General features: G+C 49.9%; 4 protein-coding genes across 4 annotated transcripts; all 4 read right to left on the bottom strand.

Annotated features, from left to right (window-relative positions):
* Positions 1-17,271: 17,271 nt before the first annotated feature.
* LOC128942798 (serine/threonine-protein kinase PAK 3-like) lies at positions 17,272-24,094 on the bottom strand. The gene is made up of 12 exons (XM_054285458.1): positions 24,016-24,094; positions 23,037-23,074; positions 22,471-22,593; positions 21,400-21,544; positions 20,655-20,718; positions 19,978-20,026; positions 19,556-19,668; positions 19,179-19,296; positions 18,325-18,424; positions 17,847-18,043; positions 17,611-17,748; positions 17,272-17,373 (listed from the first exon to the last, which is right to left on the bottom strand). Exons 1-12 carry the CDS (start codon positions 24,092-24,094, stop codon positions 17,272-17,274), a joined length of 1,266 nt encoding a protein of 421 aa, XP_054141433.1.
* Positions 24,095-27,321: 3,227 nt separating this feature from the next.
* LOC128942770 (serine/threonine-protein kinase PAK 3-like) lies at positions 27,322-34,142 on the bottom strand. Its single transcript, XM_054285453.1, has 12 exons — positions 34,064-34,142; positions 33,086-33,123; positions 32,520-32,642; positions 31,450-31,594; positions 30,704-30,767; positions 30,027-30,075; positions 29,605-29,717; positions 29,228-29,345; positions 28,374-28,473; positions 27,896-28,092; positions 27,660-27,797; positions 27,322-27,423 (listed from the first exon to the last, which is right to left on the bottom strand). The coding sequence occupies exons 1-12, from the start codon at positions 34,140-34,142 to the stop codon at positions 27,322-27,324; spliced, it is 1,266 nt and encodes a 421-aa protein (XP_054141428.1).
* A 3,247-nt stretch (positions 34,143-37,389) lies between these two features.
* Positions 37,390-44,210, bottom strand: LOC128942782 (serine/threonine-protein kinase PAK 3-like). Its single transcript, XM_054285457.1, has 12 exons — positions 44,132-44,210; positions 43,154-43,191; positions 42,588-42,710; positions 41,518-41,662; positions 40,772-40,835; positions 40,095-40,143; positions 39,673-39,785; positions 39,296-39,413; positions 38,442-38,541; positions 37,964-38,160; positions 37,728-37,865; positions 37,390-37,491 (listed from the first exon to the last, which is right to left on the bottom strand). The coding sequence occupies exons 1-12, from the start codon at positions 44,208-44,210 to the stop codon at positions 37,390-37,392; spliced, it is 1,266 nt and encodes a 421-aa protein (XP_054141432.1).
* Positions 44,211-47,437: 3,227 nt separating this feature from the next.
* On the bottom strand, positions 47,438-54,258 carry LOC128942759 (serine/threonine-protein kinase PAK 3-like). Its single transcript, XM_054285444.1, has 12 exons — positions 54,180-54,258; positions 53,202-53,239; positions 52,636-52,758; positions 51,566-51,710; positions 50,820-50,883; positions 50,143-50,191; positions 49,721-49,833; positions 49,344-49,461; positions 48,490-48,589; positions 48,012-48,208; positions 47,776-47,913; positions 47,438-47,539 (listed from the first exon to the last, which is right to left on the bottom strand). The coding sequence occupies exons 1-12, from the start codon at positions 54,256-54,258 to the stop codon at positions 47,438-47,440; spliced, it is 1,266 nt and encodes a 421-aa protein (XP_054141419.1).
* Positions 54,259-68,481: the final 14,223 nt, after the last annotated feature.

Genomic DNA, 68,481 nt, shown 5'->3' with positions numbered 1-68,481 from the left:
AAAAATGGGGGGCCATTTCTGAAGACACATTTTTCAAAAAAGAGGCTGGGTACTGACCTTTGCTCATGGTGCAGCAATGCCCTTTTAATTTACTGCATAGTCTACTTAAGTACTACCTCTTCTGGATCTCCTTTCCATTTGAAAAGAGATCGTTCAGTGAGAGGCTCATAAATTTTCAGTCTTTGGCCTTGCCAAAGTGAGCTGCTGAGCTGCTCATCCACCAGCCCTGACCATCAAACTCTCCCATGAGGATGTTTGCTATAGCTCCTTGCCTCACCACAACTCCTTGTTGATCCCAGCTAGTACATGGTTGAACTTTGATGCTGTTACTGGAATCACAAAAACTGGAAGTCACACGCTTATCTCTTTCTGAAGCATGCTTTTAATTTCACCTTATACTAAGCTCTTGTGTCCCACACTGGTTATCAGACACCCTTAACACATGTATGCAGAAAGGAGACTTGAATGAATTAAAGTTCTTCTAATGTCAGCAACCATGATTTGCACCGCGCAAAGACAAATGCCAAGACTGTTATTTTGCTTATGTCCATCGACTGAGTTAATAAAAGACTGGAGGAGAAGGACAAACCACTTGGCCTTCCTTGTTTCATGCAGTCTCGTCCCGCGGCCACAGGAGCTGACGGGTGCCGGCTAGCCGCTCCCAGAGTGGCCGGTGTCACCACGAATCCCGGCACTCCCAGGTTCTCGCACCCCCGAGCAGTGGCTCCGTCTGCGACGTGGTGACGCAGGCGAGAGCAGGACTGCAAAGCACTGAGGTGAAGGAAGGAAGGAAGGCAGGAAGGAGCAGACACACATATGGGTGCCAAGGCACTTTACTGACCCAGGCGGGGCCAGTGACGGTGTCAGAGAATGACAGCTCGGGAAGCACTGATAAAGGGGATGGGCGTGACAGGAGGAGACACGAGGGAACCAATGAACGAAGCCCAGGGGAGGAGCGAGGGACACAACTGAACCAATAAGAATGGCACAGGGGAGGGAAAAGACTCAGGAGAAAAATCATATCTTAAGTAAGGGATGATTGACATCGAAAATTCTCAAAATAAAGGTGAGGTGATTACAATGATGGACAGGTAACTGGCAAGAGGAACAAACCATTATGAGGGAGGACATGGGGGGAACCGAGGGCCAAACCATAATTGTAACTTATAAAAAATAACCAACTTTACAATAAAACCCATATAAACCACACAATGCTTCAGTTTCACTGCTTGTTCTGCAAGCTGTGCTGTGGGGAGTCAGGCTGCTGACAGAGTCAGCATCTGTTTGGGTGCAGCCCTGGAGCTGGAATGCCACTGCCTATGCCTCTCATTAAGTCTAAATGTCTCCTACACCTGCTCTGCCTTGCATTGCCCCTAGCTCTTCAGAGACTTTTAAATTGTAGCCGAACTTGCTTCCTCTTTCATCTCCATTATTGGGTTCTGACAGTAAGAATATGTGTAGCAAAAAAAATTGAAATGGATTAGGCTAGAATTTTCTGTATTGGTGCTTAAATTCTGCTTATAATTTTGCAGTAACTTCTCTTTCCCAGGCCAATTCCCTGCATTATATATCACTGAATCAATATAAAACATATCTTGTTTTGACTTCTCTTTTATAGCTTTCAGAACTCCTAAGAGGAGTTGTTAAGTTGCTGCAATCATTCATTAACCTCTTGCTGACTTACTTATCCTCTCTTCTGCATAAGTAGATTTACTTCCCCAAGTCTTTTCACTGACGTGTCTTTCAAATCTCTCTTCTTTAAGCTCTTCTCTGATCTGTAGCCCATTTTCTGACATCCTACCGCAACTAGCTGTAAGAACTGGATACAGCATTTTGATGGAGAATCGCCAGTATGTGAATAGAGAATATGCAATCTCTCTCCTCTTGATTCTTCAGGCAACTGCCCAAACTTGTCAAAATCAGACAAGACCCTGTGACCTCAATACTGCTCATACTTAGCTGATCAAATCTCAAACTGCATCACACTGTTAATAAAGTTTCTACAGTGTGAGTAACCCTTGTTCCTTACATCAGATGTATAGTCTAAGAACTGTTACAGTATGAGCCACAGAAAGTCTCACATCCAGTCAGAGGTGACTACCTCACCTGCTCTGGACAGTTTCTCTCCTTAGGACAAATTTCTACTAATTTCGACACTTTACTGCTTAGCAGTAGAAGAAAAAGGTCCTTTTATACATTCCTCTTTCTTCTAGTTGTTATTTTGTCCTACAGCTCCCTGTCATATTTTTTTCTGAAAGTTGAAGACCTTTTAGAGCAGTAAGCCCACAGCTAGAGCAGTTATTTCAAGTGTTTGAAAGTGTGTGGTCAGAGCTGTTCATTTGCTGAGGTTAGACACACTGGTTAAATAGATTTTTGTACTGGAAAGACCTTTGATGTTGATCTGTTCACCTCTGTAATACTGTCATACATCGTCATTTAGCAGAGTCTGCATCACGCCTGGCAATTCTGGCTAAGCTAGAGGACATTTGGGTGTCAGACATTCAACTAACAGAAAATCTCCCAGAAAAAACGTCTTTGTCTCCTCAATTTACCTCTGTACAGCATACTCCATATAACTCAACTCCAACATCATGGCCATCACTTTTATTTCAGCTACACCCTGTGTTTAAGGACCTGATTGCAGTCACCACTTCAGCACCCCCTCTGCAAATGTGCAAATGGATTAATCCTCCTGATTTCATCTCTAGCTAAGCTGTATGTTCATGATTAATTATGATCTCTACTAAAATTGGAACTGTTATTTGCAGATTTGTGTACTTCTAGCTTCTAGTCAGTAGACAGTCCTGGCTTTCATGATCTTGTTTCCTCACCAATGCAGAGATCAGTGTGCATGTAGATTAACTGAATGCTTGTAGTCTGGCACTTCACACTTTCCCAGAGACTACAGTAGATTTCAGCTGTCAGCTTAATATCAGGTTATTTCAAGAGGAGACCTAGTACAGGCACTGCTATTGGCCACATAGCAGGATTCTGTCAAGTATTGCTAGCATATGCAAATTCATTGGTTTCAAAGTCACAAGGAGACCTTACAGTCAATAAGACTTTTCCTCCAGGCCAAAGGCTGTAAGATTTCTTCAACCATGCCTGTCTCCCACTGGTTCAACTGTTCCATTGTCATGAAGTTTAAACAAATGCGCTTTTCCTAGAGACATTTCCTGGAGACTAAACTGAAAGAAATGAAGGTTCAAAAGCTTCTGTTACTCCTCCACTCCTAATTTGCTTTCTCTCTAGCAAAGGTGGTTGGGCCATATGTTTTTGAGCAGCCCAGCCATAAGGCCTTTGGCATTCCTCACTTTCTTCAGCTCAGTGATAGATAGATACTTCCTATGTGCCAGTGCTGGAACCACCTCAGTGCAGTCACTGGTATATCATGCTCACCCAGTATACACACATGCTTCAGGAGGGGGAGGAAACAATTCTGTGTAGGTACCAGTGAAGAAGCACATATTTACACCTGTCAATGATGTTTTAACTGGATATTTTTGGCAAATGAATGGCCCATATGGCCATAAGCATAGCTTTATCTTTGTGAAGGCATGCCAGGCAGAGAAGAAGCTGTCATCAACATCCTGCTAGAGCAGAGTCCTAATGAGGCAAAGTGAAAAATTTCCAGGGTAGAAATCCATTTTAATTTAGGTGAAATGTACATTTTTGAGTTGAGTCTGTGGTTAGAAACCATAGTTATTTAGCCAGACTGCAAGGCCTAAGCTCAGTGACATTAGTTCAGTGAAGGACAGAGATAAAGGGGGGGAGACAGAAGATGATAGAGTGTGACAGGGACTGCTGTAAGGGCAAGTCAACCTGACCTCGGAATTTCTTCTGATAAAAAGGAACTAGCGGTAAATGTCACACTAAACCCATAAAAATGAATATGTATGAACCTATTGTGAAACTGTATGCATATTTGAGAGAGAGATAAAAACAGACCTGAAGTTCTCAGAGGTACGCATGCCTTTTAGGGAGAAAAATCTCCGCATGTGTCCAGCACTGCAATAAGCAAACATATCAGCTTTACAACTTCTACAAAGATGTGGAGTTCTTTTCTTCACAAAACATTACTGCGAGCCAAGCCAGGAGTTCTCTGTCCCCGCAGGGGCAGGGGAGATACACGGACCTCCAACGTGTGCCCTAAGATTTTTTTCCTGGTGGGGCTCCGTTCGTCTCGACTTGCCTCCTGTGAGGACAGACAAGGACCTGCTGGCCTGCAGAGGAGAATACGGTATGTAGTGAGGGGTCCCCAGGGGAAAAGAGAGCTAGGGAGTAAATCACTCAGAGACGTCTGGGTGTAGCTGATGGAGCAACTGTATTAGAGACGGGGTTCACCGTTCTGATAGGGCAGACCGCTAGCGACCCTGGGGGTGGGTCGAGTGAATCTCTATGTGTGTGTGTGTGTCAGACACTGTATCATTGTATGGTTGATGCATTGCGTGATTAATGTGAATGTGTCTGTAATCGTGCGAGTGTGTGGTCTATGAAAGAGAAAGCGAACAAGTGAGTTCACCCAAGGTGCTGGGGGGGTGAGTACTACCCGTGTTTGAAGCAGCCCAGTGAGGCCTGAGGTGCCGGCTGCAGCAGGCTGTGGGGGCAGGGAGAGAAGTGTCCCTCAGAGAAGCGGAACGAGTGGAGAACTGCCAGTCATGTCATTTATTGTGTTTAAATGTAGTGATTTGTGTAGATTTGGTACATTTTAACCATGAGTATGAGCTCAGAGAGTTCCTTTGTCCTGGATGTTTGGACTTGATCTCTGGGCTGTGTGCTGTTATTTTGATTGTGTCCAGGGAAAACTGATGTGAGTGAATGCTGAATTATGGTGTGCTGTATTGTGTTGAGAAAAGTGGGCACTTTGAGAGATATGCCCTTTCCCAGTGATTTTGTGTGGTGATTTTCTTCCACTGCATTGTGGTAATTTGATTCTCGGATTGTATAGTAGTGTTTGTGGAGATTTTAAGATTTTCTTTGCAACAACAGTTGCATTTTACACAGAAGAACTATGGTATGGTGATTTATGTTTAACTATGGTAAAGCAAATTAAAGGAATTCCAAGAATTCCCCCCCCCCATAGCAATTCAAGCCTTGGCTCTAGTGAATTTGAGATAAGGGGGGGGGGGGTGCGTGTGTCTGTGTCTGTGGGCATATCAGAGTTTCTACTGTGACAAGCGCAGCCTTTTTGCAAGGCAGTGAAACGAGTGTAAGTAGACACAGTGCTTAATTAGATTGTGCAAGAAGAGAACTAGAAAAGACTGATATTTTGTAAAACAGAGTTTAGATAGAAGAGATGAATGAGTTTATGAGACTTCAGATGGTACTATAGTAAGTCTGGACTGGGAACAGCCTGCTGTAGGGGATTTAGAGTTCTCTGTAATAAACAGAATAGCCTGCCTTTGTGGGCAATTTTGGGGAGCTTCTAGTGCATCAAGAGGCTGGCAGGCTGTGTTAGCATTATTGCAGTGCGCTGTTTGTGAGAAACACTGGTATTGCTGTTCTAATGAGCGTCCGGGCACATGCCCCAAGTGTAAATTAAAGTTTTCTGATCAAGCTGATTCAGAACCTAAGATCTTAAAGCTCATGTGTGGGAAATCACATCTGATACCTGCCACCTGGAGCTGTGTGTGGCAGTGTAGGAGGAAGACTGAGAAACTACTGTGAAGCTTTGTAAAGAGAAGTTTGGGTGGAAGCGAGATAGGGCAAGGAGAGAGAGATAATAAGAACTGACCAGAGCAAAGAGATTCCTTAATTAGCCCCTTTTAGGAAGGGGTCACTGGGAGAAGGCTGCCAGTAGGAGCAGCTCAGAAAATAAAAAGATTTATAATACTTCATTGCAGTTAATACTGTTTTAAAATAGGAAGGTAAATGGGATGGGGTTTTGTATGCTGATACGTCTTTTTGTTTTAAGAAATCACCCAGAATGGCAAAAAGACTGTGAGATCAGACCACCCTCTGATCTTGGCCCTTGAAAAGGAAAACAAGGCAAAGAGAAAGCAAATCAAACGTGTTGATCAGCATGCAGCATAATATAGCAACGTATGAAGTCAAGCAAAGATTATCATGCTGAAATGCAAAGCAATCACAGTTCGCAAAATGAGTACATATGATTTGTTAAAGGCTCCTCCCAAGGTAAGGGAGGAAGGATAAAGATGACCTCCCCAAAAGGGAAGAATTTTAGTCGACACAAGGGCCATATATTCAGTTTTAAATAAAGCTTTAGTACCTGTGGAGAATGTTTATGTTGTAGTGTGGGGAACAACTGAACAACTGGCCAGTCTGAGAAGGCATTCTTTTGCAAACCTTTAAAGTAACATGCGTACTATATGTACTTAGAAGCTTTTGTACAATTCGCTCAATTTGCTAAACATTCTCAAATGAGAAAGCTTACTCTGGAGGCAAATGATATAAAGATGTTAGGCTTAACATTAACAGACCCTGAAATTAAGAAAGACATTAGTAAGGAGATATTAGAATAAGTAAATAAGTGTTTTCAAGGGTATGGGCCTCTGCTGTACCAGGGAGAGTGAAAAATGCCCCCCCATGGTAATCAAGCTTAAGGAAAGAACACAACCAGTGAGAGTTGAGTAGCACCCTCAAAAGGAAGATAAAGAAGGAATCAGCCCAATAATTGATAGCACTGGATTAAGGGCAGTCAATGAGATGCCCTTAGATGCCAATGAGATGCACAGAATTTATGCTCTGTGGTAGCAGATCCATATCCTTTACTGACTTGTTTAACACCTGAGCTAACGTGGTTCACTGTTTTAGGCCTGAGAGATGCCTTCTTTTGCCTCCCTATCCACGAAGCCAGCCAGAAAATTTTTGCATTCAAACACAGCTCACATAGTCCATGTGTCTGAAGGCTTCAAAATTCCCCACTGCAATTGGAGAACAGCTTGCAAAGACCCAGAGTCCCGGGAAGCTCCACAAGAGGAAAGAAGGCTGTTGCAGTACGTGGATGATCTTCTAGTAGCCACTCGGATGAGGGAAGCCTGGATGGTAAGCCTTTTGAATTTCCTAGGACTCCAAGGATATAGGGTATCAAAGAAAAAGGCACAGGTGATGAAACAGAAGGTAATCTACCTGGGGTAAGAAGTGAATGCTGAGCAGACTTTAAGGCAGGGAAGCCATATGCCAAACCCCGAAACCCCAGACAACAAAGGAACTCCGAACCTTCTTAGGTGAACTCCTTCTAATTTTGGACTGCTCGTCAGACCCCTCAATGCTCTTATTGCCGATGGAAACAGAGATCTCCAGTGGACAAAAGATGCCACACGGGCCTTTCACCAGCTAGAGAGTGCCCTCATGTCAGCTCCAGCCTTGAGACTTCCAGATGTAAGTAAACCATTCTTTCTATTATTCCACGCAAGGAATTGCCCTGGGAATATCGGCTCAGGACTTGGGTCCGTACTGAAAGGCAGTTGCTTACTTCCCTAAGCAACTAGATGCAACAGCCAAAGGATGGCCAGGTTGCCTCAGAGGTGTAGCAGCAGTTGTGCTGAATATTCAAGAGGCACCCTAGTCTACCCTAGGACAAAAATGACTGTGCTAGTGTCTGCAGTACTGGAAGTAAAGGGTGGCCACTGGCTTTCACCACAGAGGTTTCTGAAATACCAGGCCATCATGGTAGAGCAAGATGATGTAGAGATAGTGATGACTAATATTGTCAACCCAGCTTCTTTTCTCAGTGGACTCAAGGAGAAGCAGTACACCATGACTGCCTAAAGACCACTGAAGCTACCTACTCCAGCTGCCCAGACTTAAAGGACACTCCTCTGGACGATGCAGAGACCTGGTTCTCTGACAGGAGCAGCTACATTGCCAGTGGAAAGCTACATTGCAAAGTACACAGTGACTCCCTGCAGAGAGGTAATAGAGTCTGGACCCTTACCAACAGGTACCTCTGCACAGAAGGCTGAGATAAATGCATTGACCCACACCTTAGAAATAGCAAAAGGCATTCAGAGTTGTGCATGCACATGGAGCCATCTGGAAGGAGAGGGGACTGCTGACCTCACAGAGAAAGAGGAGACAATCCAGCTGCTGGAAGCAGTTCAGCTATCTGAAAAATCATATTAAGGCACACCAGAGAGTGAGCTTAAAATTGGAGGAAAGAAATGAGCTGGCGGATGGAGAGGCAAAGAAAGCAGCAAAGGGTGAGGTACAGATTTTCCTCAAAGGTAAGCCATAATACAATAACACTAATCAAAAGAGACGTCCAACTACAAGGGGTGGGCTACCATTGATAGAGAGCTAGTAATCCCTTCCCATTTTTGTGGTTACTTGTAAAGGAAGAGCACTAGAAAACACACTAGGGCCTAACTACTTAAAAGCTTTTTATAGAGTGTGGCTCCTTTCTCAAAATAACCAAGGCTGCCAGTGATACAAAGTGCATTGAAATGAAGTGTTGACTTTGAAGTAGTAATTTCACAGGCTTTCTAGGACACACATCTGATTGAAAGAATCGTTGAATCGTTGTCAGGAATTTATATGCCACTATCACCCAGGTGAGCCGACAATGTGATCCTTGCCTCCAGACTAACCCCAAAATACCCCCCTGGGCCAAACTTGGTCAGACTGGGAGAGGCCATGGGCCTGTACAGCAGTGGCAAATTGACTTTTCAGAACTCCCAAGGAAAGGGGGGTATCAGTATTTACTGGTATTAATAGTTACATTTTCAGGGTGGCCAGAAACATTCCCCACCAGAACTGTCAGAGCTCAAGAGGTGACCAGATTAGTTTTACAAGAAATAATACCACACTTTAGAGTTCCAGCCACGATGTCCTCAGATAAAGAATCATATTTCATTTCCAAAGCAGTGCAACAGATTAGTGGCCACCTGGGCATAGATTAAGAACTTCACGCTCCATACTACCCCAATCAAGTAGCCAGATAGAGAAAATGAATCATCTGATTAAGCAGCAGATTGTAAGACTGGAACAAGAAGTTAATCTACCCTAGCCCCAAGCTCTTCCACTAGCACTATTGCAAGTTCAAACTTGTTGCCTTCTGATATAAGGATGGGCGACCTGGTTTCAAGGAGCAGCATGGCGACCCAAACTTCACCAGGGTCACTTGGGCCAAAGAGCATGCAGATACCAATGTGATAGACGGTCAAAGACCTTTACTGTTTCATCTCATGGGCTTTTATAGTCTAAGGGGCTTCTCTACGTCAGAGGGGGGTCTACAGTACTATATATGGTTAGTAAGGAGTGGAAAGTTACCAGCATTACTATCGTTAGGGGGGCTACATTCCTGGTTACATTCCTAGGGTGATCTCTTATCTCAGGGGGTTGGGGGAAAAGGAATCCTGCCACTTTCCGTGACATCGCGAAGTCTTCCGATCGCCTGTCCCTATCTACCACATCTCCCCGTCTTTTTCACAAATGAATGAGGTAGTCATATACATAGGCACTGAAATGAGGTATAAGGTTGTAATTCGACAAGGGAAAGGGGTTTGGTAAACCTGAGTAAGTTTTTGCCAGGCAAGTTTAGAAAATCTTGTGACTGGCAGTGTTCCCTGGTTGAATTCACAGCATTTGTTGCTGGCCTATGAACAGGATGTTGGCCTGTTCTAGGTGGGTCTGAACGAATGAGACTAGCTTGTTCAGCAGGCATGGTCTGAAGGTAACAGCTAAAAGTAGCATTGCCAATGGACCCATTAGGGTAGAAATTAGGGTGGTTAGCCATGGTGATTGATTGAACCAGGACTCAAACCAACCCTGTTGGGCTTCCCTGTCTTTCTGTCTCTGAGCCAGTCTGTTTCGGAGTTCCGCCATGGAGTCTCTGACGACCCCCGTGTGGTCCGCGTAGAAGCAGCACTCCTCTTTCAAGGTGGCACACAGGCCTCCTTGCTGCATGAACAGGAGGTCCAGTCCTCACCTTTTCTGCAAGACCACTTCTGAGAGTGAGGAGACTGACTTCTCTAGAAAGGAAATGGATTTCTTGATCCTTTGCAGGTCCTCATCAATGGTCATCTGCAGCTGGGACAGTCCTTGGTGTTGGGTCGCTAGGGCTGAGACACCCGTGGCCGTTCCAGCTGCTCCTAGGCCGAGCAGCATTGCAATAGTTATACCTGTTACTATTTCTCTTTTGTGGAGCCGGCTGGGTTCCTCAAAAAGGTGGTACACTTCTTCGTCTGAGTGGTACAGGACCCTAGGAACAATCAGAACTTGGACACAAAAGTCGTTAGAGTCATTGAATTTGGCAAGGAACACACAGGGACTTACTCCAGATCGCTGGCAAACCCACATCCATGATGCGGATGGGACTACCCACTTATTGTTTTTCCTGTCGGGCTTGGCAACTTTGGTGCAGACGTTGCCTTTCCGCCTAGCTAGGGTTGCATTGCCAAAGCATCTGCCCTGGCCTGTGACTTGACTCAGGGTGATTCCTTTGTGGGGAGTATCCCATCTGCACTGGTTGGGGGTGTCGGCTGTGGAGTAACTGAAGGGAGTGTTTAAAGCGACTCCTTTGTAAAAGGAGGGTTTAACATCACAACAAAGCCAGCAGGAGTCGGTTAGGTTAGGGTTGGATTCGTTCAGGGATAGAAAGGTAGCTTCTAGCATATGAAGGATTGGGCCTGAGTCTGACCCGGCTGAGCAGCCTATGTGAAAGGCTTCCTTATGGCCGGTCGGGATATTGGTGACCTCTGTGGGCAAGGCTTTAGGGTAGGTCGTGTTTTTCCCTTTCTGCCCGTTTTTTGCCAGAATATGCGCCTGATCTCCTGGGGGAATGGAATTGGCAAAGCCCTCTGCTTTCGCCAACACTTCTCTGTGGTGTGGCCACTTGGTCATGTTTCCCCAGCAGTCTGGAGAGGCTGGAGCCGTGTAGTTGCTGCCCTCCTCCAGAAGTCTGGGCTGGAGCCGTTGTGCAATTATCCTGCCATTCCTGCTTAAATGCAATCAGCCCCGCCCCATCAAAAAGCATGTGTCTTATTTGCATAATATCAAAAGGAAGCAGATCGTCATTGCTAAAAAGGCCATCCACAAGAGTGGATACTACAGCTGAGCTGATCCCTTTTTCTGAAATCGCTTTGACAATCGCTTGTACATCTTTGGGGTTTACCGGAGTATACGTCCTTTGCTGGTTTCCCTGTGCTCCTGTGACCCTCACCGGGGAGGCATGTACCATGGCTGCGGGTGCCCAATCCGAACAAATTATTTTGATTTTTCCCCAATCGGTGAGTTTGTGTTGCAATTGTTTCCTGATATTGCTTAAAGCTTTACTCGGTTTCGCTTGAAACTGCATTAATTCTGCTCTCTCAGCTTCCGAGTCCCAGCCGGACTCGGTCATCTCCTCTCCCGAGCTGTCTGAGCGGCTGTTACTCGACTCTGAGCCGGAAGTTGACTGCCAGTACACTTCCGGTGTTCCATGCCGTTTTGTGCGGCTTGGACCCCGCTCCTCCCTTCGGGGGCGGTGCCGCTCCCGCCCCCTGGGGTCCCCCCGCCTCCTGCTGGGGGAGGTCCTTGCCCTATAAGGACCTAATGTGAACTGAGCGCTCTGATTGGTCTTACGCTCCTCCGCGGGGGCCGGCCCTTCTCCCCGCTCACCTGCGCATGCGTTATTAAGCGATCCGTCGGCATTTCCGCCCCCCGCCTCCTCCTTTCCGCCCTGCACCCTCATGTCAGCGCCATGTTTTGCCGTGTACGGCTGCGGCGGCGCCTCCGCCCGCATGTCCGCGGTAGCCGTTTTCTCAGCATCTCGGGCTTCTTCCGCGAGCTTCCCCCAAAAGGACCGTGCCCGTCGCTCTGCCTCCTGCGTCGGGTCGGCGATCGGTGGGGGAGGGACGGGTAGAGAAACCGCCGATTTTTCGGAAGGTTCCGCGGGGGGCTGGGACCTGGCGGGCTCCGCGGGAGGATCAGGGGGTTCCGGGGGTTTTGGGCTCAGGCTCGGGGAGAGGTGGAATGCGCGCGGCCCCCGCATATTCCCGCCTTCAATCAGATCACTCTCCGAGGCGGTTTGCGTCGCTGCTCCCACCCCCAGCTTTGGTGTAGCTAATAAACATGTACGTGCGGCTTTCCGCGTCTCCTGTTCTTCTAATGCCTTGCGTAGGGTCTCTTCTACTTTCCCCCAAGCTTTGAGGCATTTCCCGCTGCCCGAGGACTTAGTGTCCTCTGCTAAAGCGGTGGTGCATTTCTCCCATACTTCCGAATGTAATATATCTACCGGACGTTCAATCGTCCCCAGCTCTAGGAGCCTTGAGATAGCAAGATTAAAATTCCTGAGCTCACATTTAATTCCCCGTTGTTCATGAACCAAACTTATGACCTTCGCGATGGCCTCCATGGAGGATCCGCGGCTCCCGGAGGCGTTCCTCCTACTGCACTAGGCCAGCTGTGCAGTCGCTGTGTCTCTTCCAGGCAAACCCCGAACCCCGGTCGCTGATCGTTCCCGGGTTTCTGGCACCACAAACTAAACCTTGAGCCAAAGGAATGCTCAATCCTTTTGGAATGCCTTATAGAAGACCATATAGAATACAAAGGGAATGTCCAGAATGTCCACCTACATGGTGGCTTTAAGCAAACAGCTCAGAGAAATTGAGAAACATGTGGCTGCAACTCGGAGCAGGGAGTTAGAGAGCCTGGGGATGATGTATATGTTAAGTCTCTTACAGAGAAGACTTCGGAACCACAGTGGGAGAGACCACTGCAAGTACTTCTCACCACCTTCACTGCAATCAAAATCAAGGAGCAGAATGCCTGGATCCATCACTCTCGGGTGAAGAAGGCCCAGAAGCCCTTTCAGGAGTGACACCAGGAGACAATGAACTGAGACTAAAACTTACTCGGGCAAAATGAGTATATTGCGGTCGGGAGTAGTTCATGCTTTAGTTTACAGAATTGTTTTGTATGTAATTATAACTGAAGTTTTAGAACTAGAGAGTACCTCTACCCAAAGCAATGCTGAATGGCCTTGGTCCCAGGCGTTTAATCAGTATACTGGGTCCATGAGAAAACCTTCTGAGATAAAAGATATAAACATATCTACTTTAGTAATCCACGAGAATCAGGTATATGAGGAGCAAGAATGGCAGGAACAGGAACTGTGGACACTTCAAGGAATCAGAGGAGAAGAAATCAAAGTAGAGTGCCAGGTCATCAATAGGACAGCTTATGAGAGACCAGATGTAATTAGTGTCTCAACCTCTCCTGGTGTATATGAACACCAGGAAGTCTGTGATAACCTAAGTGAATCAGACTGTTGGTGTAATTTCACCTTGATACAGCCTGTAGAAGTGACCTGCCTTTGAGCTCGAGTTGCTATCAGACTTTCATTTGAATTCAAAGTGGACACTGCACTTTTTACCACAGCAGGGCCTTATACACCCTATACTAGTTCAGACTCTACCCAAACTTGAACCTAAAGTTTATGATCTTCTGCCCTGAACACAGTCCACAGCTTGATCTTAGCTAGGGTCAAGGTGGGTGAGGTTTTGTAGACCAGGAGAGACATTCCTGTTTGCCACACATCTGGGAAATCAGGTGCTTTGGGAGGGGAAGGAGAGGTTAGATTCCTTGAGGTCTCTGCATTTCAGAGCAAACATCTGCTTCAAGTATGACCTAAATCTCTGTCAGATAGACTTGTGAAGTGTGTCTGAATTTGCAGTGTGAGCCCAGCACATCCCTCTGGCAGAGAGGGATGGTCATGGACAGAAAGCAGTTCCTGTTCCCCATAACAAACATCTAACTGCCATATTAGGGACAGGATTAAGAGTTTTAAATGGAATTGATTCAGAAATACTGATGACTAAACTGGCCACTGCAGCAGGTAGCTTAACAAAACTGAAGCAGCCTTTATTGTAATCTCTATTGGCATTAGGAACTAGCCAATGACAGATTTCAAAAGTACTGCCAAAGTAAGGAAGTATGAAAAGGCTGGGGACCAAGACCACAAGTTAATAGTAAAAGCACTTAGTACAGTTCAAGATAATGTGTCTTTAGCTTTCAGTAGTATACAAACACAGTTATGGATGCAGACAACAGCAGCTCTGATCATACGAGAAAGGGATGAAGGTAATTTTCCAGCTGAAATTCGGAAAATTGTGTGGGATAAGGCAATTGATTTTGAAAGGAAGTTTCAATCCTGGTGGACTATGGTGAATTTCTCCTATGATCCTGTTTCTAATGTAGCAACTACCTTTGTGCTTACCATACCTAATGCCACTGTTTATGTTATCCATCCCATCACTGCCCTAGGACTAAACCATGAAAAAACAATACTCTATCCTTCAGAACATAGAGTGTGGGCACGAAAGATGAATGAAAAGTGGCAGACAGTAAACTTAGAATCCTGCATTACTAGAGAACAGATGGGATTCATTTGTGAAAGCAATACTATTAATGCTCAGGATGTGTGTTTGGATACTGAACAGAGTATTTGTCACTTTGAAATTCATCCAGTCACTGACCAGAAAACTGTGCTCGTATATACTGGAAAAGTGTGTGTATGATTGAGAACTGCTTGTGCTGCTGTACAAATTGATAGCAATGATGTTATTCTGTCTCGTAGAAATCATTCTAATTTCTGTATTTGTAATTTTGTTAAGATTATCGGGTGTGATTTTTCGTATTCGGTACCAGTGACCTCTCACCAGCTGATCAAAGCCAATTACACAATGTATCACAGACTATCACCTACCCCTATTGGGATGAACCTTACATTAGTAAAACAATTAATTAAGCACCAAGGCCTATTGGAAATCTTAAAGAAAATCCAAGAAAGTGTAAAGAAAACCTTAATTACTGTCTAACATGATACAAAAGAGATAACCAGAGTTCTACAAAGAATGAAACAAAATATGGATCATCACTAGTGGGATGTGATCTTTAGGTGGTCACCGACGGCAAATGGAATCCTTAATAAGTTGTGCCACCCCATTGTAGTTTTGCTAATATTAGTTGGGATAAGCTTAGGATTATCTATTATATTGTTATTTTGGAACTGGAGAATACTACAATGAATAGCTGTACTAACCTCTTTGTCAAAAGTACATGGTGAAGCACAAAAAGAGACTTACTGTGGTAAGGGTTTCAATCAAAGAAAAGAATTTACTAATTTCCTAGGAAAGGTGGGAAGGAGACAGAGTAGACATCCATTCTGAATTAGGTGAAGTCTCTAGGGGAGGTGAAAAGCCTGTGAGGCCAAAGCTGAAGGAAAAACTGCAGAGCAGAGACAGCGAGGAGACAGAGAAAAGAAAACAAAAACGACCACAAGGTCGATTTGCCCCTATTTGTCCCTGACCGAGGAATTCCTTTGATAAAGAAGAACAGAATATAAATGTCACGCGAAATAAATATGTATGAACATATTGTGAAACTGTATGCATATGCATTTGGATGGGGGATAAAATGAGACCTGAGATATCCAGGGGTATGCACGCCTTTTGAGGAGGATTTCATATGCTTGCGTCTGACGCGCTTCGTAATAAATGCATACCGGGGTTTAAAATTTCATAAAGTTGTGAGGTCTCATATTTCTCCGCAAAAGAGCAGTTACAGAAACAGCAGAAATTACATTTGTTCGGCTCTTAGCCAGAGCCAGGATGGGAATCAAAGTCTAGATTACAGAAGAAGACCACATGAGCCTCAGCTTTTGCAGAAGAGGAAAAGCACAAAGTACAGTAAATTTGTGTTGGGTTGACAGGGTTTTTTCACAGATCTATAGACAAGTGATGAAGCTTAAAAGACGAGAGCAAAGGAAAATCAACAGATCTGCTGAAAGTGAGTGAAGATGAAGGAGACCGCCAATGAACTGAAAAGCTGCACAGAAAGCTTCTCTACATTTTGCAGTTGCTTCAAGTCTTACATGGCAAAATCTAGGAGTACTTCCAACTTATGTTTATTAATTCTAGAATAAAGGCAATCAAAGGTGTGGAGGGCTGCTCACGTTAAGTAAAACGCAGGAAGCCATTAGAGGAAGAACAATTGTGTTTAGAAGGCTGAGGCAGCCTTCGGGGTAGGAGGAATGGGGAGGTGTGGAAATCAGGCCTGTGGGCAATATTCAAGGCGCATCCAGTCCCTGAGCAGAGCCTCATTGTGGGCATCCCAGCAGATGGAGTTGAAATGGAGCCACAGCTTGGTGGTAAAAGGGCCGGGGTGGTGAGCAGGGGCTCCTCCATCAAATTGGTCACTGACAGGTGTGGTATGGTGTGTGTGTGTGTGTGTGTGTGTGTGTGTCCAACACCTGGGAACTGCAGGCTGGCCCAGATGTGGGGAAAGGCCAAGGAGGCAGCAGAGTGGGAATGAGGCTCTGCAGGAGGCTCTGGTGGCTGCACACACCCGTGGGGGATGAGGCTGGCCCAGAGGGTGCCTGGAGGTCTGGGGTGAAAAGGGGGGAAAGGAGAAGCAGGGAGGGAGGGAGGGCCAGAAGCCGCTGTGAGAATGCCATTCCATGGCACAGGCGACATAGTGAGAGGAGGGTGGGAACAAAATGGTGATTCCTGCTGATCACCCTGACATCTTCAAGACAAGAGGCCCAGAAAGGACAGCACATCAGCCTCCAAGTGTTGTCCTGAATGTCAGCTCATTACCTGCTGTCCATTACTCAGAAGTCTCTCAGCTTGCCACGGGCATTCCACACTTCAGGGAAGCAAAGCTGCCCACCTCTGAAAGGGACTGTCCACTTAGCTACAGCATGGCAAGGAAGAGAGTCTTACAACACTCTGGATAGTTTAGACTTTTATTGTCACTCGGGATGAAACAAAGTATCCCCTCACTACTTCTCCATCTTCATCATACTGTCCCGCAGGTGGCCTGTTCAGGCCAACAGCTTGCAGCGCCTGCAGGGTCCAGCTCTGCTGCAGCCCAGCTTTTCCTCTCACAGCTTAGTTCTTATTATGACAATTCTTTCATTTCAACTTAAAAGATACCTCAGATCTTCCCTAAATTAATAACACTCTGTTCTAAGCTAAACAATCCTCTATTACCTAAGCTATTTACATTCTAAACTTCTTAAAAGTCGATCCCTATATTTCCTAATTTTTTTAAACTCACATCTTTTTGAGAAAGAAAAACAACAGAGCTTTAAATTGAACCTAACAGATACCTAACCTAACCTAACCTAACCTTACTTAACCTAACTTAACCTAACCTAACCTAACTTAACCTAACCTATCCTAACACCTAAACGGAGCAAATAACACAACCATTACATTTCCTATGTACAGCACAGCTCCTCTTAAAACTCAGGGGATGGCTGAAACTCTGCCTAAAGATGACCCATCCCGTTTCCCTCCTCTCAGCTGGCGGGGCACAAGGACCTCCTCAGGCGCAGGCTTCTCCTCTCTTGTCTTCCTGCACTTGCTTGGCTGAGATGATCAGAGCAGCCAGGCTGGAGGCAGGATCGCCTGAGGTGACAAACGGATGCTGCCCAGAGGAAAAAGAAGAAAGAAAGGAAGCCTTATTCTCAGGATCACATCCTGACGGGCTCAAGCAGGATTCCTTGGCTACCAGGAAGACACAGAAAGAGCACCGAGGGCAGCAGGTCCCCCTGCGCCTTCCTGTCCTGGCAGCTGTCTCAGCCACGTGGCCCACACTCCTCCTCATCCCTCCCTGCAGGTGTCCTCGGCAGACAGGGCTTTTTGCCCCTTTGCTCTTTCTTACCTGTAGGAGCTCCTGGGCAGACCAGCGCCTGTCCTCGTCTGCCTGCAGGCAGCAGCGGAGGAAGTCACGCAGGAGAGCCGAGTGGTGCCTGGGGTTCTGCAGTTTTGGGGGCCCGTTCCTTTGGATCAGTTCAAAAACCTACAGCACATGGAGATGCAAGAGGACACTCCACCTGCTCCTTTGCTAGCCACGTCAGCTCTCTCCACACAGAGCCCTCTTGCTAAGCTGCACCTTACCCTGAGACGGGCTTCCCGCTGGTAAGGAGCTTCCCCTTCCACCATTTCCAGCCCCATGATCCCCAGAGACCAGATGTCCACTTTGGGGCCGTAGGCTTCTCCTCTCACCACCTCCGGCGCCATCCAGCTGGGAGTGCCGACGCTGGAGCTGCGCTTGCTGTGCCCAGGGCTGAGCTGAGCACAGAGGCCAAAGTCACCTGAGGACAAAAACAAAGCCTGTCAAAGCCAGCTGCCACTGGCAAAGCAGCCAAAAGGACTGCCCACCCCAGCCTGACCAGGCCATGCTGAAGCTAGGTGAAAAGGCAGCTGAGCTCTCCTTCCACGTGGCTGCAGCCAGGCAAATAAGGCATCGGCCACTTCAAAAGCACCCTGACGATTCACGCACTGGCCCAAGCGGCGCTTCTGGCCAAGTGGCAGCCACCAAAATGCCACCCCACAGCATATGCTGGAAATGCTGCAGCCCAGCAGGGATACCCACCCAACTTGACAGATCCATCCGTGCCCACAAGAACGTTGCCGCTTTTGATGTCTCTGTGGATGACTTGGCGGGAATGAAGGAAATGCAGTCCTTGCAGGCACTGGAAGAGAAAAGGAGGGAGGCAAAGTCAACGTGACGTGCAGGATCTGATTTCATCCCACCAGCAAGGAAAGGGCTCAGCGGGATTGACAGCTTTCTCAGGGAATTGTGGGCTAGGGCGCAGCATCACGGTGCTGTCACCAAGAAGAGCTTGCTGCTTCAACTCTCTTGCTAGTGTTTTCTAGATTTCAAAGCAAAGGCATCTCGGCCTCCAGAAGTTCCATCGGCCTTCGGCAGGAAGCGCGTCACCTTTGGCTGGGAGGCGGCACAGCAAAGATTTTTGGGGACGCCTAGTGGCAGCAGAGGAGGAAGCAGCACCTTCAAGCTGTTCCAGAATGTGTCGCCATTCGGGATGCAATGCTATCCTTTGAAGGTGAGGACAGCTCTTTGCCCTTAGCTTGAAATTCTGCCACCTGCATCCTGCCTTCCAGTGGCAAGCAATGTAGGGCACAAAGACAGGCTCCAGGCAAACATTGCCAGGCAAATGTGTGAAGAGGAAGCAAGTGAAAGCAAGCCAGTGAGCGAGCACCAGCGCCAGAGCACAGAGAGCATGGAAGAGTGCGAGAACAGAGCCTAAGGCGTGCATTGAGATTGGCAGGCAGTTGACTTCCCATGCTCTTTCTTCTGCTGTGTGGCGTGACTGCAGCAGCAGCAGCGAAAGAAAGCTGAGAGCAAGAAATCTGGGCTCCCCTTAACCTCCAGGAGACAAGCAGCATCCTGGGCAGGCCTGGGGAAGCAGAAGCGGGATCCCTCACCTCCCGACAGACAGCGCCTATCTGTCCTTCCTCCAGGTACACTGCCCTGAGCACATCAAACAAGGTGCCGCCGTCCATGAACTCCATGGCCAACCAGAGCTCCGCATCCACCAGGTAGCTGAAAGAAGAAAACCACCGCATGCAGAGACAGCAATGGGCACAGCCTCAGTCACCCCAGGGCCTGAGCCAGGATTTTGCAACTGCTCTCCAAGCTACGTGTGCCACAAGAGATTATTGAACACCAGCTCCACCTCCTGCCACGCTCTGGAGACCAGCAGAGAAATCATCACCAGCTCCGTTCTCTGCCAGTGACCAAAGGGCATTGTCTCTTCTGGCTTGCACCAGCTAAAGCTACATTGACACCAGAATATGCCAACCTGTCTAAGTAGGTAACAATATTGGGATTCCTGTTGTCCCTCATGGCCAGGATTTCATTGGCAGCCAGCTCCTCGGACATCTCCTCCTTGAGTGACATGATCTTGATCGCCACCTGAAATGACATTGGCCACCGTTCCCTTGAGAAGACGCAGCCTGCTGGAGATCACAAGGAGCACGGAGCGAGTGCTGGTGCAATGAGGCAGCGGGCTGGGCCAAAGCGCTTTGTCAAGAGACAGCAGAGCTTAGCAGAAGCAGCAAAAGCCATGCCAAAAGCATTCTACACCCTGAGCCTAGACTGTACTTCAGAGGAACAGCCTCTGAAGCAGACGTGGATCGGCCACCCAAACCTCCAGGCAGAGCTCACAGCAGCGGGGAAAGCGCTCCAGAGGTGCAAAATGGCATGGGGCTGCTGGCACTTTACCTGTTGTCCGGTGCTGGTGTCAAGGGCTTTATAAACAGCTCCAAACCCCCTAGAAAGCAAACAGCAGCAGAAAGAGCCCCTTATCCCTTGGCAGTGAAAGCAAGCCCAGGCAGCAGACCTGCCCAGGCTGCCTGGACGCCTTCCTTAGGAAATGTCTGGCTGCGGCGTCTCTCCGGTCAACAGCACGTCAGCCCGTGAGCCCTCTGCCATGCGGGACAGGCTGTCCAAGGGAACACCAAGGTGCAGCATGAAGACCAAGGGCCGCTGGAAATCTCCAAGGCACATGCCCAGCCAGGTCATTTCCAAACCTAAGGAGAACGCTCTCCTTGTGCCAGTGCATGCATGTGTGTGGCAAAAAAGTGAGAACAATTAGAGTCAGAACACCGTCTTTGAGAATCTGACATTTCTTGGATGGCAAGGTACTCTTTCAGGCCAGAAAGCTGCAGGGGCAGAAGGTTTCCCAGCTCCTGCTCCTCAGTGCTTCAAGCAAGACACTGCCAGCATCAGCTTGTTGTTGATGAGGCGTTGGGATTGCTCTGACCCAGCAGTCCTGGCAGGTGACAGGAGGTAAAGCCAGAGTCTGACCGTGATTGGTGCTTGCCTAACTTCCTGCTTGATATTGCACTGGCCAAAGACCTGGCCCACACTTTTGTAAAATGAGCTGACGTCACGCTTACCCTCGTCCGAGTTCTTCAAATGCCGTGTATTTGCTCATTGGCTGGCCCAGACTCACAAGGCTCCCTGAAAGACAAAAGCAGTGCAGGGCGCTCACTCGCACACAGAGACGCCGCTCCCCAGACCATCCCAAAGGCAGCCCCACTGCCCGCAGCTGTGGGCCCTTTGCGCTCCCTTGGCTTCAGCTGCTGAGACCAACAAGTGGGAGGGCCATCTTCTCCACCTTTCATCAGGTGGCCTTTCCAAGAAGGCCTTTATTTCTTTCAAGCACAGCATCCCATGCCATAAGCAAAAATGACAAGCCCTTAAGAAGGGGCCCCTAAGAGGTAGCCAAGGGCCTTTGCAGCCTCTGCACTCACACCCACCATCACTGGCAGGGCCAGCGTGGGACCCAAAGTGTCTGAGCCAGAGGGGGAGTAAAAAGGAGAGCCATAAAACAGCTGGGGCCAGAGAGCTCCCTGGGGCCTAGTCACTTGCTAGCTGCCAGCCTTGTGCTCAAGCAGAAACAAGCTCTGCTTTTCTCTTTGGCACAGAAGGCAGCCCAGGCAGAGCCAAGGCAGGCCCAGCCGCTCTCACAGGCAGCAGGGACTCCCTGAGCGCTGCCGCGCTGCCTCAGGGCACAACAACAGCTTCTGCACAGAGGCCTAAGTGCCTCTGAGACCCAGGGGCAACCTCTGGCGCAGCCTACACCCACACAACACACACACAACACGCTGCTCTGGCAGACAAGAAATGCACCGGACGTACTCAGCGTCTTCAGGCCCTGCTGCTCCCTCATCTCGGGCGGCTGGGCTGCGCTGCTGCAGGAAGTGCCGGCAGCGGGGGGCGAGCTGGCTGCTGCAGGCCATGCTGGTCCAGCGGTACCAGGTTCAATGGCAGAGCCGGTCTTGAGCTGGGACAAGAAAGGGTTGCCCATCAGAAGGGTGGCTGGCACAGATGCCCCGCGGAGCGCACGGCAAAAGCCAGGCCTTCGGAAGATGCTGTCAGCCATGTCCCCTTCTCAAAGGCAGCTTTGGGAAAAGTGCAAAGGCTACTTGGATCCAGCCCCTCTTGGCCACTTCCATGCTCCACGTTTTCAGCTTTTCTGCTAGACACTGGCAACAAGGTAGCGCTGGGGCTGCCAAGATCCAGAAAGAGATCAGAGCATGGCCCAGAGCCTTGTTGCTTTCCTCCTCCTGTCTTCTCCTGGGCAATGAAATCACCCCGCAGCTGGCATGCAGCGATCTACTCAGAAGCCCGGAGCGTGTCCCTTCTCTGATCTGTTTCCCGGATTTCCCCTCTCTATGGCAGCCTTTAGGGAGCAGCCCTTTGGAGCCGCCTTCCAGCCCCGCCCAGACCCAGCCGCCCTTTACAATGCAGGGCTGCTGAGGATTCTCCTCTCCAAACTCTGCTCTGAGCGGCTGGAAGTGAAGCACCGGCTGAAGCTAATTAGCCCATGGAGCGGGCAGGTCCCTTCCAGGGGCCAGTGTCTCCCAGATCCCCTGCAAGGCTGTCAACTGCCTCTTTGGGCCGCTCAGTCCGCTGACCGCAGACAGCCTGCGCTGACATTGGGGACAAGGGGCTGACTCCTAGGCTGGGAATCGTGGAATGCTGCCTCTTCTCTGGTCCCAAGAGACATTCTCGGGCCCTCTCAGCATGCCAGCTTAAATGTCAAACTTCAGAAGGCGCTGGCCAGGGCTGCTGGGCTTGCCTGAAGCAGCACTACGTCATGGCATGCACAGAGCCGCCAGCATCTTCAGCCACGAGCAACAAGGGCTGCTCCAAAAGGGGAAGCCTGGCCCTGCACCAAAGGCAGTGCCAAGCTCAGCTGCCACTTACCGGCTCTGCAAGTTCAGGCTGTGGAGGGACAGAAGCTGGAGGCTTGATGTTCCTTTGCTCCTCTTCAGCCTCTTCCTGGATGACAGAGGCAGCCAGAGGAGCTGCTGACCCTGCTGTTGAGCCCTGCAGACAGACAGAAGTGAGAGAGAAGGGCAATAGCCAATTCCTTAGGAGCTGCTTTCTACTGAGCTGGGAAAGGACTCAGAAGTAGGGGAAACCATAGACTTTGATACACATGGGACTCTGAGTCATGAAAACCCGTGGAAGATGGCTGAATGAGATGCTTCTCCATCTTGCTGTGCATTTGAGCTTCCCTGCTGGCTACAAGCAGCAAGACGCCTTGGAGCCATCCCATTTGCCTTTCATCTCTTGAAAGGCTCTTGGTTGGAAAATCAGCAAACAAGTGCTGATTTGCTGCCTTTGCTACTGCTGATGCCACCGGGCAGTTGGCCTTTCTTTCAGCCTCCCACGCTGGCACTCCCCACTCAACTGCAACCGGCCAAGCTGGCAGAATTGCTGCATAATTCTCACACGCCAGCAACATCACAGCTTCCTCTGCCACTCACCAAAGGACAGGCTTGTCTCCATCCGTGTGTCAGGTGACCTGCAGCGAGCAAGGGAAAAGGAACCGGAGGCCCTTAGAAAAGTGCTTGTGCTGGCGACTCTCCCAGCACAAGGCAGTCCCAACACAGAGCATTTCCCTTTGCCAACATGCCTCCAGGAGCAAGAGCTCTTTCCCACAGCAAGCAAGAGAACAACAAGGATGCTAGAGTAGGCTCTGGCTACATTTGGGCCTCTTTTGCCAAGAGAGAAATAGAAAGACGGTGGTGGAAACGCCCACTGCTCTTCAAAAGTTTGCGCTTCTGTTGTGCCCGACAGCTCAAGCAGCGTTTTCCCCTTCTCTTTCCTGCATCTTAGATATCTATTCTTTTAAAGTGCATGCCCTAATTCCCATCCGTTGGCTGAAGATGATAGCCCAGCAAAGTTTCCACCAAGGGCCCCTTCGCTGTGGCAGCTCCCTGCTGAAGCAGCCCGAGAGCAGCTGCTGGGCTCAGCAGCAAACCCTCCCTGCATTGGAGTCTGTGCTGCATTGCCAAGGGAATCGCACTCTTGGCACACCATCAAAGGGTCAAGTCCCGCAGCCAAGGCCTCTAAGGGGCAGAATTTGGAGCGAAAGGCGCTTTCCTTCACTCCTGCAGAGAACCAGTGAGCTGGTAGAAGTACTTCTGCGGATCTCTCCTCAGAGTCTGCAATTTGCAGCTTGTCTTGCTTGAAGCAGCAAGCTGAGCAAATGACAGACTCCGCTGCCACGCAGTCTCCCGGGGAGGGAAGGCAACCGCTGCAGGTTGCAGTGCAAATGCTCTGCAGCCGGCACTCAGTACAGATGCCCGCTTTGTAGCTGATGCCGCTGGCAGGACATTGACCAAAGCGGTGGCATCTTGATGGCCATTTTGTTGCCAAAGAAACTGGGTCACTAGTGCAGCATAAAGAGCAGAGTGAAGCAGAAGCCGGCTGATGCCAGGCCCAGGGGAAACCTTTACTTACGAGTCAGCTGGGTCAGGTAGTAGCCAGAATAGACGACAGAAAAGACGGTGCAAACCGCGGCACAGACTTGCCCGATCATTTTGGCAGCGCTGTGTGGGTTTGCACGCTGAATGCCACCCAAGGGAAAAGCAAGATTCCTCTCGGGGTGCAGGCCGTCTGCTGAGAACTCCTTGCGCACGAGGATCCTCCTGCAGGGAGCGAGCGGAAGAGCTGCTCTGGACCACCAGGCCTCGCGCGCACCGGGACAACGCTGTGCTGGCAGCACTGTGACGTGGCACCGCTCCCTTGAGCTCACAATAGCAGCTGCTCTGCGGCTCTCTTGCGCTCAGCAAGCCAACCCTCTGTCCAGCTGATGTGAAAGAAAAGCCTGGGATGTTCTGCTCACTCATAAAGCAGCAGGAAGTGTCCTCCCAGCCCATAAGGCAGTGCTCAAGGCTGCCTGGGGAAGGCACGGGAACTCAGAAAATGCGCCAAGCCAAGTGGCACCCTAGGGACCCAAGCAAACATGACTTTTGGTCTCAAAAGCTTTGCCTGAAAGCAAGTCTGCTTCTTCTAGGTGGCATCCTAGCTGGTTCTGAAAAGCCTAACTTCTTCAATGACATTAAGGGGGCAAAAGAAGCAAAGAGAATAAATTTCCAGGACTATTGTAGGCTGCAGTTGCTTCTTGAGCCCGCAGGTGCATGCTGACCTATGGAGGGGCTTGACAGCTGGCCTGCAGGCAAAGCCGAGTTAATAGAAGAAATAATGATGATTTCCAAGGGTATCCATAGCAAGGAAGAAGACAAGGCCGCCAGCATGGAAACCCATGAGAAAAGATACAGGAAAATTTTTGTAAGCTAGACTGGGTGCCTAAGTAGATGTGTATACGTGCCTTATTAGATTTCTGTAAAACTTTTTGCTAATTCTATTGACGTTAATTTCTTTGCACCAATGGATATAATAAGTGATTGTGATGTAGGTAATGATTTCAGATCACGCTTTGTTAAGAGTATATAAGCTGGAGAACACACAGAATAAAAGAAAACCTTTTTCTTCTTGGACCCTGATCACGTGTGTATGCCACGTCCGGCCTAATGGTGACAGTTGCCCCATCTCTGGGTCAAGAACAAAGTATTCTCTGGCAGGTAACTTTTCAACAAACTGAGAAAGAAATTACTACTTGGACATGCAGATTTCAGAAGGGAAGAAGGAAAAATGTTGACGAGAATAAGCCTAAGTTTTAAATGCCTGAATCCCTCAAAAATCATGTGTTTTGGGATATTGTACCGTATGTTACGCAGAGGTAAAACAAACCACAACTCATTAGTATCTGGACTTCATTGTCCACGATGCTTGGAAACGTTGCTTGAAGGCACTTTGTGCCAAAGATCCAGATCACTGTAGACGTAGATGAAAATCCTACCAACAAATAATCAGTGTCAAAACCAGCAATAGTGATGACTTTTGTCCTTGGCAGTAGCTTCCAGGTGCTGCTGGCAATCAGCAAGCCTAGACACAAAGATGTGTATTCAATGGAGGGAGAGAAGCATCATGCTTAGCTCTAACTGTGACCTTTGCTAGCAGATCTTTCTAGCAGTTAAGAAATTACATTTGTTCTGCTCTTAGCCAGAGCCAGGATGGGAATCAAAGTCTAGATTACAGAAGAAGATCACATGAGCCTCAGCTTTTGCAGAAGAGGAAAAGCACAAAGTACAGTAAATTTGTGTTGGGTTGACAGGGTTTTTTCACAGATCTATAGACAAGTGATGAAGCTTAAAAGACGAGAGCAAAGGAAAATCAACAGATCTGCTGAAAGTGAGTGAAGATGAAGGAGACCGCCAATGAACTGAAAAGCTGCACAGAAAGCTTCTCTACATTTTGCAGTTGCTTCAAGTCTTACATGGCAAAATCTAGGAGTACTTCCAACTTATGTTTATTAATTCTAGAATAAAGGCAATCAAAGGTGTGGAGGGCTGCTCACGTTAAGTAAAACGCAGGAAGCCATTAGAGGAAGAACAACTGTGTTTAGAAGGCTGAGGCAGCCTTCAAGGTAGGAGGAATGGGGAGGCGTGGAAATCAGGCCTGTGGGCAATATTCAAGGCGCATCCAGTCCCTGAGCAGTCCCTCATTGTGGGCATCCCAGCAGATGGAGTTGAAATGGAGCCACAGCTTGGTGGTAAAAGGGCCGGGGTGGTGAGCAGGGGCTCCTCCATCAAATTGGTCACTGACAGGTGTGGTATGGTGTGTGTGTCCAACACCTGGGAACTGCAGGCTGGCCCAGATGTGGGGAAAGGCCAAGGAGGCAGCAGAGTGGGAATGGGGCTCTGCAGGAGGCTCTGGTGGCTGCACACACCCGTGGGGGATGAGGCTGGCCCAGAGGGTGCCTGGAGGTCTGGGGTGAAAAGGGGGGAAAGGAGAAGCAGGGAGGGAGGGAGGGCCAGAAGCCGCTGTGAGAATGCCATTCCATGGCACAGGCGACATAGTGAGAGGAGGGTGGGAACAAAATGGTGATTCCTGCTGATCACCCTGACATCTTCAAGACAAGAGGCCCAGAAAGGACAGCACATCAGCCTCCAAGTGTTGTCCTGAATGTCAGCTCATTACCTGCTGTCCATTACTCAGAAGTCTCTCAGCTTGCCACGGGCATTCCACACTTCAGGGAAGCAAAGCTGCCCACCTCTGAAAGGGACTGTCCACTTAGCTACAGCATGGCAAGGAAGAGAGTCTTACAACACTCTGGATAGTTTAGACTTTTATTGTCACTCGAGATGAAACAAAGTATCCCCTCACTACTACTCCATCTTCATCATTCTGTCCCGCAGGTGGCCTGTTCAGGCCAACAGCTTGCAGCGCCTGCAGGGTCCAGCTCTGCTGCAGCCCAGCTTTTCCTCTCACAGCTTAGTTCTTATTATGACAATTCCTTCATTTCAACTTAAAAGATACCTCAGATCTTCCCTAAATTAACAACACTCTGTTCTAAGCTAAACAATCCTCTATTACCTAAGCTATCTACATTCTAAACTTCTTAAAAGTCGATCCCTATATTTCCTAATTTTTTTAAACTCACATCTTTTTGAGAAAGAAAAACAACAGAGCTTTTAATTGAACCTAACACATACCTAACCTAACCTAACCTAATCTTACTTAACGTAACCTAACTTAACTTAACCGAATCTACCCTAACACCTAAACGGAGCAAATAACACAACCATTACATTTCCTATGTACAGCACAGCTCCTCTTAAAACTCAGAGGATGGCTGAAACTCTGCCTAAAGATGACCCATCCCGTTTCCCTCCTCTCAGCTGGCGGGGCACAAGGACCTCCTCAGGCGCAGGCTTCTCCTCTCTTGTCTTCCTGCACTTGCTTGGCTGAGATGATCAGAGCAGCCAGGCTGGAGGCAGGATCGCCTGAGGTGACAAACGGATGCTGCCCAGAGGAAAAAGAAGAAAGAAAGGAAGCCTTATTCTCAGGATCACATCCTGACGGGCTCAAGCAGGATTCCTTGGCTACCAGGAAGACACAGAAAGAGCACCGAGGGCAGCAGGTCCCCTGTGCCTTCCTGTCCTGGCAGCTGTCTCAGCCACGTGGCCCACACTCCTCCTCATCCCTCCCTGCAGGTGTCCTCGGCAGACAGGGCTTTTTGCCCCTTTGCTCTTTCTTACCTGTAGGAGCTCCTGGGCAGACCAGCGCCTGTCCTCGTCTGCCTGCAGGCAGCAGCGGAGGAAGTCACGCAGGAGAGCCGAGTGGTGCCTGGGGTTCTGCAGTTTTGGGGGCCCGTTCCTTTGGATCAGTTCAAAAACCTACAGCACATGGAGATGCAAGAGGACACTCCACCTGCTCCTTTGCTAGCCACGTCAGCTCTCTCCACACAGAGCCCTCTTGCTAAGCTGCACCTTACCCTGAGACGGGCTTCCCGCTGGTAAGGAGCTTCCCCTTCCACCATTTCCAGCCCCATGATCCCCAGAGACCAGATGTCCACTTTGGGGCCATAGGCTTCTCCTCTCACCACCTCCGGCGCCATCCAGCTGGGAGTGCCGACGCTGGAGCTGCGCTTGCTGTGCCCAGGGCTGAGCTGAGCACAGAGGCCAAAGTCACCTGAGGACAAAAACAAAGCCTGTCAAAGCCAGCTGCCACTGGCAAAGCAGCCAAAAGGACTGCCCACCCCAGCCTGACCAGGCCATGCTGAAGCTAGGTGAAAAGGCAGCTGAGCTCTCCTTCCACGTGGCTGCAGCCAGGCAAATAAGGCATCGGCCACTTCAAAAGCACCCTGACGATTCACGCACTGGCCCAAGCGGCGCTTCTGGCCAAGTGGCAGCCACCAAAATGCCACCCCACAGCATATGCTGGAAATGCTGCAGCCCAGCAGGGATACCCACCCAACTTGACAGATCCATCCGTGCCCACAAGAACGTTGCCGCTTTTGATGTCTCTGTGGATGACTTGGCGGGAATGAAGGAAATGCAGTCCTTGCAGGCACTGGAAGAGAAAAGGAGGGAGGCAAAGTCAACGTGACGTGCAGGATCTGATTTCATCCCACCAGCAAGGAAAGGGCTCAGCGGGATTGACAGCTTTCTCAGGGAATTGTGGGCTAGGGCGCAGCATCACGGTGCTGTCACCAAGAAGAGCTTGCTGCTTCAACTCTCTTGCTAGTGTTTTCTAGATTTCAAAGCAAAGGCATCTCGGCCTCCAGAAGTTCCATCGGCCTTCGGCAGGAAGCGCGTCACCTTTGGCTGGGAGGCGGCACAGCAAAGATTTTTGGGGACGCCTAGTGGCAGCAGAGGAGGAAGCAGCACCTTCAAGCTGTTCCAGAATGTGTCGCCATCCGGGCTGCAATGCTATCCTTTGAAGGTGAGGACAGCTCTTTGCCCTTAGCTTGAAATTCTGCCACCTGCATCCTGCCTTCCAGTGGCAAGCAATGTAGGGCACAAAGACAGGCTCCAGGCAAACATTGCCAGGCAAATGTGTGAAGAGGAAGCAAGTGAAAGCAAGCCAGTGAGCAAGCACCAGCGCCAGAGCACAGAGAGCATGGAAGAGTGCGAGAACAGAGCCTAAGGCGTGCATTGAGATTGGCAGGCAGTTGACTTCCCATGCTCTTTCTTCTGCTGTGTGGCGTGACTGCAGCAGCAGCAGCGAAAGAAAGCTGAGAGCAAGAAATCTGGGCTCTCCTTAACCTCCAGGAGACAAGCAGCATCCTGGGCAGGCCTGGGGAAGCAGAAGCGGGATCCCTCACCTCCCGACAGACAGCGCCTATCTGTCCTTCCTCCAGGTACACTGCCCTGAGCACATCAAACAAGGTGCCGCCGTCCATGAACTCCATGGCCAACCAGAGCTCCGCATCTACCAGGTAGCTGAAAGAAGAAAACCACCGCATGCAGAGACAGCAATGGGCACAGCCTCAGTCACCCCAGGGCCTGAGCCAGGATTTTGCAACTGCTCTCCAAGCTACGTGTGCCACAAGAGATTATTGAACACCAGCTCCACCTCCTGCCACGCTCTGGAGACCAGCAGAGAAATCATCACCAGCTCCGTTCTCTGCCAGTGACCAAAGGGCATTGTCTCTTCTGGCTTGCACCAGCTAAAGCTACATTGACACCAGAATATGCCAACCTGTCTAAGTAGGTAACAATATTGGGATTCCTGTTGTCCCTCATGGCCAGGATTTCATTGGCAGCCAGCTCCTCGGACATCTCCTCCTTGAGTGACATGATCTTGATCGCCACCTGAAATGACATTGGCCACCGTTCCCTTGAGAAGACGCAGCCTGCTGGAGATCACAAGGAGCACGGAGCGAGTGCTGGTGCAATGAGGCAGCGGGCTGGGCCAAAGCGCTTTGTCAAGAGACAGCAGAGCTTAGCAGAAGCAGCAAAAGCCATGCCAAAAGCATTCTACACCCTGAGCCTAGACTGTACTTCAGAGGAACAGCCTCTGAAGCAGACGTGGATCGGCCACCCAAACCTCCAGGCAGAGCTCACAGCAGCGGGGAAAGCGCTCCAGAGGTGCAAAATGGCATGGGGCTGCTGGCACTTTACCTGTTGTCCGGTGCTGGTGTCAAGGGCTTTATAAACAGCTCCAAACCCCCTAGAAAGCAAACAGCAGCAGAAAGAGCCCCTTATCCCTTGGCAGTGAAAGCAAGCCCAGGCAGCAGACCTGCCCAGGCTGCCTGGACGCCTTCCTTAGGAAATGTCTGGCTGCGGCGTCTCTCCGGTCAACAGCACGTCAGCCCGTGAGCCCTCTGCCATGCGGGGCAGGCTGTCCAAGGGAACACCAAGGTGCAGCATGAAGACCAAGGGCCGCTGGAAATCTCCAAGGCACATGCCCAGCCAGGTCATTTCCAAACCTAAGGAGAACGCTCTCCTTGTGCCAGTGCATGCATGTGTGTGGCAAAAAAGTGAGAACAATTAGAGTCAGAACACCGTCTTTGAGAATCTGACATTTCTTGGATGGCAAGGTACTCTTTCAGGCCAGAAAGCTGCAGGGGCAGAAGGTTTCCCAGCTCCTGCTCCTCATTGCTTCAAGCAAGACACTGCCAGCATCAGCTTGTTGTTGATGAGGCGTTGGGATTGCTCTGACCCAGCAGTCCTGGCAGGTGACAGGAGGTAAAGCCAGAGTCTGACCGTGATTGGTGCTTGCCTAACTTCCTGCTTGATATTGCACTGGCCAAAGACCTGGCCCACACTTTTGTAAAATGAGCTGACGTCACGCTTACCCTCGTCCGAGTTCTTCAAATGCCGTGTATTTGCTCATTGGCTGGCCCAGACTCACAAGGCTCCCTGAAAGACAAAAGCAGTGCAGGGCGCTCACTCGCACACAGAGACGCCGCTCCCCAGACCATCCCAAAGGCAGCCCCACTGCCCGCAGCTGTGGGCCCTTTGCGCTCCCTTGGCTTCCAGCTGCTGAGACCAACAAGTGGGAGGGCCATCTTCTCCACCTTTCATCAGGTGGCCTTTCCAAGAAGGCCTTTATTTCTTTCAAGCACAGCATCCCATGCCATAAGCAAAAATGACAAGCCCTTAAGAAGGGGCCCCTAAGAGGTAGCCAAGGGCCTTTGCAGCCTCTGCACTCACACCCACCATCACTGGCAGGGCCAGCGTGGGACCCAAAGTGTCTGAGCCAGAGGGGGAGTAAAAAGGAGAGCCATAAAACAGCTGGGGCCAGAGAGCTCCCTGGGGCCTAGTCACTTGCTAGCTGCCAGCCTTGTGCTCAAGCAGAAACAAGCTCTGCTTTTCTCTTTGGCACAGAAGGCAGCCCAGGCAGAGCCAAGGCAGGCCCAGCCGCTCTCACAGGCAGCAGGGACTCCCTGAGCGCTGCCGCGCTGCCTCAGGGCACAACAACAGCTTCTGCACAGAGGCCTAAGTGCCTCTGAGACCCAGGGGCAACCTCTGGCGCAGCCTACACCCACACAACACACACACAACACGCTGCTCTGGCAGACAAGAAATGCACCGGACGTACTCAGCGTCTTCAGGCCCTGCTGCTCCCTCATCTCGGGTGGCTGGGCTGCGCTGCTGCAGGAAGTGCCGGCAGCGGGGGGCGAGCTGGCTGCTGCAGGCCATGCTGGTCCAGCGGCACCAGGTTCAATGGCAGAGCCGGTCTTGAGCTGGGACAAGAAAGGGTTGCCCATCAGAAGGGTGGCTGGCACAGATGCCCCGCGGAGCGCACGGCAAAAGCCAGGCCTTCGGAAGATGCTGTCAGCCATGTCCCCTTCTCAAAGGCAGCTTTGGGAAAAGTGCAAAGGCTACTTGGATCCAGCCCCTCTTGGCCACTTCCATGCTCCACGTTTTCAGCTTTTCTGCTAGACACTGGCAACAAGGTAGCGCTGGGGCTGCCAAGATCCAGAAAGAGATCAGAGCATGGCCCAGAGCCTTGTTGCTTTCCTCCTCCTGTCTTCTCCTGGGCAATGAAATCACCCGCAGCTGGCATGGAACGATCTACTCAGAAGCCCGGAGCGTGTCCCTTCTCTGATCTGTTTCCCGGATTTCCCCTCTCTATGGCAGCCTTTAGGGAGCAGCCCTTGGGAGCCGCCTTCCAGCCCCGCCCAGACCCAGCCGCCCTTTACAATGCAGGGCTGCTGAGGATTCTCCTCTCCAAACTCTGCTCTGAGCGGCTGGAAGTGAAGCACCGGCTGAAGCTAATTAGCCCATGGAGCGGGCAGGTCCCTTCCAGGGGCCAGTGTCTCCCAGATCCCCTGCAAGGCTGTCAACTGCCTCTTTGGGCCGCTCAGTCCGCTGACCGCAGACAGCCTGCGCTGACATTGGGGACAAGGGGCTGACTCCTAGGCTGGGAATCGTGGAATGCTGCCTCTTCTCTGGTCCCAAGAGACATTCTCGGGCCCTCTCAGCATGCCAGCTTAAATGTCAAACTTCAGAAGGCACTGGCCAGGGCTGCTGGGCTTGCCTGAAGCAGCACTACGTCATGGCATGCACAGAGCCGCCAGCATCTTCAGCCACGAGCAACAAGGGCTGCTCCAAAAGGGGAAGCCTGGCCCTGCACCAAAGGCAGTGCCAAGCTCAGCTGCCACTTACCGGCTCTGCAAGTTCAGGCTGTGGAGGGACAGAAGCTGGAGGCTTGATGTTCCTTTGCTCCTCTTCAGCCTCTTCCTGGATGACAGAGGCAGCCAGAGGAGCTGCTGACCCTGCTGTTGAGCCCTGCAGACAGACAGAAGTGAGAGAGAAGGGCAATAGCCAATTCCTTAGGAGCTGCTTTCTACTGAGCTGGGAAAGGACTCAGAAGTAGGGGAAACCATAGACTTTGATACACATGGGACTCTGAGTCATGAAAACCCGTGGAAGATGGCTGAATGAGATGCTTCTCCATCTTGCTGTGCATTTGAGCTTCCCTGCTGGCTACAAGCAGCAAGACGCTTTGGAGCCATCCCATTTGCCTTTCATCTCTTGAAAGGCTCTTGGTTGGAAAATCAGCAAACAAGTGCTGATTTGCTGCCTTTGCTACTGCTGATGCCACCGGGCAGTTGGCCTTTCTTTCAGCCTCCCACGCTGGCACTCCCCACTCAACTGCAACCGGCCAAGCTGGCAGAATTGCTGCATAATTCTCACACGCCAGCAACATCACAGCTTCCTCTGCCACTCACCAAAGGACAGGCTTGTCTCCATCCGCGTGTCAGGTGACCTGCAGCGAGCAAGGGAAAAGGAACCGGAGGCCCTTAGAAAAGTGCTTGTGCTGGCGACTCTCCCAGCACAAGGCAGTCCCAACACAGAGCATTTCCCTTTGCCAACATGCCTCCAGGAGCAAGAGCTCTTTCCCACAGCAAGCAAGAGAACAACAAGGACGCTAGAGTAGGCTCTGGCTACATTTGGGCCTCTTTTGCCAAGAGAGAAATAGAAAGACGGTGGTGGAAACGCCCGCTGCTCTTCAAAAGTTTGCGCTTCTGTTGTGCCCGACAGCTCAAGCAGCGTTTTCCCCTTCTCTTTCCTGCATCTTAGATATCTATTCTTTTAAAGTGCATGCCCTAATTCCCATCCGTTGGCTGAAGATGATAGCCCAGCTAAGCTTCCACCAAGGGCCCCTTCGCTGTGGCAGCTCCCTGCTGAAGCAGCCCGAGAACAGCTGCTGGGCTCAGCAGCAAACCCTCCCTGCATTGGAGTCTGTGCTGCATTGCCAAGGGAATCGCACTCTTGCACACCATCAAAGGGTCAAGTCCCGCAGCCAAGGCCTCTAAGGGGCAGAATTTGGAGCGAAAGGCGCTTTCCTTCACTCCTGCAGAGAACCAGTGAGCTGGTAGAAGTACTTCTGCGGATCTCTCCTCAGAGTCTGCAATTTGCAGCTTGTCTTGCTTGAAGCAGCAAGCTGAGCAAATGACAGACTCCGCTGCCACGCAGTCTCCCGGGGAGGGAAGGCAACCGCTGCAGGTTGCAGTGCAAATGCTCTGCAGCCGGCACTCAGTACAGATGCCCGCTTTGTAGCTGATGCCGCTGGCAGGACATTGACCAAAGCGGTGGCATCTTGATGGCCATTTTGTTGCCAAAGAAACTGGGTCACTAGTGCAGCATAAAGAGCAGAGTGAAGCAGAAGCCGGCTGATGCCAGGCCCAGGGGAAACCTTTACTTACGAGTCAGCTGGGTCAGGTAGTAGCCAGAATAGACGACAGAAAAGACGGTGCAAACCGCGGCACAGACTTGCCCGATCATTTTGGCAGCGCTGTGTGGGTTTGCACGCTGAATGCCACCCAAGGGAAAAGCAAGATTCCTCTCGGGGTGCAGGCCGTCTGCTGAGAACTCCTTGCGCACGAGGATCCTCCTGCAGGGAGCGAGCGGAAGAGCTGCTCTGGACCACCAGGCCTCGCGCGCACCGGGACAACGCTGTGCTGGCAGCACTGTGACGTGGCACCGCTCCCTTGAGCTCACAATAGCAGCTGCTCTGCGGCTCTCTTGCGCTCAGCAAGCCAACCCTCTGTCCAGCTGATGTGAAAGAAAAGCCTGGGATGTTCTGCTCACTCATAAAGCAGCAGGAAGTGTCCTCCCAGCCCATAAGGCAGTGCTCAAGGCTGCCTGGGGAAGGCACGGGAACTCAGAAAATGCGCCAAGCCAAGTGGCACCCTAGGGACCCAAGCAAACATGACTTTTGGTCTCAAAAGCTTTGCCTGAAAGCAAGTCTGCTTCTTCTAGGTGGCATCCTAGCTGGTTCTGAAAAGCCTAACTTCTTCAATGACATTAAGGGGGCAAAAGAAGCAAAGAGAATAAATTTCCAGGACTATTGTAGGCTGCAGTTGCTTCTTGAGCCCGCAGGTGCATGCTGACCTATGGAGGGGCTTGACAGCTGGCCTGCAGGCAAAGCCGAGTTAATAGAAGAAATAATGATGATTTCCAAGGGTATCCATAGCAAGGAAGAAGACAAGGCCGCCAGCATGGAAACCCATGAGAAAAGATACAGGAAAATTTTTGTAAGCTAGACTGGGTGCCTAAGTAGATGTGTATACGTGCCTTATTAGATTTCTGTAAAACTTTTTGCTAATTCTATTGACGTTAATTTCTTTGCACCAATGGATATAATAAGTGATTGTGATGTAGGTAATGATTTCAGATCACGCTTTGTTAAGAGTATATAAGCTGGAGAACACACAGAATAAAAGAAAACCTTTTTCTTCTTGGACCCTGATCACGTGTGTATGCCACGTCCGGCCTAATGGTGACAGTTGCCCCATCTCTGGGTCAAGAACAAAGTATTCTCTGGCAGGTAACTTTTCAACAAACTGAGAAAGAAATTACTACTTGGACATGCAGATTTCAGAAGGGAAGAAGGAAAAATGTTGACGAGAATAAGCCTAAGTTTTAAATGCCTGAATCCCTCAAAAATCATGTGTTTTGGGATATTGTACCGTATGTTACGCAGAGGTAAAACAAACCACAACTCATTAGTATCTGGACTTCATTGTCCACGATGCTTGGAAACGTTGCTTGAAGGCACTTTGTGCCAAAGATCCAGATCACTGTAGACGTAGATGAAAATCCTACCAACAAATAATCAGTGTCAAAACCAGCAATAGTGATGACTTTTGTCCTTGGCAGTAGCTTCCAGGTGCTGCTGGCAATCAGCAAGCCTAGACACAAAGATGTGTATTCAATGGAGGGAGAGAAGCATCATGCTTAGCTCTAACTGTGACCTTTGCTAGCAGATCTTTCTAGCAGTTAAGAAATTACATTTGTTCTGCTCTTAGCCAGAGCCAGGATGGGAATCAAAGTCTAGATTACAGAAGAAGATCACATGAGCCTCAGCTTTTGCAGAAGAGGAAAAGCACAAAGTACAGTAAATTTGTGTTGGGTTGACAGGGTTTTTTCACAGATCTATAGACAAGTGATGAAGCTTAAAAGACGAGAGCAAAGGAAAATCAACAGATCTGCTGAAAGTGAGTGAAGATGAAGGAGACCGCCAATGAACTGAAAAGCTGCACAGAAAGCTTCTCTACATTTTGCAGTTGCTTCAAGTCTTACATGGCAAAATCTAGGAGTACTTCCAACTTATGTTTATTAATTCTAGAATAAAGGCAATCAAAGGTGTGGAGGGCTGCTCACGTTAAGTAAAACGCAGGAAGCCATTAGAGGAAGAACAACTGTGTTTAGAAGGCTGAGGCAGCCTTCAAGGTAGGAGGAATGGGGAGGCGTGGAAATCAGGCCTGTGGGCAATATTCAAGGCGCATCCAGTCCCTGAGCAGTCCCTCATTGTGGGCATCCCAGCAGATGGAGTTGAAATGGAGCCACAGCTTGGTGGTAAAAGGGCCGGGGTGGTGAGCAGGGGCTCCTCCATCAAATTGGTCACTGACAGGTGTGGTATGGTGTGTGTGTGTGTGTGTGTGTGTGTGTGTCCAACACCTGGGAACTGCAGGCTGGCCCAGATGTGGGGAAAGGCCAAGGAGGCAGCAGAGTGGGAATGAGGCTCTGCAGGAGGCTCTGGTGGCTGCACACACCCGTGGGGGATGAGGCTGGCCCAGAGGGTGCCTGGAGGTCTGGGGTGAAAAGGGGGGAAAGGAGAAGCAGGGAGGGAGGGAGGGCCAGAAGCCGCTGTGAGAATGCCATTCCATGGCACAGGCGACATAGTGAGAGGAGGGTGGGAACAAAATGGTGATTCCTGCTGATCACCCTGACATCTTCAAGACAAGAGGCCCAGAAAGGACAGCACATCAGCCTCCAAGTGTTGTCCTGAATGTCAGCTCATTACCTGCTGTCCATTACTCAGAAGTCTCTCAGCTTGCCACGGGCATTCCACACTTCAGGGAAGCAAAGCTGCCCACCTCTGAAAGGGACTGTCCACTTAGCTACAGCATGGCAAGGAAGAGAGTCTTACAACACTCTGGATAGTTTAGACTTTTATTGTCACTCGAGATGAAACAAAGTATCCCCTCACTACTACTCCATCTTCATCATTCTGTCCCGCAGGTGGCCTGTTCAGGCCAACAGCTTGCAGCGCCTGCAGGGTCCAGCTCTGCTGCAGCCCAGCTTTTCCTCTCACAGCTTAGTTCTTATTATGACAATTCCTTCATTTCAACTTAAAAGATACCTCAGATCTTCCCTAAATTAACAACACTCTGTTCTAAGCTAAACAATCCTCTATTACCTAAGCTATCTACATTCTAAACTTCTTAAAAGTCGATCCCTATATTTCCTAATTTTTTTAAACTCACATCTTTTTGAGAAAGAAAAACAACAGAGCTTTTAATTGAACCTAACACATACCTAACCTAACCTAACCTAATCTTACTTAACGTAACCTAACTTAACTTAACCGAATCTACCCTAACACCTAAACGGAGCAAATAACACAACCATTACATTTCCTATGTACAGCACAGCTCCTCTTAAAACTCAGAGGATGGCTGAAACTCTGCCTAAAGATGACCCATCCCGTTTCCCTCCTCTCAGCTGGCGGGGCACAAGGACCTCCTCAGGCGCAGGCTTCTCCTCTCTTGTCTTCCTGCACTTGCTTGGCTGAGATGATCAGAGCAGCCAGGCTGGAGGCAGGATCGCCTGAGGTGACAAACGGATGCTGCCCAGAGGAAAAAGAAGAAAGAAAGGAAGCCTTATTCTCAGGATCACATCCTGACGGGCTCAAGCAGGATTCCTTGGCTACCAGGAAGACACAGAAAGAGCACCGAGGGCAGCAGGTCCCCTGTGCCTTCCTGTCCTGGCAGCTGTCTCAGCCACGTGGCCCACACTCCTCCTCATCCCTCCCTGCAGGTGTCCTCGGCAGACAGGGCTTTTTGCCCCTTTGCTCTTTCTTACCTGTAGGAGCTCCTGGGCAGACCAGCGCCTGTCCTCGTCTGCCTGCAGGCAGCAGCGGAGGAAGTCACGCAGGAGAGCCGAGTGGTGCCTGGGGTTCTGCAGTTTTGGGGGCCCGTTCCTTTGGATCAGTTCAAAAACCTACAGCACATGGAGATGCAAGAGGACACTCCACCTGCTCCTTTGCTAGCCACGTCAGCTCTCTCCACACAGAGCCCTCTTGCTAAGCTGCACCTTACCCTGAGACGGGCTTCCCGCTGGTAAGGAGCTTCCCCTTCCACCATTTCCAGCCCCATGATCCCCAGAGACCAGATGTCCACTTTGGGGCCATAGGCTTCTCCTCTCACCACCTCCGGCGCCATCCAGCTGGGAGTGCCGACGCTGGAGCTGCGCTTGCTGTGCCCAGGGCTGAGCTGAGCACAGAGGCCAAAGTCACCTGAGGACAAAAACAAAGCCTGTCAAAGCCAGCTGCCACTGGCAAAGCAGCCAAAAGGACTGCCCACCCCAGCCTGACCAGGCCATGCTGAAGCTAGGTGAAAAGGCAGCTGAGCTCTCCTTCCACGTGGCTGCAGCCAGGCAAATAAGGCATCGGCCACTTCAAAAGCACCCTGACGATTCACGCACTGGCCCAAGCGGCGCTTCTGGCCAAGTGGCAGCCACCAAAATGCCACCCCACAGCATATGCTGGAAATGCTGCAGCCCAGCAGGGATACCCACCCAACTTGACAGATCCATCCGTGCCCACAAGAACGTTGCCGCTTTTGATGTCTCTGTGGATGACTTGGCGGGAATGAAGGAAATGCAGTCCTTGCAGGCACTGGAAGAGAAAAGGAGGGAGGCAAAGTCAACGTGACGTGCAGGATCTGATTTCATCCCACCAGCAAGGAAAGGGCTCAGCGGGATTGACAGCTTTCTCAGGGAATTGTGGGCTAGGGCGCAGCATCACGGTGCTGTCACCAAGAAGAGCTTGCTGCTTCAACTCTCTTGCTAGTGTTTTCTAGATTTCAAAGCAAAGGCATCTCGGCCTCCAGAAGTTCCATCGGCCTTCGGCAGGAAGCGCGTCACCTTTGGCTGGGAGGCGGCACAGCAAAGATTTTTGGGGACGCCTAGTGGCAGCAGAGGAGGAAGCAGCACCTTCAAGCTGTTCCAGAATGTGTCGCCATCCGGGCTGCAATGCTATCCTTTGAAGGTGAGGACAGCTCTTTGCCCTTAGCTTGAAATTCTGCCACCTGCATCCTGCCTTCCAGTGGCAAGCAATGTAGGGCACAAAGACAGGCTCCAGGCAAACATTGCCAGGCAAATGTGTGAAGAGGAAGCAAGTGAAAGCAAGCCAGTGAGCAAGCACCAGCGCCAGAGCACAGAGAGCATGGAAGAGTGCGAGAACAGAGCCTAAGGCGTGCATTGAGATTGGCAGGCAGTTGACTTCCCATGCTCTTTCTTCTGCTGTGTGGCGTGACTGCAGCAGCAGCAGCGAAAGAAAGCTGAGAGCAAGAAATCTGGGCTCTCCTTAACCTCCAGGAGACAAGCAGCATCCTGGGCAGGCCTGGGGAAGCAGAAGCGGGATCCCTCACCTCCCGACAGACAGCGCCTATCTGTCCTTCCTCCAGGTACACTGCCCTGAGCACATCAAACAAGGTGCCGCCGTCCATGAACTCCATGGCCAACCAGAGCTCCGCATCTACCAGGTAGCTGAAAGAAGAAAACCACCGCATGCAGAGACAGCAATGGGCACAGCCTCAGTCACCCCAGGGCCTGAGCCAGGATTTTGCAACTGCTCTCCAAGCTACGTGTGCCACAAGAGATTATTGAACACCAGCTCCACCTCCTGCCACGCTCTGGAGACCAGCAGAGAAATCATCACCAGCTCCGTTCTCTGCCAGTGACCAAAGGGCATTGTCTCTTCTGGCTTGCACCAGCTAAAGCTACATTGACACCAGAATATGCCAACCTGTCTAAGTAGGTAACAATATTGGGATTCCTGTTGTCCCTCATGGCCAGGATTTCATTGGCAGCCAGCTCCTCGGACATCTCCTCCTTGAGTGACATGATCTTGATCGCCACCTGAAATGACATTGGCCACCGTTCCCTTGAGAAGACGCAGCCTGCTGGAGATCACAAGGAGCACGGAGCGAGTGCTGGTGCAATGAGGCAGCGGGCTGGGCCAAAGCGCTTTGTCAAGAGACAGCAGAGCTTAGCAGAAGCAGCAAAAGCCATGCCAAAAGCATTCTACACCCTGAGCCTAGACTGTACTTCAGAGGAACAGCCTCTGAAGCAGACGTGGATCGGCCACCCAAACCTCCAGGCAGAGCTCACAGCAGCGGGGAAAGCGCTCCAGAGGTGCAAAATGGCATGGGGCTGCTGGCACTTTACCTGTTGTCCGGTGCTGGTGTCAAGGGCTTTATAAACAGCTCCAAACCCCCTAGAAAGCAAACAGCAGCAGAAAGAGCCCCTTATCCCTTGGCAGTGAAAGCAAGCCCAGGCAGCAGACCTGCCCAGGCTGCCTGGACGCCTTCCTTAGGAAATGTCTGGCTGCGGCGTCTCTCCGGTCAACAGCACGTCAGCCCGTGAGCCCTCTGCCATGCGGGGCAGGCTGTCCAAGGGAACACCAAGGTGCAGCATGAAGACCAAGGGCCGCTGGAAATCTCCAAGGCACATGCCCAGCCAGGTCATTTCCAAACCTAAGGAGAACGCTCTCCTTGTGCCAGTGCATGCATGTGTGTGGCAAAAAAGTGAGAACAATTAGAGTCAGAACACCGTCTTTGAGAATCTGACATTTCTTGGATGGCAAGGTACTCTTTCAGGCCAGAAAGCTGCAGGGGCAGAAGGTTTCCCAGCTCCTGCTCCTCATTGCTTCAAGCAAGACACTGCCAGCATCAGCTTGTTGTTGATGAGGCGTTGGGATTGCTCTGACCCAGCAGTCCTGGCAGGTGACAGGAGGTAAAGCCAGAGTCTGACCGTGATTGGTGCTTGCCTAACTTCCTGCTTGATATTGCACTGGCCAAAGACCTGGCCCACACTTTTGTAAAATGAGCTGACGTCACGCTTACCCTCGTCCGAGTTCTTCAAATGCCGTGTATTTGCTCATTGGCTGGCCCAGACTCACAAGGCTCCCTGAAAGACAAAAGCAGTGCAGGGCGCTCACTCGCACACAGAGACGCCGCTCCCCAGACCATCCCAAAGGCAGCCCCACTGCCCGCAGCTGTGGGCCCTTTGCGCTCCCTTGGCTTCCAGCTGCTGAGACCAACAAGTGGGAGGGCCATCTTCTCCACCTTTCATCAGGTGGCCTTTCCAAGAAGGCCTTTATTTCTTTCAAGCACAGCATCCCATGCCATAAGCAAAAATGACAAGCCCTTAAGAAGGGGCCCCTAAGAGGTAGCCAAGGGCCTTTGCAGCCTCTGCACTCACACCCACCATCACTGGCAGGGCCAGCGTGGGACCCAAAGTGTCTGAGCCAGAGGGGGAGTAAAAAGGAGAGCCATAAAACAGCTGGGGCCAGAGAGCTCCCTGGGGCCTAGTCACTTGCTAGCTGCCAGCCTTGTGCTCAAGCAGAAACAAGCTCTGCTTTTCTCTTTGGCACAGAAGGCAGCCCAGGCAGAGCCAAGGCAGGCCCAGCCGCTCTCACAGGCAGCAGGGACTCCCTGAGCGCTGCCGCGCTGCCTCAGGGCACAACAACAGCTTCTGCACAGAGGCCTAAGTGCCTCTGAGACCCAGGGGCAACCTCTGGCGCAGCCTACACCCACACAACACACACACAACACGCTGCTCTGGCAGACAAGAAATGCACCGGACGTACTCAGCGTCTTCAGGCCCTGCTGCTCCCTCATCTCGGGTGGCTGGGCTGCGCTGCTGCAGGAAGTGCCGGCAGCGGGGGGCGAGCTGGCTGCTGCAGGCCATGCTGGTCCAGCGGCACCAGGTTCAATGGCAGAGCCGGTCTTGAGCTGGGACAAGAAAGGGTTGCCCATCAGAAGGGTGGCTGGCACAGATGCCCCGCGGAGCGCACGGCAAAAGCCAGGCCTTCGGAAGATGCTGTCAGCCATGTCCCCTTCTCAAAGGCAGCTTTGGGAAAAGTGCAAAGGCTACTTGGATCCAGCCCCTCTTGGCCACTTCCATGCTCCACGTTTTCAGCTTTTCTGCTAGACACTGGCAACAAGGTAGCGCTGGGGCTGCCAAGATCCAGAAAGAGATCAGAGCATGGCCCAGAGCCTTGTTGCTTTCCTCCTCCTGTCTTCTCCTGGGCAATGAAATCACCCGCAGCTGGCATGGAACGATCTACTCAGAAGCCCGGAGCGTGTCCCTTCTCTGATCTGTTTCCCGGATTTCCCCTCTCTATGGCAGCCTTTAGGGAGCAGCCCTTTGGAGCCGCCTTCCAGCCCCGCCCAGACCCAGCCGCCCTTTACAATGCAGGGCTGCTGAGGATTCTCCTCTCCAAACTCTGCTCTGAGCGGCTGGAAGTGAAGCACCGGCTGAAGCTAATTAGCCCATGGAGCGGGCAGGTCCCTTCCAGGGGCCAGTGTCTCCCAGATCCCCTGCAAGGCTGTCAACTGCCTCTTTGGGCCGCTCAGTCCGCTGACCGCAGACAGCCTGCGCTGACATTGGGGACAAGGGGCTGACTCCTAGGCTGGGAATCGTGGAATGCTGCCTCTTCTCTGGTCCCAAGAGACATTCTCGGGCCCTCTCAGCATGCCAGCTTAAATGTCAAACTTCAGAAGGCACTGGCCAGGGCTGCTGGGCTTGCCTGAAGCAGCACTACGTCATGGCATGCACAGAGCCGCCAGCATCTTCAGCCACGAGCAACAAGGGCTGCTCCAAAAGGGGAAGCCTGGCCCTGCACCAAAGGCAGTGCCAAGCTCAGCTGCCACTTACCGGCTCTGCAAGTTCAGGCTGTGGAGGGACAGAAGCTGGAGGCTTGATGTTCCTTTGCTCCTCTTCAGCCTCTTCCTGGATGACAGAGGCAGCCAGAGGAGCTGCTGACCCTGCTGTTGAGCCCTGCAGACAGACAGAAGTGAGAGAGAAGGGCAATAGCCAATTCCTTAGGAGCTGCTTTCTACTGAGCTGGGAAAGGACTCAGAAGTAGGGGAAACCATAGACTTTGATACACATGGGACTCTGAGTCATGAAAACCCGTGGAAGATGGCTGAATGAGATGCTTCTCCATCTTGCTGTGCATTTGAGCTTCCCTGCTGGCTACAAGCAGCAAGACGCTTTGGAGCCATCCCATTTGCCTTTCATCTCTTGAAAGGCTCTTGGTTGGAAAATCAGCAAACAAGTGCTGATTTGCTGCCTTTGCTACTGCTGATGCCACCGGGCAGTTGGCCTTTCTTTCAGCCTCCCACGCTGGCACTCCCCACTCAACTGCAACCGGCCAAGCTGGCAGAATTGCTGCATAATTCTCACACGCCAGCAACATCACAGCTTCCTCTGCCACTCACCAAAGGACAGGCTTGTCTCCATCCGCGTGTCAGGTGACCTGCAGCGAGCAAGGGAAAAGGAACCGGAGGCCCTTAGAAAAGTGCTTGTGCTGGCGACTCTCCCAGCACAAGGCAGTCCCAACACAGAGCATTTCCCTTTGCCAACATGCCTCCAGGAGCAAGAGCTCTTTCCCACAGCAAGCAAGAGAACAACAAGGACGCTAGAGTAGGCTCTGGCTACATTTGGGCCTCTTTTGCCAAGAGAGAAATAGAAAGACGGTGGTGGAAACGCCCGCTGCTCTTCAAAAGTTTGCGCTTCTGTTGTGCCCGACAGCTCAAGCAGCGTTTTCCCCTTCTCTTTCCTGCATCTTAGATATCTATTCTTTTAAAGTGCATGCCCTAATTCCCATCCGTTGGCTGAAGATGATAGCCCAGCTAAGCTTCCACCAAGGGCCCCTTCGCTGTGGCAGCTCCCTGCTGAAGCAGCCCGAGAACAGCTGCTGGGCTCAGCAGCAAACCCTCCCTGCATTGGAGTCTGTGCTGCATTGCCAAGGGAATCGCACTCTTGCACACCATCAAAGGGTCAAGTCCCGCAGCCAAGGCCTCTAAGGGGCAGAATTTGGAGCGAAAGGCGCTTTCCTTCACTCCTGCAGAGAACCAGTGAGCTGGTAGAAGTACTTCTGCGGATCTCTCCTCAGAGTCTGCAATTTGCAGCTTGTCTTGCTTGAAGCAGCAAGCTGAGCAAATGACAGACTCCGCTGCCACGCAGTCTCCCGGGGAGGGAAGGCAACCGCTGCAGGTTGCAGTGCAAATGCTCTGCAGCCGGCACTCAGTACAGATGCCCGCTTTGTAGCTGATGCCGCTGGCAGGACATTGACCAAAGCGGTGGCATCTTGATGGCCATTTTGTTGCCAAAGAAACTGGGTCACTAGTGCAGCATAAAGAGCAGAGTGAAGCAGAAGCCGGCTGATGCCAGGCCCAGGGGAAACCTTTACTTACGAGTCAGCTGGGTCAGGTAGTAGCCAGAATAGACGACAGAAAAGACGGTGCAAACCGCGGCACAGACTTGCCCGATCATTTTGGCAGCGCTGTGTGGGTTTGCACGCTGAATGCCACCCAAGGGAAAAGCAAGATTCCTCTCGGGGTGCAGGCCGTCTGCTGAGAACTCCTTGCGCACGAGGATCCTCCTGCAGGGAGCGAGCGGAAGAGCTGCTCTGGACCACCAGGCCTCGCGCGCACCGGGACAACGCTGTGCTGGCAGCACTGTGACGTGGCACCGCTCCCTTGAGCTCACAATAGCAGCTGCTCTGCGGCTCTCTTGCGCTCAGCAAGCCAACCCTCTGTCCAGCTGATGTGAAAGAAAAGCCTGGGATGTTCTGCTCACTCATAAAGCAGCAGGAAGTGTCCTCCCAGCCCATAAGGCAGTGCTCAAGGCTGCCTGGGGAAGGCACGGGAACTCAGAAAATGCGCCAAGCCAAGTGGCACCCTAGGGACCCAAGCAAACATGACTTTTGGTCTCAAAAGCTTTGCCTGAAAGCAAGTCTGCTTCTTCTAGGTGGCATCCTAGCTGGTTCTGAAAAGCCTAACTTCTTCAATGACATTAAGGGGGCAAAAGAAGCAAAGAGAATAAATTTCCAGGACTATTGTAGGCTGCAGTTGCTTCTTGAGCCCGCAGGTGCATGCTGACCTATGGAGGGGCTTGACAGCTGGCCTGCAGGCAAAGCCGAGTTAATAGAAGAAATAATGATGATTTCCAAGGGTATCCATAGCAAGGAAGAAGACAAGGCCGCCAGCATGGAAACCCATGAGAAAAGATACAGGAAAATTTTTGTAAGCTAGACTGGGTGCCTAAGTAGATGTGTATACGTGCCTTATTAGATTTCTGTAAAACTTTTTGCTAATTCTATTGACGTTAATTTCTTTGCACCAATGGATATAATAAGTGATTGTGATGTAGGTAATGATTTCAGATCACGCTTTGTTAAGAGTATATAAGCTGGAGAACACACAGAATAAAAGAAAACCTTTTTCTTCTTGGACCCTGATCACGTGTGTATGCCACGTCCGGCCTAATGGTGACAGTTGCCCCATCTCTGGGTCAAGAACAAAGTATTCTCTGGCAGGTAACTTTTCAACAAACTGAGAAAGAAATTACTACTTGGACATGCAGATTTCAGAAGGGAAGAAGGAAAAATGTTGACGAGAATAAGCCTAAGTTTTAAATGCCTGAATCCCTCAAAAATCATGTGTTTTGGGATATTGTACCGTATGTTACGCAGAGGTAAAACAAACCACAACTCATTAGTATCTGGACTTCATTGTCCACGATGCTTGGAAACGTTGCTTGAAGGCACTTTGTGCCAAAGATCCAGATCACTGTAGACGTAGATGAAAATCCTACCAACAAATAATCAGTGTCAAAACCAGCAATAGTGATGACTTTTGTCCTTGGCAGTAGCTTCCAGGTGCTGCTGGCAATCAGCAAGCCTAGACACAAAGATGTGTATTCAATGGAGGGAGAGAAGCATCATGCTTAGCTCTAACTGTGACCTTTGCTAGCAGATCTTTCTAGCAGTTAAGAAATTACATTTGTTCTGCTCTTAGCCAGAGCCAGGATGGGAATCAAAGTCTAGATTACAGAAGAAGATCACATGAGCCTCAGCTTTTGCAGAAGAGGAAAAGCACAAAGTACAGTAAATTTGTGTTGGGTTGACAGGGTTTTTTCACAGATCTATAGACAAGTGATGAAGCTTAAAAGACGAGAGCAAAGGAAAATCAACAGATCTGCTGAAAGTGAGTGAAGATGAAGGAGACCGCCAATGAACTGAAAAGCTGCACAGAAAGCTTCTCTACATTTTGCAGTTGCTTCAAGTCTTACATGGCAAAATCTAGGAGTACTTCCAACTTATGTTTATTAATTCTAGAATAAAGGCAATCAAAGGTGTGGAGGGCTGCTCACGTTAAGTAAAACGCAGGAAGCCATTAGAGGAAGAACAACTGTGTTTAGAAGGCTGAGGCAGCCTTCAAGGTAGGAGGAATGGGGAGGCGTGGAAATCAGGCCTGTGGGCAATATTCAAGGCGCATCCAGTCCCTGAGCAGTCCCTCATTGTGGGCATCCCAGCAGATGGAGTTGAAATGGAGCCACAGCTTGGTGGTAAAAGGGCCGGGGTGGTGAGCAGGGGCTCCTCCATCAAATTGGTCACTGACAGGTGTGGTATGGTGTGTGTGTCCAACACCTGGGAACTGCAGGCTGGCCCAGATGTGGGGAAAGGCCAAGGAGGCAGCAGAGTGGGAATGGGGCTCTGCAGGAGGCTCTGGTGGCTGCACACACCCGTGGGGGATGAGGCTGGCCCAGAGGGTGCCTGGAGGTCTGGGGTGAAAAGGGGGGAAAGGAGAAGCAGGGAGGGAGGGAGGGCCAGAAGCCGCTGTGAGAATGCCATTCCATGGCACAGGCGACATAGTGAGAGGAGGGTGGGAACAAAATGGTGATTCCTGCTGATCACCCTGACATCTTCAAGACAAGAGGCCCAGAAAGGACAGCACATCAGCCTCCAAGTGTTGTCCTGAATGTCAGCTCATTACCTGCTGTCCATTACTCAGAAGTCTCTCAGCTTGCCACGGGCATTCCACACTTCAGGGAAGCAAAGCTGCCCACCTCTGAAAGGGACTGTCCACTTAGCTACAGCATGGCAAGGAAGAGAGTCTTACAACACTCTGGATAGTTTAGACTTTTATTGTCACTCGAGATGAAACAAAGTATCCCCTCACTACTACTCCATCTTCATCATTCTGTCCCGCAGGTGGCCTGTTCAGGCCAACAGCTTGCAGCGCCTGCAGGGTCCAGCTCTGCTGCAGCCCAGCTTTTCCTCTCACAGCTTAGTTCTTATTATGACAATTCCTTCATTTCAACTTAAAAGATACCTCAGATCTTCCCTAAATTAACAACACTCTGTTCTAAGCTAAACAATCCTCTATTACCTAAGCTATCTACATTCTAAACTTCTTAAAAGTCGATCCCTATATTTCCTAATTTTTTTAAACTCACATCTTTTTGAGAAAGAAAAACAACAGAGCTTTTAATTGAACCTAACACATACCTAACCTAACCTAACCTAATCTTACTTAACGTAACCTAACTTAACTTAACCGAATCTACCCTAACACCTAAACGGAGCAAATAACACAACCATTACATTTCCTATGTACAGCACAGCTCCTCTTAAAACTCAGAGGATGGCTGAAACTCTGCCTAAAGATGACCCATCCCGTTTCCCTCCTCTCAGCTGGCGGGGCACAAGGACCTCCTCAGGCGCAGGCTTCTCCTCTCTTGTCTTCCTGCACTTGCTTGGCTGAGATGATCAGAGCAGCCAGGCTGGAGGCAGGATCGCCTGAGGTGACAAACGGATGCTGCCCAGAGGAAAAAGAAGAAAGAAAGGAAGCCTTATTCTCAGGATCACATCCTGACGGGCTCAAGCAGGATTCCTTGGCTACCAGGAAGACACAGAAAGAGCACCGAGGGCAGCAGGTCCCCTGTGCCTTCCTGTCCTGGCAGCTGTCTCAGCCACGTGGCCCACACTCCTCCTCATCCCTCCCTGCAGGTGTCCTCGGCAGACAGGGCTTTTTGCCCCTTTGCTCTTTCTTACCTGTAGGAGCTCCTGGGCAGACCAGCGCCTGTCCTCGTCTGCCTGCAGGCAGCAGCGGAGGAAGTCACGCAGGAGAGCCGAGTGGTGCCTGGGGTTCTGCAGTTTTGGGGGCCCGTTCCTTTGGATCAGTTCAAAAACCTACAGCACATGGAGATGCAAGAGGACACTCCACCTGCTCCTTTGCTAGCCACGTCAGCTCTCTCCACACAGAGCCCTCTTGCTAAGCTGCACCTTACCCTGAGACGGGCTTCCCGCTGGTAAGGAGCTTCCCCTTCCACCATTTCCAGCCCCATGATCCCCAGAGACCAGATGTCCACTTTGGGGCCATAGGCTTCTCCTCTCACCACCTCTGGCGCCATCCAGCTGGGAGTGCCGACGCTGGAGCTGCGCTTGCTGTGCCCAGGGCTGAGCTGAGCACAGAGGCCAAAGTCACCTGAGGACAAAAACAAAGCCTGTCAAAGCCAGCTGCCACTGGCAAAGCAGCCAAAAGGACTGCCCACCCCAGCCTGACCAGGCCATGCTGAAGCTAGGTGAAAAGGCAGCTGAGCTCTCCTTCCACGTGGCTGCAGCCAGGCAAATAAGGCATCGGCCACTTCAAAAGCACCCTGACGATTCACGCACTGGCCCAAGCGGCGCTTCTGGCCAAGTGGCAGCCACCAAAATGCCACCCCACAGCATATGCTGGAAATGCTGCAGCCCAGCAGGGATACCCACCCAACTTGACAGATCCATCCGTGCCCACAAGAACGTTGCCGCTTTTGATGTCTCTGTGGATGACTTGGCGGGAATGAAGGAAATGCAGTCCTTGCAGGCACTGGAAGAGAAAAGGAGGGAGGCAAAGTCAACGTGACGTGCAGGATCTGATTTCATCCCACCAGCAAGGAAAGGGCTCAGCGGGATTGACAGCTTTCTCAGGGAATTGTGGGCTAGGGCGCAGCATCACGGTGCTGTCACCAAGAAGAGCTTGCTGCTTCAACTCTCTTGCTAGTGTTTTCTAGATTTCAAAGCAAAGGCATCTCGGCCTCCAGAAGTTCCATCGGCCTTCGGCAGGAAGCGCGTCACCTTTGGCTGGGAGGCGGCACAGCAAAGATTTTTGGGGACGCCTAGTGGCAGCAGAGGAGGAAGCAGCACCTTCAAGCTGTTCCAGAATGTGTCGCCATCCGGGCTGCAATGCTATCCTTTGAAGGTGAGGACAGCTCTTTGCCCTTAGCTTGAAATTCTGCCACCTGCATCCTGCCTTCCAGTGGCAAGCAATGTAGGGCACAAAGACAGGCTCCAGGCAAACATTGCCAGGCAAATGTGTGAAGAGGAAGCAAGTGAAAGCAAGCCAGTGAGCAAGCACCAGCGCCAGAGCACAGAGAGCATGGAAGAGTGCGAGAACAGAGCCTAAGGCGTGCATTGAGATTGGCAGGCAGTTGACTTCCCATGCTCTTTCTTCTGCTGTGTGGCGTGACTGCAGCAGCAGCAGCGAAAGAAAGCTGAGAGCAAGAAATCTGGGCTCTCCTTAACCTCCAGGAGACAAGCAGCATCCTGGGCAGGCCTGGGGAAGCAGAAGCGGGATCCCTCACCTCCCGACAGACAGCGCCTATCTGTCCTTCCTCCAGGTACACTGCCCTGAGCACATCAAACAAGGTGCCGCCGTCCATGAACTCCATGGCCAACCAGAGCTCCGCATCTACCAGGTAGCTGAAAGAAGAAAACCACCGCATGCAGAGACAGCAATGGGCACAGCCTCAGTCACCCCAGGGCCTGAGCCAGGATTTTGCAACTGCTCTCCAAGCTACGTGTGCCACAAGAGATTATTGAACACCAGCTCCACCTCCTGCCACGCTCTGGAGACCAGCAGAGAAATCATCACCAGCTCCGTTCTCTGCCAGTGACCAAAGGGCATTGTCTCTTCTGGCTTGCACCAGCTAAAGCTACATTGACACCAGAATATGCCAACCTGTCTAAGTAGGTAACAATATTGGGATTCCTGTTGTCCCTCATGGCCAGGATTTCATTGGCAGCCAGCTCCTCGGACATCTCCTCCTTGAGTGACATGATCTTGATCGCCACCTGAAATGACATTGGCCACCGTTCCCTTGAGAAGACGCAGCCTGCTGGAGATCACAAGGAGCACGGAGCGAGTGCTGGTGCAATGAGGCAGCGGGCTGGGCCAAAGCGCTTTGTCAAGAGACAGCAGAGCTTAGCAGAAGCAGCAAAAGCCATGCCAAAAGCATTCTACACCCTGAGCCTAGACTGTACTTCAGAGGAACAGCCTCTGAAGCAGACGTGGATCGGCCACCCAAACCTCCAGGCAGAGCTCACAGCAGCGGGGAAAGCGCTCCAGAGGTGCAAAATGGCATGGGGCTGCTGGCACTTTACCTGTTGTCCGGTGCTGGTGTCAAGGGCTTTATAAACAGCTCCAAACCCCCTAGAAAGCAAACAGCAGCAGAAAGAGCCCCTTATCCCTTGGCAGTGAAAGCAAGCCCAGGCAGCAGACCTGCCCAGGCTGCCTGGACGCCTTCCTTAGGAAATGTCTGGCTGCGGCGTCTCTCCGGTCAACAGCACGTCAGCCCGTGAGCCCTCTGCCATGCGGGGCAGGCTGTCCAAGGGAACACCAAGGTGCAGCATGAAGACCAAGGGCCGCTGGAAATCTCCAAGGCACATGCCCAGCCAGGTCATTTCCAAACCTAAGGAGAACGCTCTCCTTGTGCCAGTGCATGCATGTGTGTGGCAAAAAAGTGAGAACAATTAGAGTCAGAACACCGTCTTTGAGAATCTGACATTTCTTGGATGGCAAGGTACTCTTTCAGGCCAGAAAGCTGCAGGGGCAGAAGGTTTCCCAGCTCCTGCTCCTCATTGCTTCAAGCAAGACACTGCCAGCATCAGCTTGTTGTTGATGAGGCGTTGGGATTGCTCTGACCCAGCAGTCCTGGCAGGTGACAGGAGGTAAAGCCAGAGTCTGACCGTGATTGGTGCTTGCCTAACTTCCTGCTTGATATTGCACTGGCCAAAGACCTGGCCCACACTTTTGTAAAATGAGCTGACGTCACGCTTACCCTCGTCCGAGTTCTTCAAATGCCGTGTATTTGCTCATTGGCTGGCCCAGACTCACAAGGCTCCCTGAAAGACAAAAGCAGTGCAGGGCGCTCACTCGCACACAGAGACGCCGCTCCCCAGACCATCCCAAAGGCAGCCCCACTGCCCGCAGCTGTGGGCCCTTTGCGCTCCCTTGGCTTCCAGCTGCTGAGACCAACAAGTGGGAGGGCCATCTTCTCCACCTTTCATCAGGTGGCCTTTCCAAGAAGGCCTTTATTTCTTTCAAGCACAGCATCCCATGCCATAAGCAAAAATGACAAGCCCTTAAGAAGGGGCCCCTAAGAGGTAGCCAAGGGCCTTTGCAGCCTCTGCACTCACACCCACCATCACTGGCAGGGCCAGCGTGGGACCCAAAGTGTCTGAGCCAGAGGGGGAGTAAAAAGGAGAGCCATAAAACAGCTGGGGCCAGAGAGCTCCCTGGGGCCTAGTCACTTGCTAGCTGCCAGCCTTGTGCTCAAGCAGAAACAAGCTCTGCTTTTCTCTTTGGCACAGAAGGCAGCCCAGGCAGAGCCAAGGCAGGCCCAGCCGCTCTCACAGGCAGCAGGGACTCCCTGAGCGCTGCCGCGCTGCCTCAGGGCACAACAACAGCTTCTGCACAGAGGCCTAAGTGCCTCTGAGACCCAGGGGCAACCTCTGGCGCAGCCTACACCCACACAACACACACACAACACGCTGCTCTGGCAGACAAGAAATGCACCGGACGTACTCAGCGTCTTCAGGCCCTGCTGCTCCCTCATCTCGGGTGGCTGGGCTGCGCTGCTGCAGGAAGTGCCGGCAGCGGGGGGCGAGCTGGCTGCTGCAGGCCATGCTGGTCCAGCGGCACCAGGTTCAATGGCAGAGCCGGTCTTGAGCTGGGACAAGAAAGGGTTGCCCATCAGAAGGGTGGCTGGCACAGATGCCCCGCGGAGCGCACGGCAAAAGCCAGGCCTTCGGAAGATGCTGTCAGCCATGTCCCCTTCTCAAAGGCAGCTTTGGGAAAAGTGCAAAGGCTACTTGGATCCAGCCCCTCTTGGCCACTTCCATGCTCCACGTTTTCAGCTTTTCTGCTAGACACTGGCAACAAGGTAGCGCTGGGGCTGCCAAGATCCAGAAAGAGATCAGAGCATGGCCCAGAGCCTTGTTGCTTTCCTCCTCCTGTCTTCTCCTGGGCAATGAAATCACCCGCAGCTGGCATGGAACGATCTACTCAGAAGCCCGGAGCGTGTCCCTTCTCTGATCTGTTTCCCGGATTTCCCCTCTCTATGGCAGCCTTTAGGGAGCAGCCCTTTGGAGCCGCCTTCCAGCCCCGCCCAGACCCAGCCGCCCTTTACAATGCAGGGCTGCTGAGGATTCTCCTCTCCAAACTCTGCTCTGAGCGGCTGGAAGTGAAGCACCGGCTGAAGCTAATTAGCCCATGGAGCGGGCAGGTCCCTTCCAGGGGCCAGTGTCTCCCAGATCCCCTGCAAGGCTGTCAACTGCCTCTTTGGGCCGCTCAGTCCGCTGACCGCAGACAGCCTGCGCTGACATTGGGGACAAGGGGCTGACTCCTAGGCTGGGAATCGTGGAATGCTGCCTCTTCTCTGGTCCCAAGAGACATTCTCGGGCCCTCTCAGCATGCCAGCTTAAATGTCAAACTTCAGAAGGCACTGGCCAGGGCTGCTGGGCTTGCCTGAAGCAGCACTACGTCATGGCATGCACAGAGCCGCCAGCATCTTCAGCCACGAGCAACAAGGGCTGCTCCAAAAGGGGAAGCCTGGCCCTGCACCAAAGGCAGTGCCAAGCTCAGCTGCCACTTACCGGCTCTGCAAGTTCAGGCTGTGGAGGGACAGAAGCTGGAGGCTTGATGTTCCTTTGCTCCTCTTCAGCCTCTTCCTGGATGACAGAGGCAGCCAGAGGAGCTGCTGACCCTGCTGTTGAGCCCTGCAGACAGACAGAAGTGAGAGAGAAGGGCAATAGCCAATTCCTTAGGAGCTGCTTTCTACTGAGCTGGGAAAGGACTCAGAAGTAGGGGAAACCATAGACTTTGATACACATGGGACTCTGAGTCATGAAAACCCGTGGAAGATGGCTGAATGAGATGCTTCTCCATCTTGCTGTGCATTTGAGCTTCCCTGCTGGCTACAAGCAGCAAGACGCTTTGGAGCCATCCCATTTGCCTTTCATCTCTTGAAAGGCTCTTGGTTGGAAAATCAGCAAACAAGTGCTGATTTGCTGCCTTTGCTACTGCTGATGCCACCGGGCAGTTGGCCTTTCTTTCAGCCTCCCACGCTGGCACTCCCCACTCAACTGCAACCGGCCAAGCTGGCAGAATTGCTGCATAATTCTCACACGCCAGCAACATCACAGCTTCCTCTGCCACTCACCAAAGGACAGGCTTGTCTCCATCCGCGTGTCAGGTGACCTGCAGCGAGCAAGGGAAAAGGAACCGGAGGCCCTTAGAAAAGTGCTTGTGCTGGCGACTCTCCCAGCACAAGGCAGTCCCAACACAGAGCATTTCCCTTTGCCAACATGCCTCCAGGAGCAAGAGCTCTTTCCCACAGCAAGCAAGAGAACAACAAGGACGCTAGAGTAGGCTCTGGCTACATTTGGGCCTCTTTTGCCAAGAGAGAAATAGAAAGACGGTGGTGGAAACGCCCGCTGCTCTTCAAAAGTTTGCGCTTCTGTTGTGCCCGACAGCTCAAGCAGCGTTTTCCCCTTCTCTTTCCTGCATCTTAGATATCTATTCTTTTAAAGTGCATGCCCTAATTCCCATCCGTTGGCTGAAGATGATAGCCCAGCTAAGCTTCCACCAAGGGCCCCTTCGCTGTGGCAGCTCCCTGCTGAAGCAGCCCGAGAACAGCTGCTGGGCTCAGCAGCAAACCCTCCCTGCATTGGAGTCTGTGCTGCATTGCCAAGGGAATCGCACTCTTGCACACCATCAAAGGGTCAAGTCCCGCAGCCAAGGCCTCTAAGGGGCAGAATTTGGAGCGAAAGGCGCTTTCCTTCACTCCTGCAGAGAACCAGTGAGCTGGTAGAAGTACTTCTGCGGATCTCTCCTCAGAGTCTGCAATTTGCAGCTTGTCTTGCTTGAAGCAGCAAGCTGAGCAAATGACAGACTCCGCTGCCACGCAGTCTCCCGGGGAGGGAAGGCAACCGCTGCAGGTTGCAGTGCAAATGCTCTGCAGCCGGCACTCAGTACAGATGCCCGCTTTGTAGCTGATGCCGCTGGCAGGACATTGACCAAAGCGGTGGCATCTTGATGGCCATTTTGTTGCCAAAGAAACTGGGTCACTAGTGCAGCATAAAGAGCAGAGTGAAGCAGAAGCCGGCTGATGCCAGGCCCAGGGGAAACCTTTACTTACGAGTCAGCTGGGTCAGGTAGTAGCCAGAATAGACGACAGAAAAGACGGTGCAAACCGCGGCACAGACTTGCCCGATCATTTTGGCAGCGCTGTGTGGGTTTGCACGCTGAATGCCACCCAAGGGAAAAGCAAGATTCCTCTCGGGGTGCAGGCCGTCTGCTGAGAACTCCTTGCGCACGAGGATCCTCCTGCAGGGAGCGAGCGGAAGAGCTGCTCTGGACCACCAGGCCTCGCGCGCACCGGGACAACGCTGTGCTGGCAGCACTGTGACGTGGCACCGCTCCCTTGAGCTCACAATAGCAGCTGCTCTGCGGCTCTCTTGCGCTCAGCAAGCCAACCCTCTGTCCAGCTGATGTGAAAGAAAAGCCTGGGATGTTCTCCTCACTCATAAAGCAGCAGAAAGTGTCCTCCCAGCCCATAAGGCAGTGCTCAAGGCTGCCTGGGGAAGGCACGGGAACTCAGAAAATGCGCCAAGCCAAGTGGCACCCTAGGGACCCAAGCAAACATGACTTTTGGTCTCAAAAGCTTTGCCTGAAAGCAAGTCTGCTTCTTCTAGGTGGCATCCTAGCTGGTTCTGAAAAGCCTAACTTCTTCAATGACATTAAGGGGGCAAAAGAAGCAAAGAGAATAAATTTCCAGGACTATTGTAGGCTGCAGTTGCTTTTTGAGCATGCAGGTGCATGCTGACCTTTGCTCTGACTCAGTTTGGAGGCTGATCTCATTTTGTGGCAGGGAGATGCAAAGCTCCTCTACTCCTGCTTGCTGTTTCTCTGGCAACTTAATGTCTGAAAACCTCCGGAAGAGCCGTGTGCTGATTCTTGGGCTGCCACCCTTGTGTTGTGTCAGAGGTCTGGCAGCAGCCTGTGGTCCGCTGCTCTGCCATGGCCTGTAGATGTTGAGTGCAAAGGAGACCCCTTTGGAACAGTCCAAAACTGTAGTGGGGTATTGGGTTGCAGAAGACAGAGAGTACTTTGGACCCTATTAGCATAAGAGAATTTATAGATAAAATGCCTTGGCAAAAGGAAACAGAACTTTGAAAATTAGATCTAGATAGCAAGAAGATTTAATTACCAAGTTTACCAGGAAAAGAAAATCCTATTAAACAACACAAGCAAGAGATATTGTTACATGCTGTCCTGGGTTGACTATGATGCTTTTATCTCCAATAGTCTCATTCTGTTTATGTTGAATAATAAGTTTTGCACCTTTAAGCGTGTTCCAGAGAGTGAAGGGGTGGGAGAGAAGGCTCGCAGTTTGTTTTCAGACACTGTAATCCAGTCCTCCACATTCCTCCTCCCGAACTGTGTTGTCTGTGGATGCACAGACATCGGGACAGAGCTCTTTTTGGCTTTTTAGTTAGTGTTAGCTAGCTGAGGCAAAGAAGTTCCCTGGACTTTTGTTTTTTTTTTTTTTTTTCTTTTTCTTTGGACCTCTTGAAACCTGCTCTGGACTGAACACCCAGAAGAGCACGGGCAGCTGCACCTGTGGCACACCGGGCCAGGCCTGGCCTGCAATATTTCCAGCACCAGAGGGAATCACCAGAGACAGAGCGAGCTGAACTGCAACCCAGGGAGGGACTTCTCAGTTTGTCATCTCTTTTGGAGTGGCAAAGGATTTTATTGTTTGGTATTGTTTCGGTTTTATTGTTTAATAAACAGTTTTTTTCCACCTTTCTCCAAGGAGGTATTTTTTTTCCCTCCCGGACCAGTGTGGGGGAAGGGCCGATTTGGATCTGTTTTCCCACCGGAGCTCCTGTGGGGAATTCTCCGCCAAATTTGCTCTAAACCTGGACACATGCATAAATTTGTGTATGTGATTTCAACCTAATCATTGTAGTATACATTACTAGTCTCCCTAAAATAGTATATAAGTGCTTGTATCCCACAAGAAAATCGGATTCTGATCACCAAGTCAATCTCCCCGTCTCTCTCCATTGCCGACAATTGGTGCCCTGTGTGAGGAAATGTATTGGCCCGATTGGCTGGCAGGCAGAGAGGCCCTGGAACTGATCGTGACGGTGAGAGAACCGTGTTTGGGCCTGCAATCCCTGTCTGCTGTGCTTTGACAGGTGAGCCAGGGGAACTAAAGGAATGGGAAAGGAAATGTCAAAAGAGAGAGACGTCTATGAAACCATGCTTGCCCTTCTGGACAGGCATGGCTCCCCCATCCCAAAGCAGGACCTCAAGTCACTTTTTTGATGGGTGTCACGCATGATCTCCGACAGTACCCCTTCCTCTGCATTTACTCTCCGCTTCTGGGACAAGGTCGGCATAAAGCTCTATGACCTCTCTATGCTGCCTGGCCACGAGCCAGAGTTCCGAATGCTTCCTGCTTGGAGGGCGATCATGGACTCAATTAAAAAAGAGGGAGGGAGCAGGTAAGCCTGTGAGGCTACAGCCTGTGAGGCTCCCCTGAGACAGCCCCGGTCAGATTGAAATCTGCCCAGGTCCCACTTTCCATCCCCCATCCGCACACCCTCCCCAGTGAGGGCCAGGGATAGAGCCCAGTCACCACCCCCAGTCCCACTGCCACACTGCCAGCGATCCCAGAGCTGCCGCACACTTATCGCTTATGCAGCAAACACTGACTCTAGCAGTGAAGGGGAGCTGGACTCTTTTAGCCCTGGCCCCCCAAAAAATGCGAACTTACTCCCTTTGGATACCCATAACAATTGGTTATGGTAAAAAGGAAAGTCCTTAAGGACAGAGACATTGACACTGCTGCAGAAATCTTTGTGGCCCTTGTGCAATTCAGCCCGAGGGGGGAAAATCCACAATGGGTGCCCCTAGATTGCTCAGAAATTAAGGAACTGTGCTTGAACTGTGTGAGAGTCCCTCCTTAAGGGACTCTCCAGCATGGGTGGAAGGAGCGAAAGCCTGGAAAACCAACACTTGGTGCAAATAACAGGGCCTGATCGCCACAGTTAAACTTTTTGTGATGTCTGTCTCCGTGGTTTTGTGGGGGAAGGATTTTTTTAACACAGTGGAGAATTTTTATGCATTTAAATTTTGTACAGGAGTCATTTGGGACACTCGACACCCCCACAATGGTCCCCAGCTGAAGTGCCCCAGGCACTTTCAAGTATTGGAAGAAGCAGCCCAGCTATCAAAAGCCACAGTTCATACAGATCTGAAGCCCTGAAAGACACTTAGCACAAGTCAATTTTCCAGTTACTTGCCCTTTTCTTTAACAATGTGTTTGTTATGAATTTTTTGGTACAGCTATTTAGTACTATATTGAAATAGTGAAATTGAGGGGTGGCCCTTTATATTAAGCAAACTTTTGATGCCATCGAAATTGAAACTAAGGAAGATGGAGTTGAATGTCTATAGGTAAGAATAAAGGGGAAGGCCAACAAGGCTGACACCATACTGGGAGTCTGTTATCGTCCACCCGACCAGGAAGAAGAGGTAGATCACTTATTCTATAAGCAGCTAGGTAATGTTTCAAGATCATCAGCCCTTGTTCATGTGGGTGACTTCAACCTACCAGACATCTGCTGGGAACTTAATAAAGAGGCAGTCCAGGAAATTCTTAGAATGTATGGAGGACAACTTTTTGTTGCAGCTGGTGGGTGAACCCACCAGGGGAGGGACTATGTTAGATCTGCTGTTTGCAAACAGAGATGGGCTGGTGGGAGATGTGGTGGTTGGAGGTCGCTTGGGGCAGAGTGATCACGAAATAATAGAGTTCTCAATATTTGGTGAAGTCCGGAAGAGCACCAGTAAAACTCTTGCATTGGACTTCCGGAGGGCAGACTTTGGCCTGTTTAGGAGACTTATTCAGAGCGTCCCTTGGGAAGCAGTCCTAAAAAACAAAGGAGTTCAGGAAGCGCGGGCATACCTCAAAACAGAGATCTTGAGGGCACAGGAACAGACCATCCCTGTGTGCTGAAAGATCAGTCAACGGGGTAAACGTCCAGCCTGGCTGGGCAAGGAGATTTTGGAGGAACCTAAGAATAAAAAGAGGATGTATCAGCATTGGAAGAAGGGTCAGGTCTCTAAGGAAGTATTCAAGAAGGCTGCTAGAGCATGCAGAAAAAAAATTAGGGAGGCCAAAGCTCAGTTTGAACTTAGAATGGCAACTTCTGTAAAGGATAATAAAAAATGTTTTTACAAATACATTAATGGTAGAAGGAAAGGTAAGACCAGCCTTTGTTCTTTATTGGACAAAGGAGGGAACTTAGTACCTGAAGATGAGGAAAAGGCAGAAGTGCTTAATGCCTATTTTGCCTCAGTTTTTAGTGGGAAGATGACTTGCCCTCAAGACACCTGCCCACCTGGGCTGGTTGATGGTGTCAGGGAGCAGAATGGTCCCCCCATTATCCCAGAGGAGGCAGTCATAGAACTACTGAAATGCTTGGATATTCATAAATCTATGGGACCAGATGGGATCCACCCCAGGGTAATGAGAGAGCTGGCAAACGAGCTTGCAAAGCCACTCTCCATCATTTACCAACAGTCATGGCTCACTGGTGAGGTTCTGGATGACTGGAAGCTGGCCAATGTGATACCCATTCACAAAAAAGGTGCAAAGGAAGATCCTGGTAATTATAGACCAGTCAGCCTGACCTCAGTACCTGGCAAAATAATGGAACAGTTTATATTAAGCGCCATCATGCAAAATTTACAAGGTGGCCAGGGTATCAGACCCAGCCAGCATGGATTTAGGAGGGGTAGGTCATGTTTGACCAACCTGGTCACATTTTATGACCAGGTAACCTGCCTAGTGGATGCAGTGAAGGCTGTAGGTGTTGTTTACTTGGATTTCAGCAAGGCCTTTGACACTGTCTCACATAGCATACTCCTAGACAAACTGGCAGGCCGTGGCTTGGACAGGAGCACTTTTTGCTGGGTTCAGAACTGGCTGCATGGCCGGGCCCAGAGAGTGGTGGTGAATGGTGCTGCATCCAGCTGGCGACCAGTCACCAGTGGTGTCCCTCAGGAATCTGTGCTGGGGCCAGTTCTGTTTAGTATTTTTATTGATGACATGGATGAGGGTTTAGAATCCTTTATTAGCAAATTTGCAGATGACACTAAGCTGGGAACGTGTGTTGATCTGTTAGAGGGACAGAGGGCTTTGCAGACGGACTTGGAACGGTGGGATGGATGGGCAGAATCTAATGGGATGAAGTTCAATAAGTCCAAGTGCCGAGTCCTGCACTTTGGCCACAATAACCCCCTGCAACGATACAAGCTAGGAACGGTGTTCAGGTGGAAAGGGACCTGGGAGTGCTGGTTGACAGTCGGCTGAACATGAGCCAGCAGTGTGCCCAGGTGGCCAAGAAGGCCAATGGCATCCTGGCCAGTATCAGGAACGGTGTGGCCAGCAGGACCAGGGAGGTCATTCTTCCCCTGTACTCAGCACTGGTGAGGCCTCACCTGGAGTATTGCATCCAGTTGTGGGCCCCTCACTTTAGGAGGGATGTAAAGATGCTTGAGCGAGTCCAAAGGAGAGCAACGAGGCTGGTGAGGGGCTTGGAACACAAGCCATATGAAGAATGACTGAGGGAGCTGGGGTTGTTCAGCCTGGAGAAAAGGAGATTCAGGGGTGACCTTATCACTCTCTTCAACTTCCTGAAGGGTGGCTGTGGTGAGCTGGGGGTCGGTCTCTTTCTCCAGGCAACAACAGACAGAACAAGAGGACACAGTCTCAAACTGCGCCAAGGGAGATACAGGCTAGAATTAAGGAGGAAGTATTTTACAGAAAGAGTGGTCAAATACTGGAATCATCTACCCAGGGAGGTGGTAGAGTCACCATCCCTCAGAGTTTAAAAAAAGACTGGATGTGGCACTTGGTGCCATGACCTAGTTGAGGTGTTAGAACATGGGTTGGACTCGATGATCTTAAAGGTCTCTTCCAACCTAGAATTTCTGTGATTCTGTGATTCTGTGAAATAAACACAGGCAGGAGATCTTCCTCCTTCTTAATGCATTTATTACAACTGATCAGCTCAAGTGGGGAGAACCATTGGGTCCATTCTCATGCCACCATTACTCCCAGGAGTGACTCAGAGAAGGAGGAAGAGTGCAGCTTCATCCACTGGTCTGCAGACAGAGATGGGAGTTCCATCCTCACAAGAACATGAAGAAATCTGCTGCTTTTTTGGTCAACATTTGAGGTCCTGTGTGTATCTGACATCTTTGACGTTAGTGTGAGGGGTAAAAAGGCCTTGGCAGATACTAGATTCTGTTCCTCACATCTAGTCATCACTTTGATTCATCAATTTTGTGTTGGCTCGTTGTTTTAGGGGTTTTTGGCTTGGTTTCGTGAGGGGTCCATCCCACTGCATGCTGTAAATTATGTCATTTGCATGCTGACTCGGTGTCCCTTCCCCTCCACCGTCTGGGTGCCATCCTCCAGGAAGCAGCAGGGCGACACGCGGCTAAGGGAGCAGGGTAGCAGCTGCTACCGCGGGACGCGGCGACCCGGGCTGGTACCCCCGGCATGAACGGGACCCACGCCGGAAGGTGGGGCCCTGTTAACAGGAGACTACAACATGAAATTATTAACAATAAATAGTTAAAGCTCCAACTTGGCAGCAATTGGCTTAACTTGTGAACTCTGCAACCTTTAAAAAAATGGGCAGCTTTTTCTACTCATAACAATATAACTAAATCTCTTTTAGTTTAGCCTTCGATGTTTATATGCCTTTACTCTTACTAAGCCAAATTTAAATCAATCCTACAAGCAATCTCTAAAAGCTGCTGCAGGGGGTGCAGCCCTGCCTGCCTGGCACCAGCCAGTGTTGAGATTTACCTTCTAACTTGGGATTTCTGATTTTTAATAGTATTGTTACTAGAAAAATTCAAAGCTGTTGGTATAGAGGCAGTGTCTTTTTACCTATTAACAACATAGCAAAACTGCATGGTTCACTGAGAGTAATTAGATAAGTCATAAAGTCAAGATTCTTTAGCTCACATTCAAGACAAATCTTGAACTTCATCTGTAGTGATTTTTTGAGATTTAATTCCACTGTCAACTTTTTAAGTGCTTGCTTTTTACTCCATAGTTCTAACAATGTAATTTTAATGTAAAGATTTCAGTACAATTGTTTACTTGCATGTTGTTTACTTTGATGTTTAACTGTTATATGACAAATTTTCAGTAACATTTTTGTAATAATAGAGTTTGAATCAGTTAATTCTTGTTAAAATTGATTTTTGTTTAGTCTCAGCAATGTTAACTTTAAGTTGTTTTAGAGATACTTAATTAAGGTTAAGTTTCAGTGAGGCTGATTTTAAGTTTTGTTGAAGTACACCTGTTTGAGTTATAAGATATAATTCCTTTGCTATATAAGTGAATGACCTAAAGTCTGAATGAATTTTTGTCAAAATTTGCTTATTTAAATTACAAGATAACACTATTTTGCTATAGAAATAAGAACACTTTTTGCTATTTTATTTTTGATGAGTAATACTGAAGAATGAGAAACAATTCCATATTACGACTGTAATTAGTTATGAGTTATTTATTACCTTCTTTTATTTTTTTGCTTTAAGGTCATGTATGTCTAGGGAAATATAACCTCAGTTTCGTAAGACCATTTTTACTGGCATATTTAGTAACCCTGATTATGCTGTTGATTTTGTGATGTGAATTTGCTGTCTTTTTATAACAAACATTACTTTATTAATTTGCTATTTGTCTATGGTACCATTAACTAACTATTTAATGAAAAATGAGAAAGCCAGTTACTTTTCAAACTTTCACTTATTGTTCTATAACCATTTATAAGACATATATTATTTTTCTAACTACTATTACTAAGAGGTTTCTAAAATATATTAAAATTACTCTTCCAGTTAAAAGCTTAGACCCTAGCCAAGTCCTAGCTTTAACTAGTAGAGAAAATTTTCTGCATGAAAATTATATTCAAATAAATTTGACTTACCGAATTTAGACCTAAAACAGCTAAACCTCCTTTTAAGGTGAACTTAGAAATCTTACCTGAGAATGATTTTCCAAGCCCTCACTTTAAAAAAATAAAGCTTGCCATTTACTACAGACTCTAAGTAATAGTACAATATTAAAGAAATTGATAATGTATTGTTTTAAATCACCATTCTATTTGTCATGTGCTATATTTGTATCTATTATCTGATTTATTTTTACTTAGTTTAAGCTTATTGTTATCTTACATTCTGTTTTGCTTTGATGTTACCTTCATGTTCATAATGAGAAACACACGTTCTTAAAAAACAAAAAAATAGGGGGGAATATATATCCTCCAGAACTTTACACTAATTTTTTTTTTTTTTTAAAGCAGACCAAATCACATCAATATGGGTCCCTTAACCCCCTGAACCACCATTGGTGGAACCCCAAGGATTAGAATTCCTGGGTTCTGTGAAATTGGATTTTTGTGTTCATTTTAAATACATGGGAAGGAATCAGTCTAAAAATGCTTCTCCCTATCACCCTGTCTATAAGAATTAAAATTTTAGTACAATTACACTTCTGGCAGACTTTCTAAATCCAGTAATGCAGTTGCCATCAGAAATGTTTTTAGTTTATAAAGATCAAGCCTGATATTTTAGTGGCTGGAGATTTTACCTAAAAGATTCTTTTGAGGATAGGTATGTATGTGGTAATTTTGATAATAATTATATTAATCATGATACCTTGCTTGCTTCAATGTGTGCAGAGATTAATTAATAAGACCATTAAAGGAGTGTTTTTGGTTGACACAGAAGGGAGAGATATTGGGGTGCAGGAGACAGAGAGTACTTTGGACCTTATTAGCATAAGAGAATTTATAGATAAAATGCCTTGGCAAAAGCAAACAGAACTTTGCAAATTAGATCTAGATAGCAAGAAGATTTAATTAGAAAGGTTTACCAGAAAAAGAAAATCCTAATAGACAATGCAAGCAAGAGACCTTGGTACATGCATAAGTTTGTGTACATGATTTCAACCTAATTATTGTAGTACACATTACTTGTCTCCCTAAAATAGTATATAAGTGCTTGTATCCCAAAATAAAATGGGATTCTGATCACCGAGTCAGTCTTCCTGTTTCTCTCCTTCGATGACAAGCAGCCACCTGAAAGGGCAGACAAACGAGGCTCTCCTGCACTTTAGCTGTGCCACGCAGCTACACAGCCCTGGGCAGACACTGCGGAGCACAGGGACAACAGAAGGCACAGAAAGGGGGACAAAGCCACTCAAGCACACAGACTTTTCATGATTGCTGAGCCCCAGACAACCCCAAGGGTGGCATCACACACTGGTCCTGTACTGTGGACAAAGCGCAGGTGCAGCGGCTGCTTTGCCTTGCTGGCCAGGGTCCTGCCAGGCACTTTCCTCTCTGCTCTCCTGTACTGCCAGCAGATGTGCCCACCTTCTTCGTTGCACTTGCAGAGCCTCGTACCTATTAGCCATGGCCACCTGGGAGGCGGGAGGAGTCACAGAGGAGATGTGCTGGCTACACGGAGCAGGAACCAAAAGCATCTGTGGGCACAGCTGAAAGCCTGTACCTGCACAGGATGTTCTGGCTGTGTCACGATCTGCTCATGCGAGCATGGAGTCATGATGGTTTGTTTTCATGATCTCAGAGTGCGAAACACAACACAGTGAGGATTTCAGTATTAATCCAAACACATGCACCTTTATTGAATGAGCACAGCAAATGCGATAGAGGGATTAAGGAAGAGGAAAAGGATAGAGAGAGGGGGAGAGAGAAAGAGAGAGGGGATATAGCTAGCAAATGCAGAAAGACAAAGTCCTTGTGATCCAGCTGATGGAGTTCGCCTAGTCACATCAGGAAGATCGCAAAGGTTCTGGTTAACTCAAGATTCTGTTCTAGTCCATTGCTGCAGGGGGGAAAAACAGACCATGAAGAAAGTCTATTGAAACTGCTGAGGGGGGAAAAGATCTAATAAAGAATAGATGTAACAGGTAGTCCATGTTCTCAGCAGTAGGCAGGGACCAATGTTTCTTGGTCCAATGGCCACACTTGCAGGCAAATATCTCGCTCTGGTCAGGTCAGCTCCCTGACACAGCTCCCCCATGTTGGGGGTTTCAGTCTCAGGCCTTGGGAGGGGGGAGCTTCTCCGTATTGGGGTCTCATGTCTCAGTCCTTGAGAGAGAGGCTTCTTCCATCTCAGTGTGTCCGTCATGGTGGTTTAAAAGCAGATGTAGGGTCTTCTTTGGACCACCAAAGGTTACCCCAGAAAAGTCCAACCAGGCCCAGAGGTGGGAAAATTCCTGGGCTATTGTCGCCAAGCAGGTGCAAGCACATGGGGCTCCTCGCCCCCTGGCAGGCCCTGCCAGAAGCAGTCACTGTAGACGCAGCTGCGAACAATCGCTGGCAGGCCAGAACTCTGCTCAGGGGCCTCAGCATTTTTGGCATTTATCCAGCAGGCCGGGATTCTGATCAGGCTCCTCAGGGTCCCGATGTCTGTCCTTGAGACAGTCATGAGGCAAATGAGGGGAACTTCAGACCATCTCTTACAGGCTGCCCTGCTCTTCACTGGCTTTTGGCTGGAAATGCAATTGCACTTTCTTCCTCATCCCAAAGTTCTCGGCTGGGCAAAAACTGGCCAACAGGCAGCATTCCAAAGGCAGTGTAGGTCAGAGCTGATAAAGCAAGGAAACCGTTCCCAATTCCAAACCACACCAGAATGCCCTTAGGAGGGACTTTCCATCTTTAAGAAAGAATAGCCAGTTCAGAAGGGAATGTAGAGCCCTATTCCATGGCTGAGAAGGAAGTGAATCTTCCAACAGGCTTGAGGATGTGTAGGACTAATATTTTGAGTCCAGCTCCAAGCTGCCATTGCAGAAAGTAATCCTGAAGTGGTCCTGGTCATCTCTTAGGCTTCCTCAATTGCTTCACTGCACGTTTCCTTCATTTACATTGAAAAGCCCTTAGAGTGGGGATTTAGATGGTGGGGCCCATGTGATCTGGAGAAGGAATAACAGAAGTACAAGCAGTCATAGAAACAACACCAGCATTAATCAGCCCCACAGCCAAGCAATTTCTCTGAAGTATTTTGTCTCCAATCACTTGTCACAAGTCAGGAGTCTAAAAGGTATCTAAGAAGCCAAGTGTTCTCATCAGTTTGTCCAGACTACCACACACACCTTCACTAAGTCATTGGCTAGGCTGAAGCCTACTGCTGCTGGCACAACAATCCCTGCTTTTGTCTTTACTGCACAGGGAAGCTCTGGAAAAGCCCACCCACTCCCAGATTTTGCCTCAATGGCAAAAGGAACACCCCAAGCTTCCTGATGTCTTCCAGGAACCACAATGGCTTCTGTAGGGAGTCCAAAAGTCTGTCCAACACCAAAGCGAGGAGGAACATGTGCTACATGAGGCCCACAAACAGTACACTGCTCGATCAGACAAAGGATGCACAGGACGTACTCAGCAGCTTCAGGCCCCTCCTCAGCAGCCTGACAGCGAGCCCGCTCCCATAGCTCTAGCCTGGCTCTGCAGGGGGCTTCCTGTGGGACCTCCCTCCTTCTGAGACACAGCTCTGGCTTTCCCATTCTCTTTGGGCCTGCAACACCATTGCTGCCTTCCTCAAACCTGCGCTCTGGTAGCCTCTCACATGACCCGTCCTTGCCCTCCTGGCACCAAGGTCTCTCCAGCACTGGTTACCAAGGGCCAGCTAAGAGACAATGCCACCCAGACAGACAGTGTCCAGAGAAACAGTGCCCATAAGGAGTGCAGAGGAGTCCAAAACCACACACAAGCTGTCTTTTCACAGTCTTTGCCTTTTGACTGGCTCTGCTTCACACCTCTTCTTGTTCAGCTTGCATGGTGGCAAACTCTTGCTTCATCTCAAGCAGCCTTTTCTCCTGCTCCTTCTGTACCTCTGACAGGAAGTTTGCCTCTTGTGCCAGCAGCTGCTGTGCCTCCAAACGCTGCCCTTCCAGCTCCTGGTGAGGGGAGGAAGACACTTCCACATGAAGTTCCAGCTAAGCTCCCCCAAGAATCAGTGGAAGCTTCATGCCTCGCACAACCCCCCTACCTGAAAAGTGCACATCAGTAGTGACTTTGTGCCCTCCAGCTATGCTGTTCTAGCCCAAAAGTTAGAGGGAGTGTCAGCAGGTGGGAGAAAAGGAGAAGCCACCTTGCTTTCCTGCTCTGATGGCTGCCTGTTTCCTGGCCCCTCTCTCCTCAGGATTTCTACCTGCTCACAGAGGCTCTGTTCTCCAAGTGCTGAAGCTGTCCTTGTCATCTCCTTTGCTTCCTACATGACCTTGCTGCAGGGCTGTCAGCAATCAGCCTGTCAGAAGAGGCTTAAGAGAGGCTCTGCTGATTGGAGAAATGGATGCTGCCCAACGGGAAAAAAACCCAAAACAAACCACATTAAAAGAGACAGAGGAAAAAGGAGCCATTCTTTTCCAAACTGAGTTCCTAACAAGGTCAAGTTGGATTCCTCGAGCGCCCATAAATACACAGACATCGGACTGAGGGCACCAGCAGCACATCCGCCTTCATGTCCAGGATGCTGCTATTGCAGGAAACATGGCCCAGAAATGCACTAGTCCAATCCTCAAGGTGTCATCACTTGCTGGGATTTTGATCCTGATATCACTGTGGGATTGCTGCTTGCTGTCCAAAGGTTTTGCTCCTTTCAGGAAAGCCAGCAGACTTATGCAAGATCCTCTTTGCTACAGACATGGGCTATGTGAGTGTCCAAGAGAGTTGTGGGCATAAGGCATTCCTCAAGAGACTCCCAAGAGCTCTGAAAATTATTGATCCCACATGTTGCTCTCAGAACCGCTGGACGTGCAGGTTTTCAGCAGCAAGCCAGGAGCAAGGACAGAAGCAGCAGGGTACAGATGTGCTCTTTTGCTTGCTTTTGCAGTGCATATGTGCCTGTAGATCAACCAAAAATGAATGTTTACCCTGCTTTAGCCAAGTCACCAGGCTCAGACACCATATGTTTGACCAATTTGAGCCCAGACAAGCCCTTTGTGACCTGTTTGGTCGGTGTGCCAGTGCCAGCCAAGGAATGGTCAAGACCCAATCATGACAAATATTGGTGTGAGGCTGCCAACGAGACCAATCCCATAACCAGCTGGAATCACTGAGACCCTGATCTTCTTAGAGCACCTTCTGAACCTCAAGAATTGGAATTCTTGGCTCATTTCTAATGGAATTTTGTGCTGCATTTCAGTACCAGGGAGATCCACAGTTAAAGGTTACTCCCCATCATCCTGTGGACAGATACTCAAGTTTGTGGTGCAATTGTACTACCCGTGTCCCCTAAGGCTGAAGCTGCTGACAAGCAGATGACCTAGATGAGTCCCCACGACAATTAGTAACAGAATATTGGCTCATTTGGGGAGGTAGAGCCTGACAGGGAATTCCTCAAAAAGGTGGCCCATGTCGCATCAGACAACTCACTGTGATAGCACCCTATCGTTAAAAAAGCCATCAAGAGAAAACACAGAGAAAAAAGATTTGCCCATCGTTACAAAGAAAAGTGTAATAGCAATTTCAGACCCTAGGCCCTGCAAAATGAGTTACATCAAATTTATTTCTGCACCCACTTGCCTTGGATGAGGCATTGAAACCACTATAGCGATTGGGGTGTTGGCTGAAGAAAGAAGACAGTGCTACTTGCATTGCAATTAGTGACATGATGACTGATGTTAGCGTTGTCAGACATACAACCTTACAGAACAGAGCAGCAATTGATTTTCTTTTACTGGCACATGGACATGGTTGTGAGGAATTTGAAGGATTGTGTTGTATGAAGCTGTCTGATCACTCTGAATCCATCCTCAAAAGCATACAAAAACTGAAAGATTTGACAGCTCCAGTTAAAGAAGATGGTGGGTCATGGTTAGATGATTTGTTCCACGGATGGAGCTTTGCACCTTGGCTAAGGGGACCTTGTAGAATAGGTCTCCATGGACTGGGTGTTTTGGTAGTGGTACTAGTAGTAATACCTTGCATACATTGGTGTGTGTGTGACAAATGATGGGCAAAACTATCAAAGAAGTTTTTATCACACGAGAGAGAGGTAGGAAATGGTTTCACAGGGAGTTCTTGAAATCTCACACAGATTGTGGATGAAGGTATAGACATGGAGCAAGGTTTTGTATAAGACCTTGGAACAGACGAGACTTTTTTGGAACAATGACTTGTAATTGCTGTCAGACATGACTTTTGCCCTTTGAACTGACTGGACTTTCACAGCATTAAAATTGCTGTGTTGGAATATAGCAAGGCTTAATGCAAGGAAAAAGGATGCTTTAAGCAAATAATAAGCAGGTATACTACAGTAAAGCTAAGAAATGCAAGGTAGTTAATAAACTACACGGATACAAAGGTTTCTTT

Source organism: Melozone crissalis, unplaced genomic scaffold (genome assembly GCF_028551555.1).
Source record: "Melozone crissalis strain CALT ecotype California unplaced genomic scaffold, PUWL_Pcris_2 ptg000005l_1, whole genome shotgun sequence".
Classification (NCBI taxonomy): Eukaryota; Metazoa; Chordata; class Aves; order Passeriformes; family Passerellidae; genus Melozone; species Melozone crissalis.
Note: the sequence above shows the minus strand (reverse complement) of the source record. Positions and strands in the feature narration are given on the sequence as shown.

Coding starts and splice junctions, on each gene's coding strand:
- LOC128942798 (XM_054285458.1), bottom strand. CDS start 24,094: ATGATCGGGCAAGTCTGTGCCGCGGTTTGCACCGTCTTTTCTGTCGTC. Junction 22,594..23,036: donor GGAGACAAGCCTGTCCTTTG/GTGAGTGGCAGA, acceptor GTCTGTCTGCAG/GGCTCAACAGCAGGGTCAGC. Junction 17,374..17,610: donor CTGCCCAGGAGCTCCTACAG/GTAAGAAAGAGC, acceptor TCCTCTGGGCAG/CATCCGTTTGTCACCTCAGG.
- LOC128942770 (XM_054285453.1), bottom strand. CDS start 34,142: ATGATCGGGCAAGTCTGTGCCGCGGTTTGCACCGTCTTTTCTGTCGTC. Junction 31,595..32,519: donor AGCCTGAACTTGCAGAGCCG/GTAAGTGGCAGC, acceptor TTCTTGTCCCAG/CTCAAGACCGGCTCTGCCAT. Junction 30,768..31,449: donor GCAGGGCCTGAAGACGCTGA/GTACGTCCGGTG, acceptor TTTGTCTTTCAG/GGAGCCTTGTGAGTCTGGGC.
- LOC128942782 (XM_054285457.1), bottom strand. CDS start 44,210: ATGATCGGGCAAGTCTGTGCCGCGGTTTGCACCGTCTTTTCTGTCGTC. Junction 39,414..39,672: donor ATTGTTACCTACTTAGACAG/GTTGGCATATTC, acceptor TTCTTCTTTCAG/CTACCTGGTAGATGCGGAGC. Junction 38,161..38,441: donor GGATGGATCTGTCAAGTTGG/GTGGGTATCCCT, acceptor TTTTGTCCTCAG/GTGACTTTGGCCTCTGTGCT.
- LOC128942759 (XM_054285444.1), bottom strand. CDS start 54,258: ATGATCGGGCAAGTCTGTGCCGCGGTTTGCACCGTCTTTTCTGTCGTC. Junction 53,240..54,179: donor CTACCTGACCCAGCTGACTC/GTAAGTAAAGGT, acceptor TGCTCGCTGCAG/GTCACCTGACACGCGGATGG. Junction 51,711..52,635: donor AGCCTGAACTTGCAGAGCCG/GTAAGTGGCAGC, acceptor TTCTTGTCCCAG/CTCAAGACCGGCTCTGCCAT.